Below are 71,677 nucleotides of genomic sequence, written 5' to 3'. Positions count from 1 at the left end.
TGATATATTTGTTCCATCAATAATTGGCCAGATGCCTTTATGCATGCTGTTACCTGCTACTAGATGTCCCCCGCTCCTTTCTCCAACCTATTCAAATTCTACCCAAGTTCAAAGATCAACTCTTTTCTCCGCTTTCAGATAACTTTCCCAATGACCCTCTCCAGATGTCATTTATCTTCCCTTCCACCGTGGTTCTTAGCCTTGTAGGCGAAAGTCGTAGATGCCTTTGAGCATCTGATGAAAACTAAGATCTTCTATTGATAGAAATGCACGTCAAATTTTGCAGAAATCATCAGGGGGTCCAGGTTCCTCTGAAGTTCATATGGACACTAATAACAACCTTCAGCTCCAAGCCTTCACCACACCCCACCCACTGTCCTGTGGCCATTGTCACAAAGCACAGAGTGCTACAGGAGCACAAAGAAGCAGAGGGAGAAGCTGGTGAAGCTCACTTCATTCCGTAACTGATTGGGAGAGAAGAGGCTTACTGAGGCCACATACACTGTAGAGGCCAAGGTGAAGCCAGAACCTGTCTCCTAATTGCTCTGCTCGCGTTCTGTAGGAAAGGAAGGGTGTCTGAATAACTGATTGTTGAGTCACAGAACTCTAAAACTGAGAAAAATGTTAAACATGTTTTACACCAAGTAATAATTTCTTGGAGAATTCTGTCATCATGTAATCAGACCAAAAATTATTAAAATTCATTCTCAGAATGGTAAATATAAAGCATATCAGCAATGCTACAATATTTTACTCACTAGCCTTCCTTGGGTAGTTGCTAACTTTGAAGTTTTCTTTAAAACTTCTCTATAACTATCATGTACGCTACATCATCAGTTTTAAATTTGGGTCAAGAAAGAGACACATTTCATTCTCAGATCTGATTTTATCAATATGTATTTTTATGAATATTTTTTCAATCTTCCTCCCTATAAAACATTTTTCAGTAACATAGAGCAAGATTACATTTTCCCTGCTTAGTCTCTGTCTTTACTTTCCAATTCTCCAAAAAGTTTAATGTAATCAAGAAGAAGAAAGAATCATGAATGTGGTCATTGAAGGATTTTAAGTCAACTAGATAACTCCAGGCTAGGGGTGGAGTCAGACCTGGCAACAAGGTCACAGCCTGATGCTGTCTCCTTGAGGCGTGGCCTTGCCAGAAGGAGGATCCTGCAAATCTCCTGTCTCCACCTTCACTTTCCCACTTGCTGGCCACCCTGAGAGCTCCCAGGGGCCTGCCATATTCTCTCTGACCTCAGATCCACATGACTCTGCACCTGCCGGCCTGTGATCTTCCTGCAGTCTGTGTCGTTGCATGTGGTTGTGTGAGGCAGAAGAGGGACTCGTGGACTACTATTGGTCTTAGGGACTAGTGCTGTATTTATGGACTTGAGTTGGACTGGGCTGAGACATTTCCTGGATATATAATGACTTCTTGATATGAAATTCTTTCTTCTACATATATGAGTGTCTCTGGATTTGTTTCTCTAGTCAACCTGACCTACCACAAAACACAGCAATCAACCCCCATGGAATTAAAAATGACAGACACCGGTTTGGTCAGTCTCCTTGTTGCACAGGGACCTGATTCATTCAGGGGAGCCTTCCACTGAAATGTGATCAAGGACCCCGGAAAGGCGGCGGGGGGGCTATGAAATAGAATATATTGATCAAAAACCTTAATCACCAGCCAAGTAAGAAAGCATGTTGTAAGAACCATACTGGAACACTGGAAGAGTGTCATTTTACAAACAAGCACAACAACAAGGGGGCCGTGGAGAGAGAGCACGGAGGCCACCTGGCAGAAAGCCTGGCAGAAATGTTCCAGATGAATGCGCTGAAGCCCAAAATCTAGACTGTGTTTCCTTTGAAATCCACAGGCTTTTCCTGAGTACCGAACCCAAGATCCACCATAAGGCAGCTTCCCAAGCCCAAACTCTGCACTCTCTCAGATAAGGAGGTAAAGAACATAAGTATTGGGAAATGCCAGGAATGGTATTTGTACACTCGAACGAGGAGGTCATTTGCACAGGCCTCTCACAACAGGCGCTCCAGCATCAGCCCCCAGCTCAGTGGGGGCCTGTGCTGGGCTCTCGATGCTGACAAGACGCAGTGACACCTACCTGCCAAGGGGAGATGCTACGCCTTCTGGCAAAGAAAAATATGTAAAAAGGGGGGGGGGGGTAGGTTATAGAAAATTGGCTTAGTGAAGAGGCTTCAAAACGTTCGTGAAATGAACAGACATACACACCCAGGTTCACGATTGTTCGCACTGGCAAGGAAACGGAGCACATTAACTGCCCATCAGTGGACAGAAGCAGAAAGAAATCCTGGTCCCGAAACACAATGGAGTGCCGTGCATTGCTCGGAAGCGATGGTGGAACCGTGAAGCGCCTCGTGACATGGATGGGCCTGGAGGACCTGCTGCCGAGTGAAATTAATAAAAAGGGCAGATATTGCATCATACCACTGCTAGAAGGAGAGAAACGATCCATCACCGAGATAAGGACTCTGGTACAAAGGGAACAGGCTTCGGAGACTGCCGAGGTTAGGGGGGAGGGCAAGGGAAAGCAACAGGCTAGACCGGTGATGGGTGTAAACGTGGGTCCAATGAAAGATACAAGTCCGCCAGAGGAAGAAGGAGACAAAGGACGGGGTAACAGGCACACTATTTGGGGATGGGGGCTGCGTCATCATCTAAATGTTGAATACAAAGTTGATGATACAAAATGTAAACCCTCACCTAACAGACACGGAAAGGAAAGACAGATCAGGGCAATGGGAGGCGAGGGTGGATAGAAATCGGAATGCCGACACCTTGCAAAGATTGTTATTAATGGCACAGAACAATCTGTTTAAGAATTGTTCAAACAAAAACACTAATCCCAGATCAACTCCAGCTCCCGGTAACGCTAGGTGGGTTTTCGGAGACTCTCCATCTTCCTGGGAACCGACAGTCCCCTCCTCTCACGAAGCCGAGTCGCTGGTGGTGAGTGCTAACAGGCAGCCCAAGGCTGATCCAACAGCGCTGGCATGGCTCCCACGTTTCTGTATAAATGCTCACCGAAAACACAATAAAGGACTCATTTTTAATTACTGAAAAAATGGAATTTTTCCACACCCTTTTGGAAGCGTCCTCATATGCGCCCCAGTTTTAGTTTCTCTGTCGATGATTTCATTCTGCATAGATGGAAGAATGAGTTAATAATGCTCAGAAGCAATCCTCAGTTAAGAGGGGCCAAGAGCTTACATGCGCTCGGTACAGCAGTTAACTTCCCAGTGTTGTCTCATGTTTCTTAGGCAGGACATTTGGGAGCAATCGGATTGGTAGATACATTCGACAGAAACGATTCATGTATGTTCATACGTGGCCTATGATGGCAAAACTACACTGAAGGACGCGTTAACAGGCTGCTTTCCACACAGTATTCATGGTATTCAGGACACAGTTGCCGGTTTGGAAGGAAATCTACTTTACAGTCATTTCAAAGGACTGTGCAGCTTTTAGTTATTAAGAAAACACAAACTCTGCACCGTACACAGTTAAGTGCTGGAACCTACCCCGAGACGCCGGAGAAGGCAAGCCTGGTGACCTGCTCTGAGAGGCCGCGGCATGAACAGCAGTTCTGCTCTGCACGTCTGAACTGCCATGGGTTCAAGTCATCTCCACAGCAGCACTCAACACTGACACACAGCTCAGGCTCCTGAGTTTCTGACTTTTCTTTCAACAGCTTGATTGCATACAATTCAGGTGTCATCCAACCCATTAGTTCAAGTGCATCAAGAAGAGTTGCACAATCAGCACCACAACACATTTTAAAACATTTTCTTCATTCTTGAACTCACCATTATTAGCTCCTCATTTCCCATCAGTGTCCCCTCCCTCACCCTAAGGAACCATTAATCCAGTTACTGTCTCTATATATTTACCTATCCTGGGTTTTATATTCAGAAAAACATTAAGAAATAAACAAGTAAAATGGTAACATTCAATCAAAAAGAAAGCAGAACATATTAAAAAGAAATAGAACAAATTTAAATGGATCATAAGGGAAATCAAATGCTAGGCATGCTCAATTTCAACCTACCAGCATCTGCAACAATCCACTTTGCGATGCATTCTGCTTGAGAGCAAGACTGTTCACATCCCTGGTCCATGGTCAGAGGAGATTCATCAGGAGGTTCCATGTGTCTTTTTTCTTCACTTTTTATTTTTAACTGAAACAGTTTTAAAATTGGTCAAATGGGAGATCATATCATAAGTATTACATTTTGCTCTAACTACAGCTGCCATATTCATCCTTATGCTTGAGCTTCAGAGTTCACTAAGAAAAACACAATAGGAGTTCTCACTCATGTTTCAATTTTACTTTTATCAATTAAAATATAATCCAAAAAAGATAAGTTTATGAATGGTCTAACTTTTCTATATTCACAAATTATTTTATGCAAATATCCCTGGAATTCTAGACCTTCGGTTTTCCCATTAATCTTTCATTCCTCTAATGACGTCCTTACAGAAGAACAACCCAGAGCTTTGCCCATCTCGTTCCCCTGGGGATTGGGTACGAGGTTTAAGAAGTGAGACCACAGCCTGCTTGCTCACTGATCTGACAGGTGTTTGTACAGGTGTTTGGACTGATCTTACAGGTGAGAGTCTGCCAAATGCAAAGATTGCTGTATCTCTTAGAGAAACTAAAACAACTTAAATTCACTCCAAAACAGTGACGCACTTTCACTCTCCTGAAATCCAAAGTTCTTTACAAACCAATGCACAAATAAGAGATTTGGTCATTATTCTCTCTGCACCAACCACACAAGTTCTAAAGGCCTTCATCTGCTGATCCCCATTGTAAAAAATATCAAATAATAGGATATACTATTGGTTTCTGACTAAAAATGAAACGTGGATATGTAAATTTTATAATGTCTATGATTAAGAAGATTTCAAAATTAAATTTTCTCTTCAAATGCTTCCAAATTAAAATTACAAATCAGTCCAAATGAACCATGTGGGAATAATGTAAGTGTTTTAAGGGCCCTTTGCTGCTATTTTATCAAATTACTGACACACTGAATTTCCTAGACAAAAATACTCAAAATAATAACTCTGTTCACAACAAGATGAAAGAATGGTCGACTCATCCTTCACAATTTCCCCTGCCTGAAGGAGGGAACTGAGACAAATCTCAAAAGGAAATGTAAGCTACGACAGAATCAAAGGAAAGGGGGAAGCGATGACATACCAACATGTCTTACTGACCAAAGGAGCTGTGTTTTGAGGGAGCTTTAGAAGGTCCTACTTGCATGTTCTCAACTTCCTAGATCCTGATTGAGAGGGAAAAAATAGAGCGGGGGGAAAAAATTTAAATTAATTAATTAAAAAGTGCAAAATGCTTGCTACAGAATGATCATTGCTATTTTTCCTGTCCTGCACCTTCTTTGCTCTCTTGAAGAATATTCTTAAGGCTCCGGATAAATAACTAGAAGAGGAAAGGAGGGATGAGCAAGAAATATTTGGGGGGAAAGAACCATAAAGAGGACACTCGGGACAGGATACATGAGTAAAAAGAGTTGTTTGCGGTCAAGACCAAGAATCCTCATGGCTTTGTCAGGTAGAGAGGGAAGTGTTAGAGAGGACAGTCATTTGGCCAGGAGTCAGAATCATCTGGACAGGACCTGACGCCAATAGCAACACGGAAAATCAATCTGCAAGACTACACTGCCGAGGGAGTGGAGGGGCAGGAAGTACTAGGGCTCTTCTGAGGGAGACACGGCGGTCTCAGGCAGGACCCTGCAGCAATGGGCTTGGGCTTCCAGAGTTCCGAATATGGTGGGAGAGCCCAGCAGATAGTACACATAGGAGCAGAGTAAAGATGCATCAGGGTCCATGTGTGGTTCAAATGGTTAGTGTGCTGAAGGCTGGGGGTTCGAGGCCACCCTGAGACTCCGTGAAAGAATGGCCTGGAAATCTAAATTCTGAAGAAAAAAACAATTTTATCATTGAAAATTCTATGGAATGCAGTTCCACTGGGGTCACCATGAGTCGGCATCCACTGGACGGCCACAGGCATTTCGGTTTGGTTGGTTGGTTGGTTGGTTGGTTGGTTGGTTGGTTGGTTGGTTGGTTGTTTTGAAGGGTGCATCTCTAATCTATATGAAAGCAATTGCAGAAACCATGTGAGTTAATGAAATGGCAAAGACAGCAGTTAAAGATTAAAAAAAGAAGAAGAAAGAGATGGGGTCTGAACACCAAACTTGGGGTGTATCTTCATGTATGGGACAGAGGGACAAGGAAAACCAACAAAGACAACCATTTGCCATCTAGTGTAAATATATTTGCACATGAGGGACTTCCCAAAGTTCCATTTTCTGCTTTAGGAAGCTCCCTTGCACAACTCTGCTCTTTCTTTTTTCCCTACTTCCTTTTACTCTTTCCTCCCTCCCTCCCGGCCTTTCTTCCTTCCTTCCTTCCTTCCTTCCTTCTTCCTCCCTCCCTTCCTTCCTTCCTTTTCTTTCTAACACTGAACAAGTTTGGCTAACTTAACTAAGGATGGTGTAGTGCAAGCTGGGGACCACCACGTACCCACACGTCTCAATAAGATGGTTTTGAAAGCCCTGAATTCCAATCTGCCTACTTTCATCCACAGTGACTCTAACGCAGCCACCATCTGCTCCCCATTCTTCAGAGCTGCTGAGGCTCCTCTAGCAACCCAAAGCAGAACTGCCCCGAGGGTCCTGGGCTGCCATCTCGTCTGGAGAAGACCACCCGGTCTTTTCTCCTGCTGAGCTGCTGTGGGGGCTCAAAGCCCGAGCCTTTCCATCAGCAGCACTCACCAGGCCTCCACAACTAGCATTAATACACTTTTTTTAATTGAGGAAAACCTATAATCCGTATTCTTCTTATCAGTCATGTACTTATTGTGCATCCGGCACTATGCTCAATGGGAGGGATGCACAAAATAAGCTACTGCCATTGAGTAGGTTCTGGTGCATGAAACCCTACAGGACAGAGTAGAACTGCCCCATAGGGTTTCCAAGGCTGTAGTCACTCTCCCCAAAACGCGCTCTCAAGGAACAGCTGGTAGAATCAAATCACTGACCTTGCAGTTAGCAGTCAAGTTTTTTAACCCCTTCCCACCAAAATTCTTCCCCCAGTGATCAGGAAATTAACATCTAGTTGGACTATTAAAAAAAACATTGGATATAAAATAATTCAGAATCATTCAGAACTGACTTATATCATCCAGACCAAATGACAGTCCCAATTCAACACTCAACACCTGTCACCTCTCCTCGTTTTTCCTGGATTCAGAAGATTGACAGAGACACAATGTCCCACATCGTTGTACATGCTATTAAAGGATCTTTCACACAACACGTTACCCTTCTCTTCCCCCAGGACCTTTGTGCTGTGTGTCTGGCGCATTCATCTAAATACATGTTGAGTGAATGAATGATTCAGGAGTCAAGTGAAGCCCAGAATAGTCACCTCAATAAGCTCATTGCTCGCCCAAGGCAAACTGCAAACGCACCAAGGTTCAACTAGTTGTTACCAAATGTGGCCTTTGACCTGTCCCCAGCCCAGAGCTAGACTTCGTGCTTTAAAACACAAAAAGCCAGCAAATGCTAAACGTCTTTAATTTGGATAAGTGGGAAGAAAGGATAGTCTATTGCAATGTCTGATGCATAAATCATGCTCAGTAAATGTCTGGTGGTGGAATGAACAAATTACTCAAGGAGAGACAGCGAGCTCGAGGGTACACACAGGGTGGGTGGGCTGCATCGAGGGTGCACTCTAGCAGACTCTCAACTGAACCTCTTTCCTCGCCAGTTTTAGGTGTGTTTCTCCTGCTTGATTCTCGGGCACAAGTTTCCCTCCAGTTCTCTAAGCCCAGTGAAGGAAAAACAAAATCTGACGGGCACACCCTCCACTGGGCCTCCCAAATCTGGGCGTACTTACCACACACCCAGAGATCTTGTCCGTCTGGGGGGAGACCTGAGAGTGTACATTTATAACAAACTATCTTCTAGCAAGGGCTGCTGATCAACCAACCCTCTGGGTATCGGGAACCTGGAAGACGTTGCAGGGAATACCTATGTAGTCTTAAAGTCGAGGTTAGGATACACCCTGCTCCCATATTGCCTAGATATTTAACCTTAGAGACGTCACTTCCCCTCTTGGGGTTTCCTTTTTCACGGAGGGAATCCAGTTAAGAGCAATCATGCTGTAGTCATTAGGTCTGCCAAGTTGGCTCTGACTCACATGGGCCCCACGAAGAGCAGATGGTCCTGCACCACCCTCACCGTCCTTCTTTGGCCCATTGTTGCAGCTACTCTGTCAATTCATCTTGTCCAGGGTCGTCTTCTCCTCCGCTGACCTGCAACTTCACCAAACACGATGTCCTTTTCCAGGGACTGGTTTCTCCTCACATGTCCAAGATAGGTGAGCCAAATGCTGACAATTCTCACTTCTAAGGAGCATTCCATTAGACTGCTTCCAGAGCAGATTTATATATTCTTCTGGCCGTTCGTGGTAAATTCAATAGTCTTCACTACGAATAACTAACACTTATCGAGTGCTTAGTATATACTGTAGCCAGGGGTGAGAGCCAGCCTGTTTGCACGCATTTGGCAGGACAGATACCCACATTTGCGTAGAGTTCGGCAAACCGGCTGTTAAAACGGCAGAGCCTCCTTAGTTGCTTATATTCAGGGTTCGCTCTCAAGTGAGTGGCTGGACGTCGCCCAGTGCAGAAATCTCAAATTTCCATTCCTTACTCTTTTTTAATGTTCCTACGAACAACAGCGTTTCTAGGTTCCCATAGTCATGTTCATTCTGTCCATAAGGTAGCAAATATTAGACAAAGCTATGCTTGTAATATTTATTTATTCACCTCATAAAACTTGCTGTACTTTTGATCAAATATATTTTTCTGTTTATTACTTCAGTAAACACACATAGAATATAAAGGGGGAAAGTGCCAATCACTCAGAGAGTGGCACGTTGTCGTTTGTTTCAGCTTTGTGTTATGCCCCAATTTCCCACAAGATATTACTAGTGAATTACACAATTCCTGAAAGTGTTCAAAGAGCTACAAATATTGTCAGAATAATTGCTGTACATTTAGCAAAAGCGAAAAGGGATTTTTCAAAGATGAAACATAATGTGCTCAGAGAAGCTGTCTAACTGCCTCTAATAAACCAAAAGCAATGAGTGTTGTCTAACTGGCCTGCCTCTAAGGGAGTGCAATACTACTCCTTCAGTGATAAGATGCTTAAGGATAACTCACAGCCCCAGAGAGAACAGAGAGAAGCAAAGAACACTGCAATTGTGGATGGCAATCAAGAAACAATATGACGATATCTTAAACAGATTGTTTTTATCAGGTATTATTTAATATTTTTAGTATGTTAAAATGTATAACATAATCAAGTTATGTGTATACCTCTTTTGTTGTTCTTATTTAAATATTTACTGTATGAAATAAACTACCTTTTTGTATATCATGGTTTTAGACTTAAAAGTCATTAGGACAGCAAACTGGTTGTTAAATGTTTTGTATCTTGTATCCCATCACTGACCAGAACCCTGGTAGCATAGTGGTTAGGTGTTGGGCTGTTATCTGCAAGATCAGCAGTTCTAAACCACCCAGCCTCTCGGTGGGAGAAAGAGAGCTTTCTACTCCTGTAAAGAATTATAGCCTCAGAAGTTCTGTGGGGAGAGAAGGGTCCCCAACAAATCATCACAGGCCCGGTAGGCGCAATTGTGGAGTGATAATAAGTGGAGATTATAGTAAAGTCATAAAGAGCATGAAGTAGAGGAGAGATTGGAATAATGGAATCAGACAAAATTCATGGTAGCATGCTCACCTCAGCCCCACTTGGTGGTCCTCGTGGGGGGAGCCCAGTGGCGAGAGCAGGAGAGAGCCCGTACTTTAATGCTCACTAAGGGTTATCTCTCCTTAGGGGTGCATGATTACAGGTAACCACACATCACAGGAAGGGGCAGTACAACAGGCATATACATCTTGGAAGGGGATGTATGATAGGCATAAGAGTGACAGGAAGGGGATGAGCTAGGGGCGTGCCCATAGGAATGGGAAGGTCTGGGGGTATATAGGTGACAAGAAGGACCAACCCTAGACTCATGATAGCCTAACCTTGATCATCCAAGGGCGGGTTCGACCTCTGGGGTCTCCTACAAGGAAACAGACAACTACTACCCTTATCAGAAGGGAGTAGGCCCTACTTGTTGAGGGATAAACAGTGGTGTCTGCTTGATCTAGATGGCTGATAACCCTTAGGGAGAATAACGCTGACCTACTTCTGATGACCTCCATGTGTGCAGTCATTCGCAAGCAGCTAAGTTTGGCATATATTTGGGGGAGAGAACTTGGGAGAAATCCTTCTGTTTCCCACACAGTTCTACAGTGTCATATAGGGTCCCCATAAGTTGACATCAACTCAATGACTATGCATTTGATTTTGATTCGGTAGCATGTACCAGGAAGTAAAGTTTCATATTTTTAAAAGGGTCGTTGTTAGAGCCTTTTAACAGCTTGAAGTAGCATCATTTTGCATATGTGTTAGGCATAAAGACATTATGCTTAATTGGTCATCAAATAAAAGGAGACGCTTGTAGAGAGGAATTGGCCTAGTGATTGCAACAATGAGCCTTACTATTGCAAGGCTGGCACAGGGCCGGCAACACTACATTCTGTTATACAGTGAGGAATCTAGCTGTGATCCTAGGTGGTTGGAGTCAAGAACACAGCACTGCCCGTTAGGCTGTGATCCACAAGGTCAGCAGTTTGAAACCACCAGCCACTCTGTGGGAGAAAGATGAGGCTTTCTACTGCCATAAAAAGTCTCAGAAACTCACAGGGGCAATTCTGCCCTGTCCTATACACTTTCTATGAGTCAGAATTGACTCAATCGCAGTGAGTTGGATGAGTTCTTCAACTTACCTCAAGCACCATTGTGAAGATTAAATAATAACTCGTATTAGGCTAACATTTATTGAGCACACCTGTGCTGCAGAGCTTAGGCTAAGCTTCCTTTGAGATCTATTAGTTCTTTTAGCCTTTTGTCCTAAAGGTAGAACTATTATTACTCCCTTCTTACAAATTTTAAAATAGGTTCAAACAAGTTAAACAGCGCAGGATCAAACTACTCCCAAGTGACCAAATCCAGGCAGTGTAACTGCAGAGCCTCTTTAGCTCAAGCCAGGAGAGGCTGTCTCCCAGGACTGCTTTAAGGACCAACCATTTCCTCACTGGGCTTGGCTACCTCCCCATGCCCATCCTCTGCCCAACCACCACCACCACCCCAAAATAAACAACACAAACCCGCTGCCATCCATTCAGTTCTGCCTCTTGGTGACCCTATAAGGCAGGGTAGAAGTGCCCCTGAAGGGTTTAACTATAGGAGTAAAGACTAACTCATTACAAGCGCAGAAAGCCTCATCTTTCTCCCGTGGAACAGCTGGTGGTTTGGAACTGCTGACCTGGTGTTACCAGCTCAACACTAACCACTACCAAGCCAAACCTAATGCTATCTAGAGGATTCCAACTCATAAAACAAACCTAACTCGTTGCCATCTAGGGGATTCCTCCTCATAGCCATCCTGTAGAACAGGGTAGAACTGCCCTGTGTGTTTCCTAGACTCTTAACTCTCTATGTGAGTAGAAAGTCCCATCTTCCTCCCATTCCCTCTGACAGCAACCCTATATATTGTTTCTGAGGCTGGAAACCTTTATAGGAGCAGGCAGCCTCATCTTTCACAGAGAGGCAGGTGGGTTGGAACCAACAACCTTGTGATTAAAAAGGGCAGGTTCCACGATCTGCTTCCCAGAGCGGCTCCCTAGAACCAAGTCTTCTGCGCTCAGCTTAATGTTTGTGTGTGTGATGTGCCCACACTAGGGCACGATGAGTGGGTTGGGGCTCAACAACTAGCTGGGTGGCTAGAAATCCTTAACGCACTGCCATGGAGTCGATTGGGACTCACACAACCCTACGTGACAAGGAAGAACTATTCCGGTGCGTTTCCCAGGCTGGAAATCTTTAATAGAGTGGAAAGCTTTATGTTTCTCCCGTAGGGGCAATGGTGGTTTCAGAACTGCTAAGGTTGTGGGTTGAGCCAAATCTGTAACCGCCACGCCCCTTTATAGAGGATTTAACTTGGAAAACAGAAGAGTCTGGTGGGCTGTTGATCACAAATTCAGCGGTTGGAAACCAGCCCCTCCCCCGGAGAAAGACGGGCTTTCTAATCTACCCCCATCAAGAGCTACAGTCTTGGTACCTCGGTTCTTCCCTGCTCTGTGGGATCTCTGAGTCAGCATGACTCCAAGGCTAAATAAGACAGTCGACCCAAGAGACCTCAGCTTAACCTGTGGCCCAGGTATCTGGCCCAGCTCTGCATTCTGGGAGCCGTAGCTGCTAGCGCGCCCCGCGACGTGCAGTCCAAACTCAGAGCGCCAACTCCACCTACATCCGGGTCCACGCGGAAAGGTCCTGCCCCTAAAGCCAAACACTCTCCAACACCGCCCTCTGCCGGCCTTCGGGGGAAAGGTCACCACAGACCAAGACGCCGATTCCGGATGCTCCGGAAGTGAACCCTTCGCTTCCGGGCTGAGCGTCTAGGAGGCTACACGTGGGTCGGCGCTGATGAACTAAGTTGAGCTGGGTCCGCATCCCGGTCCTTACCGAGCCGCCCCGGAGCCATGGAGAATCCGAGCGTGGAGGAGCTTCTGGCGAAGGCGGAGCGGAACGAGGCCGAGAAGCTGCGGCGTATCACGGTGCACAAGGAACTGGACCTGGAGTTCGACCTCGGCAACTTGCTGGCCTCGGACCGGAACCCCCCGACGGGCCTGCGGTGCGCGGGACCCACCCTGGAGGCCGAGCTGCGGAGCCTGGCGCGGGACAACACGCAGCTGCTCATCAACCAGCTGTGGCAGCTGCCCACCGAGCGGGTGGAGGAGGCGCTGGTGGCGCGGCTGCCCGAGCCCACCACCCGCCTGCCGCGCGAGAAGCCGGTGCCCCGGCCGCGGCCGCTCACGCGCTGGCAGCAGTTCGCGCGCCTCAAAGGCATCCGCCCCAAGAAGAAAACCAATCTCGTGTGGGACGAGGTGAGCGGGCAGTGGCGGCGCCGCTGGGGATACCAGCGCGCGCGCGACGATACCAAGGAGTGGCTGATCGAGGTGCCGGGCAGCGCCGACCCCTTGGAGGACCAGTTCGCCAAGCGGGTTCAGGCCAAGAAGGAGAGAGTGGCCAAGAACGAACTGAATCGGCTGCGGAACCTGGCCCGGGCGCACAAGTTGCAACTGCCCAGTGCGGCCGGCTTGCACCCTACGGGACACCAGAGCAAGGAGGAGCTGGGCCGCGCCATGCAGGTGGCCAAGGTCTCCACCGCATCCGTGGGACGCTTCCAGGAGCGCCTGCCCAAGGAGAAGGCGCCTCGGGGCTCCGGCAAGAAGAGGAAGTTTCAGCCGGTCTTTGGGGACTTTGCGGCTGAGAAGAAGAGCCAGTTGGATCTGCTGCGCATCATGAACAGCAAAAAGCCTCAGCTGGACGTGACGAGGGCCACCAATAAGCAGATGAGGGAGGAGGACCAAGAGGAGGCCGCCAAGAGGAGAAAAATGAGCCAGAAGGGCAAGAGAAAGGGCGGGCGGCAGGGTCCTGGGGGTAAGAGGAAAGGGGGCCCGCCCAGCCAGGAAGGGAAGAGAAGAGGGGGCTTGGGGGGCAGGATGAATTCCGGGCCGCCAGGCTTGGGGGGCAAGAAGAAAGGAGGGCGGCCGCCCCAAGGAGGAAAGAGAAGGAAGTAATCGTTTCGCTGGGGTTTGGCTGATACTCAAGAACTATACGCTAACCCTGAAGTTCCAGTTAAAATAACAATGCAGAAGCAGGTGACGACTGTTGTCACTGAGTTTAAATTAGAGACAGGGTTGCCGTCCCCTCAAGACGGGACTCTATAGATAATGTGCTCCCTTCAACCGAGGCTTTGGCCCTTTTTATCATTTGCGGAAAGAAAGTAAGGATTTGAGGGGAAGGGGGGGGTGTCGACTTGAATAGCCTGCCTTTTTTCTTCCTAACTCGGTGTGAGAGAGGGAGAAGTTGGCCGTACATCAGAGATTTATCAGTGATTATACATGTGTGCATTATTTCTACAGCAAGCTTGTGTTCATCAAAGGAAAGGTTACAACCCTTTCCAAAACTGGACTTTAACGTTACTAGGGTCAAGGTTATTCAATAAAGCTAGCTCTGCCGAACTTTGTCTTTAACCTTTTTACTTTTGGTAGAAACCAAGTGAACTCTGCGACCTGGATACCAGGTATTAATTCTTTGTATTTACTTTAGGGAGGGCAGAAAGCAGCTGTATTAGGGCTTCAGAGAGACTGCTTTAGGTAGAAAAACGTCATTTGTCTTTAGATAAATTGAAGGTGTGGTACAGCTAATGTCTTTGAAGTAATTATGTTATGCTTTTTAACACTTTGAAAACTTTGATTTGTTGGTAATGATAAATGTGGGCCTCACGAAATAATGGTAATGATATGCAATCCAGAAACTAAACTTTTCTGGATATTTTCTTAGCATGATTTTAAGCGGGGGACCAGAAAAGGAGAGACACAAAATCCGTAATTGGATCACTCTGGGATAGGAGCCCTGGAGGGTGGAGGGTTCCTTACTAGACTGCTCACCACAGAGTCAGCAGTTCCAACCCACCAGCCTCTCCGGGGAAGAGTTAGTCTCAGAAACTCAACTGTGTCAATTCTACCAGTTCTATAGGATCACTGAGTCCGAATCCACTCAGTGGCAGTGAGGGACAGGGAAAAAGAGAGATCTCTTACGTTGTCAAACTGACCTGAGCTGGTTTGGCTAGAAAAGGACCTAGGTGGCACTATACACAGCTGCTAACCAGAGCATGCAGTTTGGTGTTTGTTCACCTAGGTACCTAGAAAAACAGGCCTGGGCATGTACTTCTAAAAAAACAAAATCAGCCATTGAAAACCCATGAGTCGGAGTTGGCTTCTAGGCAACTGTTGGGTGTGGGGCAGTTTGATTAGGAGGTAAAGTGTTTACAGATATCCTGGGACACTTTTCTGGTCCGTCAGCCTCCCTAATAATAAAGACCAAAAGGAACTGTGTTGCAACTGCACGTGCTGGGCCATCCTTGCAATTGATTGGAAACCCTTTATGTTGTTTGCTGCTATAGAACAGAGCCACTGTATCAAATGCCTTCAGACATTCTGACTAAAGCAGGATTTTTTAAATTTTTTGCATCAGTAACTTTTCTCCAGAGAATTGATAGGTAGGTGCTGTATGACTGAGCAAACAGAATTTTAGCTAAGACCAAGTGCATCAAATTTTTAAGGGTACAATGAACCATTCCATCAAAAAGCAGTTCAGAGTCCCTCCCAGTATTTTCTGAACAAGTTCTTACCAACTGTCAAGGGTGTTTTTGTTGCGGGGACTGGTTTTTAGCCCTTGAGCACAGTGGTTCTCAACTTTCCTAATGCCGTGACCCTTTAATACAGTTCCTCATGTTGCGGTAACCCCAACCATAAAATTTTCATTGCTACTTCATAACAAATTTTGCTACTGCTATAAATCGGGCGACCCCTGTGAAAGGATCGTTGGCCCCCCCAAAGGGGTTGAGAACCGCTGGTCTAGCGGGATTCTACTTGCTCTGTAAACTAGGGTTTCTTACAAATTGTTGAAACAGCTTAAATTCTGTGTGAAACGATTCACAGTGGGAAAACAATACACCTACCCCGGTCTGCATCCTGGGGGAAAAAACAAGCTTTAAAATGGGCTTTCGGGAACACCGGAGACTTCCCAGCACGTTTCTACGGTGGGATAAAGGCAAGGTTTTCTGAACGGCAGAATGAGCTCGGTGGCGGAACGTTAGGCTTGGTTTTGAGTTTACGGGCATTTTAAAGCTGGGTGGTGAAACTAGGGCAGCTGTAGACTGCACTCTAAGTGGGGGAAAGGTTGAAAGTTTTGAACCGCGGAGGGAGTGCCGTTCCCCAGTGGGTGGGGAGGCTGGGTCCCGCTGGCCCGCGGGGGGTGGGGGGAGACGGGGCCCGGGATTGGTCCTTGGGTGGGTGGGTCGGGCGGGTTCGGGGAGGAGCACCGGCGCAGCGATGGCCGCCGCCGGCAGGGCTCGGGTCGCGCACTTGTTGAAGCTGCTGCAGAGCGCATCGTGAGTGTGGGGCCGCTGGGCGGGCAGCGGACCGGAGGGTCCTGCCGCGCCCGCCGCAGCCCCCCGGGTGTCAGTGGGCATTCTCCCTCCAGTTCCGCTGAGGCCTTGGGGCAGTAGGGTCTGCGGAGCGCGGCGCCCCGTCCCGGAGCTGCGAGCTGGACTGGACCGCGTTGTCCGGGACCGTGCCGCGCGTGCCTTTGGTCGGCGCAGGGAGGCAGGCGTCCTCGGTTTGTTCGGCCGTTAAGGAAACTCGGGTCCAGACAGGACAGTGCCTTGTCCCACGTCACCTTGATGTAACCTTGTAAGCGAATTGCCAGACCCTTTCCCCATAGTGCCAGTAGTTTGCGGGGTCCAAACCAGCAGCCTCCTTGAGGTTCTCAGAAGTCGAGGCCCAAGCCATTTGGTGCCCCCCAGGGACCTGTGTCATCCTAGAGCTCCTCATCAAACAAAGCCACCCGTGGCCCTGGAGCCAGTATCATGCAGCGCCTGCTTGCGGAACTGTTGGGTGAGAAAGGAGGGTAGCCTGGTTAGCATGACGATGGAAAGAGCATTCTACCGCAGTGGCAGTGTGCAGTCCAGTGACGAGGCCATTGTACTCCGGTAAAAGGTGCCGGCTACACGCACCCAGACACTGACAGTTGGCACAAGGCGTGTATCTTCATTTGCGAGTGCTGCCTTAAAGAAATGCCACGGGCTGGATGGATTTAAAGATCAGAAGTTCATTTTCTCATCATTTTGGAGGCTAGAACTTAAAATTCCAAGTTTTGGCAGAGTTAGGAGCCATTCAGGGAAGATATTTGGCGCTCAGCTTCCCTAGCCCCCAGGGGCCCCTCAGCATGTAGAGAGGCCCTCACATTGCTGTCGGCCCCTGTGTGTGACTGCTTTGACCATCTTCTATATAAAACGCTGTTCAGAAGGGTTTGGGGCCCACCCTGCCCCAGTGTGACCTACTTTATTTTACTGACCCCCATCTGGGAAGAAAAGCCCTCTTCCCAAATAAGGCTGTGGGTACTTGGACAGGAGTTAGGACTGCAGCCTGTCTTTTGAGAAACTCAATTCAATCCAGGACAGGGTTCCCAAAAAAGCAAACTCACTCACTGCCATTGATCCCTACTTATAGCAAGCCAATGGGACAGAGTAGCACTCCCATGGGTTTCCCAGGCTGTGCGGCTTTCAGAAGGCAGAAAGCCTCATCTTTCTCCTGTAGGCAGGACAGATAGAAATACAGGGGAGATGATTAGAAGCAAGAGGGCTGCAATAACTGATGGAGATTAGATGTGAGTATGAGGCAGAGAGAGCAGTTGAGGTTTTTGGCTGGGAAGTCAGAGTAAATAGTGGGGCCATGTACAAAGCAGGGATTATAAGAGGGTTAGCTTCCAGGCCAACTGCAGCCGTGGGACCTTCTGAGTCGGATGTCCTCTGCCGCATGCATACCGGTGGAGACCTCCAGGAGACAGTTGGACATATTGTTCTAGAGCTCAAAAGTGGGCTTGCTACTCATCCATGTACTTAGAGGGCAGCTGAAACCATGGGTGTAGAAGCAAAGCACAGGCCTTGGGAACATGGAGAAGAAGAAAGGGGCTCACGACAAAGTCCTGGGAAGCAGCAAATGGGGGGACTTTTGGTACATGGTTTTTTAACGGTCAACATCTAAAAGAAGATAGCACATAAAAGTCTTGGTAAATGGCATCTTTGGCCCCCATTTTGGTTGTGAAGAGCCCACTGGGGTGGAATTCATGGCCACAGCTTGTAGACAAGGTATGCGCCGCACCCCAACCCCCAAACCCTTTCCTGATAGACCCAGCCAGCCCTTCATCACTCCACATTGCAGCGGCCTCCCAGGCTCCAGGCTGGGTACATTATCATTCACGCCTCCTTAGACATTTGCAGCTGTCAAATGGAGGAAAAGGACCCTGCTCTGAAGAATACAGAGGCAACGTCAGAGAGGCGGGGAAAGTCCAGAAACACGACACGTTGCTCCCTTTGCAGATAGGCAGTGTTCACGTTCTCTGGGGTGGGGTCCTCCTCCTGGCTTGGGCACAGCAGGAGATAGAACCTATATCCCTACCACCGTGGAGCTGAGGTGGGTGCTGGTGGTGGTGGTAAGACAACACCCAAGCAAAACGGAAAGTGCACTCGATGCTGATGTGTATTACGGAGGAAGGCACCCTGGTAGTGCACAAGCCAAGCATTTGGCTCACCTGAGGTCCGTGGGTCACACCCAGCCAGAGACTCCATTCGAGAAAGATGGAGCAATCCACTTCCAGAAAGAGGGCAGCCTAGAAACCTCATCAAGGCTGGTCTGCTCCATCACGGGTGGGCTCCTCAACACCACCAACCTTGAGGAGAAAGGAAAGCGAGGTCAAAACAGCCCGCGCTGTGTTGTTTCAAGTGGCCGGTATAACAAATTACCCCCAACATGGCGACTTAAACCAACACACCTTTATTCTCTTGTTGTTATGGAGGTCAAAAGTCCCAACTCAGTGTTTCTTGGCCAAAATCACCTGGGGGCAGGGCCGCTCTCCCCCTGGAGACTCTAGGGGAGAGTCCGGTCCTTGCTGGTCCCAGCTTTGAGTGCTGCAGTCCTTATGTCCCTTGGCTGGTGTCCCTTTCTTTCTTTGTCGAAGCCAACACTGTATAGCTCCTTGTGTCCATGATCACACAAAGTGGGCCTCCGTCTGATAAGGATGCCTGTGATTGCCTTGAAGCCCCCCCTGGGTAGTCCAGGCTAATCTTCCCATGTTGTGATCCTTAACTGCATCATCCCTGCATATGACAGAGGAGAACCACACCCATAAAGGTTTAAGGAAGGAGCCCTGGTGGTAGTTGGGTAAATATTGGACTGCTAACAGTAAGGTCACCAGTTCAAACCCACCATCTGCTTCACAGGAGAGATGAGCTCTGCTCCCATAAAGATTTCCAGCCTCCAAGACCCTATAGGAGCATCGCTGTGAGTCGGACTCTGGCAAGCAGGGTGATGTTGTTTTGATGGCTCTGTGGAAGCAGACAGCCACATAAGGTTCCTGGGACTAGGTTGTGGATCTCTCAGGACCATTATTCGGCCTCCCACACTCTGAGAAGGTGACTTTTGTGTAAAGACCTGTTGGAAGCAAACCCTGTGGCTGTCTGAAGATGATGTTGAAGAAGCCTCACCTGCCCTATTTTCAGATAAAAATGACTGAAGCCACCGAGGGATGGAGGGAGAGATCAAGTCAGAGAAGGGCAAGCAATAGCCCCAAAACTTGGGGCCTGAACAACTGGGGAAGATGAAAGTTACCATGAACTGGGAGAGGGAGAGTTACGGAACCGGTGCTGAAGATCAAACAGGGAAAACCTTAGATGCCTAATGGATGTCCGAGTAAAGATGTAGAGGAGGCAGGAGACCCACGATGGAAGTAGAAACGCGCAAGTCATTGGCAGAGAAGATGTTTGAGGCCATGGACCAGGTGAGGTCACTAAAGGAGTAAGGGTGGCTAGAAAAGACGCAGGTTCTGAATCACAAGGATGAGGAGGCCCAGGGAGAGTGGCCGTGCAGACTGAAGAAAAGCTGAGCCGTGGTCCCGGGGAGCCATGTGAAGACACTGCCTCCAGGGAAGGGAGACCAAGAGGATGCTGCAGGCGGGTCAGAGCCAATGAGAGCTGAACACGAATTGAGCAGTGTGTTAGCCGGGTAGAGGCCATCAGTGACTTGATTAAAATCATGTGGGAATGATGGACCAAGGGTGCTTGCCAGCAGGTTTCCAAGGGAAGAGAAGAGGAAGCGGAGAGAGCAAGCACAGTCAACTGGCAAGGGCTGGGGTTGCAGCAAGAGGAGGATCTTTATTAAAATGTATTTTCAAAGCTTCACTGCCATTGAGTCCATGCCGACTCATAGCAAAACTATAGAATAGGGTAGGACTACCCTGTGAGTTTCCAAGACTAACTGTTTACGAGGGTCGGCAGAGCCTCAGCTTTCTCCCTCGGAGCAACTGGTGGTTTTGAACTGCCAACTTCGCCACCCAATGCATAACTGCTATCCCACCGGGGGCCGATGGGGGGAGGGGGTCTACCACGTCTCTGTCATTGTGTTGTCCTGCGATGGCGTGCATGTTGCTAGAAGGCGTTCCAGTAGTATTTCCGATTCCATCAGGGTCACCCATCGTAGGCAGGTGACCCTGGACCCGTGGCGTTTCCAGACTCACGCCGATCGGGAAGAAGGACTCCACGAGCAACTTGCAGAAAAGCTTGCCAGTGACGGCAGCAGAGCCTGATGTGCTACGGTGGCAGGAGATGAGCCCTTCCGTCCGGGAGGCATTCAGATTACGACGGGAAGGGCTGCTTCCTCTAGAGCTGACCTGAGTCACTGATGAGTAAAGCTCTGGGGCCTGCATTTGCTGCTGGGCATGCTCAGAATGAGAAGGTGCAGCTGCAGACACCTAGCAGTAAGCAGAATGTGGAATTACAAATCTAGGAAAACGAAGTCATCACAACGAAATGGAAATGCATAAAGACAGATACCCCAGGCATCCGTGAACTGAAATGGATTGGTGTTGATTCCGACATTTGGAATCAGACAATAGTGTCTATGCTGAGAATGAAACACTGAAGGGAAGCAGTGTTAAATTCAATGTCTAAAATTTCAAAATCTATCCTGAAGCACAATGCTGTCAGTATTAGACTAATTAATACCCATATGGCTACAATGAAGACCAGGTAAGAAAGCTGTTTTTCAAATGTATGCCACAACCACTGACGAGGAAATTTAAGACTTTCACCAACATTTGTCTTATGATATATCAAATATTGAGTCCAGATGCATACTGATAACTACTGATGATTTGGATCCAAAAGTCAGAAACAAGGAAGCATTAGTAGTTGGAGGATAGGGCCTTGGGGTAATAAGGTAGATGTCAGAGATTGAGTGATAAGATTGTGCGAGACCCCCGACTTGTACCTGTTGTAGATCTCTTGTATCAGCAACATAAATGGAGACTGACTACCTGGCTCTCACTGGATAGAAGGCATAGGAATCAGATCAGCCCTGTCTGTGGACGAGATGGGGGAGAGGCTTCATAGCGTCAGTCAAGAACAAGGCCAGTGCTCAAATGCAGACCAGACCCTCAATTGCTCATATGCAAGGACCTTTCTGCGTGCCCCCATGATTCCGCCAGCTCCCCACCCCTGTGCACTAAATCCCAGTCTTCCTGTCTGCTGCCAGCAGTGCTTCCTTCTCTCTCCTCCTTTCTCAGTTTCCCTCGCTGTTAGATCTCATCCTCCAGTATAAAGCTGTTCATTTTCCAATCACATCACTATTGTGAGGTGCCAAGAAGTCAGTCCTACTGGTCCGGTTCATAGCACCCTTATGTAAAACAGACCTCAGCACTGCCTGGTCCTGCCCCGCCCTTGCAAATGCCTTGCTTTTACCTTCACCTATCCTCGTCTCCGTTGGGAGAATGGCGGGGCTTTCTGCTTCCGTAAAGAGGGGCAGTTCTGCCCTGTCCTGCAGGCTCGCTATGAGCCGCCACTGGCACGATGGCAGTGTGCAGGGTAGTAGTAGCCTCTGCTCCGTGGACTTGATTACTTTGTCTTCTGCAGTCACCCTCTGAAACAGTTCTTTTACTTCGTTTCTTCCACTCGCTTTAGCTACACTCTATGTTTCAGGTCTCATCTGACATCCATTTTGGTCTCTTTTTTTTTCCCCACCTGTCTTTAATAACTGTTGTTTTCTTCATGTCTGATGCCCTTGATGTCGTCCCACAATTCATGCTGTTCTTAAGATGGTCTCTAAACATCAGTGGACGAAAGGCCGGGTCATGTTTTGGCTCTGTGGTCCTGTTTCTAATATTCTTCAGCTTCCACCTGAACTTGCTTCGAAGCCATTGAAGGTTGGTTCTGCAGTCTGGCCTTGTCCTGACTGAGGCGGCCATGTGTTTCCATCATCTCTTTGCAAGCTTAGGACCCTTTTGGTTGTTTGTTCTGAGGCAGAATCAGCTGAGACAAGGAAAATAAAGAGGCTCATTATCCCAGAGCATCACAGGTGAACCATCTGGAGAAGTGAGCAGGGGCCATGCGGACAGGCCAGGAGGGCCGGACTGGACTGATTGAACAAGACGGGCATGGAGCTGCTTTGAACCAGGGAGGGACGCCATTAGACAAATGACTCCAACTGGTGGGAATCGAGGTGGCCAAGGTGGGACTCAGAGAAACTCATTAGAGACCAGGTGAGAAGTGCCCAGGGCCAAGTGGTGGCACAGACAGAGACAGGGATGGACTGGGGGAGGGGCTGAGGGGAGAAAAGACATACTTGGGAAGGGGGTATCACGGAGCCTGAAGGGTCAGAAGGCTGGCTTGCAGCACCGGGCGGAATGCAGGAGGCTGAAAAAGCCAGGAAAAGAAGGGGAGAGAACCATTAGAGGAAACTGGAGAGTCAAGAGACCTGAAAACCAAAAAGGACAGTCCTGGAACCCCCGGGAAGAAGCAGACCTAGTGGGAAGGGGTGTAGAGACCAAGGAAGGCAACAGAGCCCGCAGACTAGTCAGGGAAGAGACCCTGGAGGGTGAGCTGACTGGGAGGCATGGATGAAGAGTTTAAACAGTGGTTCTCAACCTTCCTAATGCTGTGACCCTTTAATACAGTTCCTCACGTTGTGATGACCCCCCACCCCAAGCATAACATTATTTTCGTTGCTACTTCATAATTGTAATTTTGCTACTGTGAAAGGGTCGTTTGACTCCCAAAGGAGTCGTGACCCACAGGTTGATAGCGGCTGTTTTAAGGCAAGCTTCCCCTTTGCATTTGAGAACGGTGCAGTGGAGGGACGCACTGGAAGCTACAGAGCAGAAGGTCAGGAAAAGGACCTAGCATGGAGTTCAAAGTGCTGATCAGACGGAGCGCACGCGGTGAGCCGCGCGCGGCAGCTGCTGTGCTAGAAGAACGAACGAGACAGTGCGGCGCTCAGGTCGGAAAGGCTGCGTGTGAGTTTTTCACTTCGCCCCTCTCTTCTTGGCCTTGTAAAGCGTGAAGCAGGGGAAGTTTTCCAAAGTACAGAGCACACAACTTGGCATCAGCTGCTTTGGTTTCCCCGGAAACCGCAGGATTTAGGGGCCGGGAGGCCTTTGGTGTTCTCAGTTGAAGCCACTAGATGGCAGCCGCGACTCATGGCAGCGCCCTGGGTGTTTCATCCTTCTCAGAACTTGAGGTCCTAAAGGCCATCCAGCCCCACCCTGAGGCGTCATTAGGGAGGTGTAGGGTGAGGGGAGGGCATACAGACCGTACCGGTGACGTAAGCAGAGAAAGTAACAACAAAATGTCTGTCTATAAAATTTTATGCAATGTTAGTGTTTCAGTAGGATTTTTAAAATACAAATACTCCTGTAAGTAATGACAAGACTTTCCATAAGTTCAGTTGCTGCATATGGATATACTTACAAAAGGAAATCACTGTACTAACTTACATTTTAAACCTTCAAATGCAGCCTTCAGTATGGATTTGAACTCAATGTAAAGAAAACCAAAATCCTAATTGATAACATGATAAACATGTTTATCTTTAAAAAAAAAAAAAAGATTAAGGTTCAGGATTTCATCTTGCTTGGATCCTCAATCAGTGTTCATGGAAGCAGCAGACAATAAATAAAATAAACTATTGCATTAGGTAAATCTGCACAATATCTTCTGAAAATGTAAGGTGCATCTGACCTAAGCCTGCTCATTTCCAGTCACCTTATGTGCATGTGAAAGGTGGCCTTTGAATAAGGAAGACTGAAGATATGAATCAATGCCTTTGGATTATGCTGCTGGTGAAGAACAGTGAAAATACATAGACTGCCCAAAACCATAAATCTTGTTGGTTGGAAGAAGTATGGCCAGCATGTTCCTGAGGAGCACAAGTGAGGATGGTGAGATGATCTTACATTCTTCTGACATGTTCTCAGGAGGGACCAGTCCCTAGGAAAGGGCATTCTACTTGGTCAAGGGGAGGGTCGGTGACAAAGAGGAAGACCTTCAGTGACATAAATGGGCACAGTGGCTGCAGCAATGGGCTCAAGGAAAACCATAACGAGGTGGTGCAGGACCGGGCAGTGTTTCACCCAGTTGGGCATAAACTCACCTATATGTCAGAACCGAATCAGTGGCACCTGACCACAAAAACAGTTTGCTCCAGGAGAAGCCCTGGTGGTGTGATGGGTGATGCAAGGTCAGCGGTTCGAACCCACCAGACACTGGGAGAAGGATGAAAAGTGAGTTAGCCACTCCTATAATGGTTGGCAGCTTCAGCAACCCAAAGGGCAAAATTCTACCTTGACCTAGAGGGTCTCTGTGAGTCAGAATCAACTCAATGGCAATGGCGAGCTGGAATGAGTTCCAATCAGAAATAACAGGCCAGGCACTGGCCCTGCGCCTTCAAATCTGTCAGTGGAAATTGTGAGTCAGAGCAGGTGCATAGAGTTCTTATTTTGACTTACTTTAATGCGAGAATAAAGTCGGGGAGCCTTTTTAATGATTTAAAAGCTGCAGGTGCCCCAAGTGAAAGTGATTGTGCTAAATACTTCCTGGTGAGTCGGGGTTGACTCACACCTGCTTCGAAGGGTGGAGAAATGTACAAGTCAGACTGTCCTGAAGTCCTAAGCAGGGACTGCCTGTGTGTAATGACGCTCTGCTCGCGCGGCAAGCCCTGGTGGTTTCTGGTGGCGTTTTTTTGTAGTTGCTGATTCTGTCAAATTATCTGGTGCTTTAGATACAATAATGTAGAGGTTTATGTTTGTGAACCTAACTCATTAGCTCTTTTTTTTTTTACTCAGTGACTCATAACACAACTACTAATGTAGTTTGTACCACTAGTGGTCATGTAAGAAATAGCACAGTTAAGCAACTCCCAACCATATCATAATATTCTATGATGAAATTTGAAAGTAAATTTTACTAAGGACTCTGTGTGATCTGGTACAGGAGGAAGTCCATGCCAGGGGGCCACCCTCACTGGAAACACCACTAGTCCCACTCTTGTCAGTCTTCCTCCTTGGGTGTTTTCGTTCCAAATCTGACTGGGGTGGGGTGGAGCAGCAGTGTTATGCATGTAAGTCTCTGTGACAACGTCCCCGAAAGAATAAACAGAAACACAATGCCCTATTCCTACCCCTTGTCAGACCTGGACCAGGAGGCAAAAGAGAAGCCGTGAAGGGACCACCTGAAGAACAGGAGACAGCCAGGAGAGGGAGGGGGCAGAAGCCAATGGTGGGGGCTTTCAAGAAGGAGGCCTGGAGCCTCTGTAGAAAAGCCCACTGGGAATGACTACTGGGATGGAATGTTGTGAGAAGAATCTAATGGGTGCAGTGCCGTACAAACAGCATGGTGCACAGTGGAGACCCAGCATTACTGGCTTGGGAGAGCAGGAGGGTAGGGTGTCAATCAGTGATAGCAGAGGTGGTCACGTGCAGGCTCTCCTGAAACGGTGCACGGCAGCCTTTGTGAAGAATGGCGGCACCGTAAGGACACTGAAAGCTCCCAGCAGTTGGGAATGCATCTGTGGCAGGGAGGGACTCCGGTGAATTTGGACTAAGCACCTAAGCTAGCGGTTCTCAACCTGTGGGTCTCAACCACTATGGGGGTCGAATGACCTTTTCACAGGGGTCGCCCAATTCATAACAGTAGCAAAATTACAGTTATGAAGTAGCAACGAAAATAATGTTATAGTTGGGGAGGGGGGGTCACCACAACATGAGGGACTCTATTAAAGGGTCATGGTGTTAGGAAGGTTGAGAACCATGGACCTGAGCTATGAAGAGGTAGAACCCATGGGCATTGGGGACCCTCCTGCTAACCTGTACTGTCCTCCCGGAGTGCTTATCTCGGTTCCTCCCGGGCACTTGATCAATGAGTTTGTGAAAAACCGATGCTCCGGAGATGGGAGCCTGCCACGGCTGCCGTGGAGTGGATTCTGCCTCGTGAAGTGGATTCTGCCTCTTGACAGCCCCATGTGCTACGGACAAGAACTAAGCTCCATAAACTCCTTAGCAGCCATGACTCCTGAAGCAGACTGGCAGGTCTTTCGCAGTGCAGCTGCCCTCCTCCAAACACAAACTCCCTGCCACCCAGTCAACCCCAGCTCAGAGGCCTGACAGGACAGAGTCGAACTGCCTCTGGGTTTCCGAGAATGTACTTTGCACAGGAGCAGAAAGCCTCAGCTTTCTCCCCAGAAACTGCTGACCTTGCACTTAGCAGCCCAACACTTAACCCGTCAGCCCACGCAGGTAGCGGGGTGGGTTCAACTACCAACATCTCCTCGTGCTGCCCAGCAGTCCAGAGCACAGGCAGTCACGTGCCCCGCCATGAACCCAGAAAGGCTGCATATACTCTGTGTTGCCTTCACTTTCTCTTTTTCTAATTGTGCCATGTGTGCCGATAACTGTCCTGGGCATGGCATTTCAGGACTGGTCATCGTAAAGGCTTCCTGGATTTTTATTTCCTTAGTCTCACTTTATATTTTTCTTTCTTTTTGCGTTTTTCCCCCTTAGATGCCAATGCCCAACTCATTCTCATACTTACTCCCAAGGTAAGGCATTTTGTACTTGTACACCAGCCACAGTGGGGTTCTGTAGTGGGCATTCACAATGCATTTGGGTGAAGTGTGAAACAAGGAAATCAGTGCTTGTAAGGGGGAAGTTGATGAACGTGGTCCCTTCTCACTGTGAAGTTGGTAATACGTCATTTTAAGTAAACAGTACCACTAAACAATGTCAACTGGCTACATGCTGCTGGTCGTGTTTGGCTGAACTGTAAGGGCTGTTTCCTAACCTTTTGTAGCTCAAATAGCGTTATCTGTCAAAATTGAAAACGGTGGCACAGAAAAGAGTCTTAAGATTGTGTGAGGGCATCAAACATAATTAACCGAGATAAAGACTTTGGAAGAAAAAAAAAAAGACTTTGGAAGATCCTGTTAAGTGTCGAGTAAGAAGAGGGTAGAGAGCAAGGTGATTCCTATAAGGACAAAACTTGGTGGTATCAATTTTCAATATAACATGATATTTCTCAATGTTAAATAATGACCAAACCCTAGCAATAACAAGAAATGCTAGAGAGGCTTCAGAGAGAGTGTGGAGAGATTGAACTGCCTTCCATTGCTGCGAAGACTAAAATGGAGCACAAGTGCTATGGAAAATGGTGTTGCACTTCCTTTAAAAGTTGGATGTGTAAATACCATATGACAGAAACACTACTACTAGGTACATATCTGTCTTAGGCTAGGTTCTCTATAGAAGCAAAGCCAGTGAAGGAGTGTGTGTGTGTGTGTGTGTGTGTGTGTGTGTGTGTGTGTGTGTAGAAAGAGAGAGAGAAATTGAAATTTCTCTGAAGGAAACGGCCCATGCAGTTGTAGAGTCTGGAAAGTTCCACGTCCATCAGTCAGCTGTCCAGCTGGAGGCTCTGCTTACGCATGTGGCCGCAGAGACAGGTGAACCAAAGATTGCCAGCTCACATGGCAGGCTACTAGTTGAAGAGAGGAATGAAATTCAAGGTTAGCGGACAATATGGCAGGCTGCTGACTCAACTCCAAAGAACCATAGGTTAGGTGACAAGACTGATGTAGGGCCCAAATCCAATCAGAAGCAAGGCCATTGGGACAGAATGGCTGCATCTACTGGGAGTAGGCCACTCCTCCAAGAAAGTTCCCTTCGATTGATTGGCTGCTCATCGCAGAGCGCATCATAGAGGTGATTACGTCATAGCCAATCTCATCATGACGGATGGACTACATCATAACTGCCAAGCCACTAAGAATCCTTGCCTAGCCAAATTGACACACAACCTTAAACCATCTCAATATCCTGGGGAAATAAAAGCCGTGACATGAATAAACATATGTACACCCATGTTAATCATATTACTCACTACAACAAACAGATGGAAACAACGTAAGTTCCCTTCATGGGATCAAAAGGTAGACTATGGCGCGCACACAGTGGGATATTACGCCATGCTCAAGAATAATGAAGGACCCATTAAACATCATGGCGTGGAGGAACCTGGAGGATGGCATGCTGAATGAGGTAAGGGTGACCTTGCAAACGTCAAAATGCTGTGTGGAACTACTGTCCTAAAAAGCCAAGAATAGGTTTACACACGGAAAGAAGCATTCTTTACCCGGGGCAGGGAGGGTAAATTACGAACTAGATTACTGACTTGGGTGGAGGGAGAGGCTGTGAGGGGAAGCTGGAGCAGCATGACCAATGTCAAAGGACGACTCTGGGAGGCGCACAAAGTAAAAGACAACACGGGTAAATACTGGTCCATGCACAGCTCTGCAGTAGTAATAACAACATTTACAAAGGATACGCAGGAAGACGTACAAGCAGAACAGACATAGGACAGTCTATTGGAGTCCACCCTGAGTACTGAAGAGAGGTCTTCAAAAAGTTCATGGGAAATGTGTACTGTGAAAAAAATTATGTGTGAGCTTCACATTTTTTTGCACCAAAATAAAAATCAACCTAGCTTGTTATAACATAAAGGAATCGGATCTGGTTTGAGATCTAACAAGAGAGACATCAGTGTGAAAAGAGCAAGATGAATCCTGCCAAAATTGAAGCAAGACAAAACTTCAAATTTATGGTAAAGTTTGGGTGGGAAAATGGTAAGGTCACTGATGCTTTTTAGAAAAAAAGTATTATGAGGAGAGTACCCCAAATAAATCAACAGTTTGCAAATGGATAACTCATTTTAAGAAGGCATGAGATGATGCTGAAGATGAACCATACAGTGATTCACTATTCACAATTCCAAGGTGACAATCTTGTTCATACCTTAATTGAGAAGAAGCAGCAATTAACAGCAGAAGCAACAGTCAATACCATAGATATCTCAATTGATTCAACTTACACAATTCTGACTGACAAATTAAAAATTTTCTGCTAGATGGGTGCCAAAACCTTTGTATCCAGGTCACCTGCAGAGAAAAGCAGAGTTTCCCATAGAAAGTTTAAACAATGGAGACAAGGTCCTGAAGCATGTCTTGGGAAAACTATATTCAGAACAGAATCATGGCTTTACTGATATGACCCTGAAGAAAAAGTACAATCACGGCACTGCCTACCAAGAAGTAGACGTGATCCAGTCAGAGCAAAAGCAGGGTGATCGAGAGTGAAAATCATGGCAAGTTATTTGGGATGCTCGGGGCATTTTGCTGGTACATTATCCAGAGGGCCAAAGAACATTATCATCTGCCTATAGAAGAGTGTTTTTGAGAAAGTTAGCCAAAGCCGTAAAAGGAAAGCACCAGGGAAAGCTTCACCTGAGTCCCTCTCCACCGCAACAATCCTGCTCATTCCTCTCATCCAACAAGAACAAGGCTATGAGTGTTTCCATTGGAAGTAATTAGGCATCCACGTGACTCGTTTGTTCTTTTTCTGTCCTGATCTTAAAAAATCTTGGAGGTTACCCATTTTCCTTCCACTGATAATGTAAGAAGATTGCATTGACATGGTTAAATTCCCAGGACCCTCCGTGTTTTAGGGATGGACGTGATGGCTGGTATGTATTATCACGAACCAACTGTCTTGGACTTGAGGGAGGTTATGTTGAGAAGTAAAGTTTGTGTTATTTATTTCTACTATTGGATCCCATTTTCCTGTGACTTTTATATAATATACCCCCTCATATATAATATACCCCTTTGTCTATAAGATATCCTCTAGTTTATGTTGTTTGGCAACAAATATTTCTACACACATGTTTTCATGTGGTACAAATATATCCATGTATAGAGTAGAGCATCTTGAAGACGAAATTCTGGGGAAATTTTTTTCTCGTGGTTTGGAGTTTATTAGGGAAGTTAATAGGTTACAATCCAGGGGAGATGTGTTCAGAATCCAGTTGTCAGTCAGGACAGTCTTCTCTGCAGTGTCCTTGGCCTGGCCTCTGCTTTGCCCAGGCAATGTTACAAAGCTTATCTGGGCTGCCAGTAAATGCCCAAAGGGCATGCAGTTCACCATAGGGCTCAGCCCAGAGACACTGGTCTCCCGCTCTGTGGGTCACCAAGTTCAGCTCATCCATTAAGTGTGAACAAGCACTATTAAGTCCTCAGATGTATTGGTTCTGTGGGCTTGGAAGACAACTGCTCTGACTCACGCCCTGGCCCCTGGTTCTGCCGTTGCTGCCCCCCGGCCATGTATCTGATGCCAAAGCTGCCACCTAGATCAGAGATTCAATGCACAAGGATCTGGACATCCACAAACCGCCCTCTGCTTTGAGCTCTTCTCTCGTACCTGGTTGTGAGATCTCCCCTTCCTGCGACTGCTCTGGCTGTCACAATCACTGTTAGTGATCACTCGCAGCTGATTCATATAATCCAATTGTTATCTTTCCCCTGAACATTTCTGCACCGTAACCAAACCTCGAGGGCATCACTCATGGAACTTGGAGACCTTAGGCCATAGTCTCAGGGGACGCCTAGATTAAGTGGCATTAAGTAGCCCACAGCGACAAGTTCTACAGTCCAGTTAGCCACTGGAGCCTTAAAAGCTTGTAAGTGACCATCAAAGATGTAATTCTTGCTCTCCCACTCCTCCAGAACAAGGAAGAGTGGAGAAAAATCAAGATCCATGGAAACACTGGGTTAGAGCAGTCCCGAAAGGTAGCCAGGGGCCATCTGGCTCTTCGGGTCTCATTGTAGTGGAGGCTGTGGTTCATGAGCACTGATGAAGACTGCAATAAAAAGCCCTGGATGGACAGGGGTGGGGGGGTGGCGAGGGGGGTGGGCGACAAAAGCAGATCAAAATTCACAACCCTAAACAAGAGCAGGCTTACTGGTCTGATATAGATTGGCAGGCCCCCCAGAGTACATGGGCTTTAAACACCCTTTAAGCCTGGAACTGAATTCACTTTCATGGATCAACTTAGTCAGATAATGAATCCTATAAAATTCACAAGCACCAGAAGCATATGAGCAAGACCAAAAGGGCAGCATGTACGCAGAGACAAAGCTCACAGGCAGGAACGAGGAACCAGGAAGCAGGAAGAGGACTGTGAGAGAGAGGGGATTTCAACCAATGTCAGGAAACAAAATGTGTCTAAACTGTTGAGTTGACAGCAAATTTGCTCTGTAAACTTCCACCCAAACTAAAAGAACAAGATGAGAATGTTCATTCTCCACCAACTTCTTCATCCTCTCCAAACGTCGCTCTCCACAGAGTGGAGGGAAGCCCACTGTTGTCCCCAGAATATCCTATGAATTGCTGACACAAAAAGGGATTTTTTTTGCCCTGGAAAGCAAAGACTAACTCTGAACAGAGGGGTGAGGAATGCGCAAGGATGCCTGCCTGTAGAGAAACTGATGCCCACAGAGAGGGCTGCTGGTGTCGAAGAGTAGAAGAGAAAGAGTGATTATTAGAGGGCGTTTTCCTGCCCATGAAATAGCTCATCCACACCACGACCCCTAGGCATCAATCACTACCTACTAGGCAGATACCCTATGGTCACACTCAGACTCATTATGATCAGCTAATTTTCTCCAATTCCTTGCAGATTTTAACAAAGAATAATTTCACATTAGGAGGAATAAAAATAATTTAGAGAAAAAGAATCTCACTGTTATCTAAAGCAAAAAAAAAGAAAATTGTCATCAAACCGATTCCAACTCAAGTGACCCTGTATAGTATTTCTGAGCCTCCTATGAAAGTCTTCACCTGAGCAGACAGCCTCACCTTCCTCCCGAGGAGAGGCTAATGGATTTGAACCTCCCACTCTCAGGCTAGAGATCTTACCGGACAGCAGTAACATGACAGATTCATTTCCTGCAAACCTATAGGGACCAAATAGGAAGCCAAAGTTAGACTGTCTTCTTGTTATGGTCTCTTTGTATTTCAAAAATGGTAGAGAAAATTGTTTTGAACATTTTACCTAGTTTATGACTAAATAGGACGATGGTGAACAAGTAGCTAAAAACAAGGAACAAATTCATCAATTTGGGTCCCTCTTTTTTCCCAGTATGACAAGAAATTGTTTTTATTATAATTAAAATTTGATAATTTGCACACACACAAAATTGTCAATATGTTTTTTATTAAATCACAATAAAAATCACATCTTTGTGATTAGTCATCACAAAGATGACTAATAATTTTATGTATTTTCTTTAAAAATATAAAGATTTTACTTAGATATGGTATCTCGGTGAAGAAAAATTCAAACAAATGACCACAGTTGCTCCATGAAGCATAAGCAGGACTCCAGTTAATAAAATTACTAAATTGACCTCTGAAGCTCTGGTTTTTCTCTTCAGATCATATAAATACTTCATCTCGGACTAAAATGACCTCTAACAATAGCTTAATCTGGATCTTTAGCTGTGGCATCCATTTTCATATTGCTTTCTATTGAATCTAAGTAATGAAAGCCAACCTTGAACCAATTCTGTAGATTCTACAGGACTGTTTTTCACATTGTTTCAAAACTGTACCTTAATTTTCATAAAGAAAATAGTTTTCATAAACTTTATTTTAACAAACTCAGCATCATCACGTTAGCATCACAGTTTTGCCCCTAGCATGCAGGCTTCCGTTTAATTTAATGTGCAACAATGAGACCTGAAATACAAATGTGTTTTAGGTGAGACTTTAGGGGAGATGCTTTTTTTTTTTTTTTTGGCTGGAATACTAATTTACTACCAAATAGCAATTGTTTGTTTTAATTTAGAGGCCTATACTAATGCTAATCTTTTTATTTCTAGCTCCTGGACTTTCCGCTTCTGGGAAAACAACAGATTATGCCTTTGAGGTATATTCTTCTTTTTTTAACTGTTGTCGAGTTGTTTCTTTATTGAGAGGGTTGGGGCGCACCAGGGAATGTCCATTTTAATCTTCCTGGGCTGGTTTTTAAATTTTTTTTCTTTTTCTTAGTGCTGTTGCTCTTGCTGCTAGCAACCGCCTCCTCGGGTCCACTGCTGGGGGTATATTCAATCAACCTTTTCTTTCTTTGATGAATGGCCTGGGAGGATGTAACTTGAGTTTTTCATTGAGGCACTATTATTTCAGTTGAAGTTTGTTATTGACACTCCGTAATCTAATTGTGTAACCAACCCATCAGCCTTTGTTTGGCAAAATGCATTGTCAAAATACTCGAATATAAATCTTCTGATCACATGAATAATGTCTAGAATACTATCTTCTGCTGAGATCTAATAAATCCACACCACTATAAACAATACTGACAGTCAGTCAAAAAGCACTGCTATGGGGTTTCCAGTCCGTACATACATGGGTATATTCCAAACAGATTGTGTTTTAGCGTGTCTTTGTGATCGACAAATGACTGTAAACAAGGTCTTTCAGTAAAACGCCTATTCTTGTTAGGGTGCATTTAAAAAGTCCAATCAAAAGTAGTGGCTTCCAGTGGAAAATGCTAAGTCCGTTCACTCCAAGGCCGAGAGTTCAGCTCTGGATGCTATGATGACTTCGGGGGTCCCGAAGGGATGACCTTGACAGATTTCTCAGAGAAGACAGGAAGATCGCAAGGGCGTATTATGAAGACGTTTTAAGAAAAGTGGCCTTGTTGAGGAAAGTGCTAGAAAGGTTGTGCTGAGAAAATGTTCTTCGGCATGACGGTTCATCTGCCCATTCTCCAGGGGAGGAAGGGCTGCCCAAGCAGGACACCCCAGCCTCCCGACGGCCCTGATCTTGCCCTTCAGGCTTGGTTTTACTCAACACTGAAAAAAACCACATGATTTGAGTGAGTCCTTCAAGGTGCCAAAGCTGTCCTTTTGGCAGGCTGTGAATCCAAGAGCACAAGATTCTTCAGGGAACTATGAGGAAGAAACAAGCAGTGTTTGCAAAATTGGACAGACCGAGGTGGATGATAGGTCAAGAAACAATACCTTCACATTTTGATAGATTTGTTTAGGAAATATTTTGCAGCAGGACTTTTTGACCTGCCCTCCCTCATATGCTTATCGTTAGCTTTCTTAGTGTAAGAAAATTTAGTAATTATGACGGGTCCAGCAGAGGTCAAAGCAATCTCTTGAAGCAAGAGTAAAGGAATAATCTATGGTGTGATTTCATCACACTGGAATTAAGGAAGTGTTTGTAATTATTTGCTCAAGTCTGCATCTTCCTCTTCATAAAAGAACTGTACATTGAAGAGTCCCGGCGCCCGCGGTGGCTGACGGACGGGGCAGGCTGGTGAAGACTGGGTTGGCTTCCCCAAGGGCACACTTGGCAGCCAAAGGACGCAGCTCCACGATGCCTCATACGATTGCTGGGTGTCTGTTGCTGACCCCACAGGAATGCAAGCCCACTGGGGCCATGTTATTCAAGAGAAATAGAAAGTCAGCCTGTCACGTTGGGTTTTTTTTTTTTAATTCTAAGTCTTATAAATCTAAACCAGTTCAGAAAAAGAAATTGAAACAAAATGTGGATCAAACAATATCTGTAGTTGATCAAAAGTGACACACCCTTTATCAGCTTAAAAACCCTTCTCTCAGCTGTAAACGTTAGTAGGTCGTGGCTCTCCTGCTTGTAGTAATATCACCAGAGCCACGCTCTGCAGCCCAACCCCTGGAACACAGGAGGTATTCGATAACATCGAGTGAGCCCGAGGCTAGATTGGGGGATTTGAAGGTGAATGGATGTAAATGTGCATGGATATGGGTGTTTGTGTTAGGCCACGTGGACTAGAGAAACAAATGCAGAGGCAGTCATAGATGTGTAAGAGAGAGCTTTATATCAAGAAGTAATTCCATATCAAGCAAACATCCCAGCCGAGTCCAGATCAAGTCCATAAGTCTGATACTAGTCCGTAAGTCCCTCTTCAGACTCTCGCAGCCACATGCAATGATGCAGGATGCAGGAAGATCACAGGCCACTGGGTGCCAAGTCTTGAGGATCCAGTGGCGGTGGCTGCATCACAGGGCTCACTGGGCTCAGCATGGCTAGTCAGCAGAAAGAGGGAGTTTCCAGGCTCCTCCTTATGAGAAGGCCACACCCACTGAGAGGTACCATCAGGCTGGGGCCTGATTGACAGGCTAGACTCCACCCTACACTTTTATATCTTGTTATACACGATATTACATATCTACCACAATGTTTGAATGGCTAGATAGTTGGATGAGTGGATAAAGTGCAATATATAAGAGATAACACTTAAAATGGAAAATAGAAAACGGGAAAGAATTTGATAGGGAACTTATGTATGGAGGTGGGAGGAAGCAGGCAGGTGAAGCTGAAGGAATAATGAAGAGTATATGATTATGTGTTTGAGAAAGATGAATCGTTCCAATGTGACTAGAGCCAAGGTCTTTTGTTAAAGAGGTGTGACAAGAGCAAGGCCAGATGGAGGGTGACGTAGAAGACCACGTTAAGGAGTAGTATACACTCCATTCTCTAGACAATGGGGGATCACTTTATGTTTTTAAAAAGGAATGGCCAACTCTCTCTGATGCACCCCCCAAACCCACATCTTATTTTTCAGATGGCCGTTTCCAATATCAGATATGGAGCAGGAGTCACAAAGGAAATCGGCATGGCAAGTATTTGAACTTTGCACAGCCTCCGCTATAAAGGTTGCAGATGAAAAAAATAAGAAGGGCTAATGGACCACAAGTGAATCTTTGGGTTTTTAAATGTACAATGGTGAGTTTATTACTACTGCAGTAACCATCAGGCCTCACCGATGAATTTTTTTGTTGTTGTTACCACAGGACCTACAAAACATGGGGGCTAAAAACGTTTGCTTAGTGACAGATAAGACCCTCTGCCAGCTCCGCCCGGTACGCGTGGCTGCGGATTCCCTAGTCAAGAATGGGATACACTTTAAGGTCTATGATGATGTGAGGGTGGAGCCGACTGATGCCAGGTAGTCTTGTGTAAACACATCGGCTTACTGCTGTTTATCGTGTGCCCCAGTATTTGATGGTGTATGACAATCTACCTCTGAACATAGACTTTTTTATTGTTGTTCACCTTCTCCAAGCTTCATGGAAGCTATTGAATTCGCCAGAAAGGGCGCGTTCGATGCCTTCGTGGCTGTGGGCGGCGGCTCCACCATCGACACATGTAAAGCTGCCAATCTCTATTCATCGACCCCCCACTCGGAGTTCCTCGATTACGTCAACGCCCCCATCGGGAAGGGGAAGCCCGTGTCTGTGCCTCTTAAGCCTCTGATTGCAGGTAAAGAGTTATGGGTTTTTTGGTTTTATTCAGTTTTACTTTGCAACTGCAAACAAGCCTGAGGAGCGGTGTAAGCTAATAATTTCAGGGACATCTTTCCACAAAGGAGCACTGTGAGGCATCGGCCTGCCAACCTCAACATCAGTGGTTTCCACTGATGTTCCTAAAGCTTTCTGATTATTTTTTTTTCCGCAAAAGGCTAGTTCAGAGACCCAAACTGATAGTAAGTCAATCTTTTGAATGTTCTTAAAGCCCAATCTTCTGTATTACACAGCTAGGGACTATTTGGGTCAATGGCAGGGAATTTTGTAGATTGAGGGAATGAAGGCACACTGGGGGGGGGGGGGACGCTCATCATCTGCATCCTGTTACACCCCCCTGCTTCGTCCCGTTTTGCCTGCCACCGGGGCGTTCAGGAGCAAGATTTGCTATTCCTTTTCTGGAGTGGACCAGCCCTTTCTTCCGGATGATTGCTCCTCTGTCAACCTCGGGCTTTGTCTCTGCCCTGAGACATGTGGCCAGCAGGGACACCACGTGCCCGGCGACATCTGCTCTCTGACTCTTGGTGCCACAAGCATGCAAATCCAGATCAGCACAGCGTGTCCTTGCCACTGGGGGCCAGGGGCTCTTCCTGTCTTGTCTGCCCTCTGTTTGCTGGCTGCTCGCTCCTTCTCACTTGAGAGTTGTACAACTCAGATAAGCTATTTTGATCATGAAACTACCTGTCCATTCCCCCTCCCATTGTGAAAGGGCCTCGTGGTGGGCTACAGATTAGTCAGTGGCAGATGAACGGCTTGGATGGGAATTAGACATCAGCGGGGGAACAGCCTAATTGGTGTCAGGCAGAATAGAGCCCTCTGGTGAATCTGTGTCAGCCTCACACAGAGGGGCGATTAGCGAAGGTCAGAAACTGGGCCTTCACTCGCTGCCAAGAGGGCATAAAGATGTCTTTTGGAGATGGCAAGGGGGGGGAGGATTCTCCCGAGGGGGACGCCAGCTTCTGCATCCCTGGCTCCAGCTGCCTCCGCGATGCTGGAGTCCCTCTCCTCTGCCACAGACACATGCAATGTCACGGCCGAGTCAACTTTGGCCTGGTCTTCCTAAGCCTGACCTCTCCCTACTTACCCGCATTTGTGATCAGTAGTTGCCAGCAAGTCAGGTCTGACTACTGGGCCATCCCAGAGGGGCCTGACTCCCCAGGTGCGTCTGGACGGGTGACGCCCACCAGTGGCTTGGCCGGCGGTCAAGGGCTTCATCTTGGCGCCACTAGGAACTCCAATACCTTTCCTTCTATGTCTTCTTGCAATTAACGTGTTCTCTTCAAGTCCCCACGACTTCAGGTACCGGGAGTGAAACGACGGGCGTGGCCATTTTTGACTACGAACACTTGAAAGTCAAAACTGGTAAGAACATCGCCCTGGTGGTGGTTCCACTTGGTTTAGGTTTGCCTTCCTCTCGCCGACCTCTCGCTCCCAGTGCCTCCTGATGGCTCCGTGTTAAGCCATTATGGAAGTAAGGGTGCATGTGTTTTCTGTTATTCTCCCCAAACCCATATATACATTGAAGGCAGTCCAACCAGCATCCTCTGGGAATTAGCTATGAGAATCGTATATGTCATAAACCTTGATGGGCCTTTGCTGCTGCTCCCGTCCGTTACTATGTATCCATGAAAGTCATCGTTACTATGTATCCATGAAAGTCATCATTACTATGTATCCATGAAAGTCATCGTTACTATGTATCCATGAAAGTCATCGTTACTATGTATCCATGAAAGTCATCATTACTATGTATCCATGAAAGTTGTCGTTACTATGTATCCATGAATGTCATCTTTTTCAGACCCTAAATGTGCTAGGATATAACACCTATACAATGAAATAGACCCATTGGAAGAATCCAGGTTGATGGCCATGGACAGATAGAGACAGGCATGTTATCATGACCTGAGGGTCCTAGGAGCAGCGTGGGCTGCACATTAGAGTACTAATCGCCGGGTCAGCAGTTTAAACCCACCGGCCACTCAGTGAGAAAAAGATGAGGCTCTCTGCTTCTCCGAAGAGCTACAGCCTCGGAACCGGAGGTGGTTCCGCGGTGTCCGGTGAGGTCGCTATGAGTCAGAATAGACTCAGTGGCAGGGAGTTTGTTTGTTTTGCGGGTTTGTCTTTAGCTACCCCCACCATAACAGAGCAATAAAACATTTTTACCACCCCAGAAAGTTCCCTCATGCTCTTTCCTACCTCCCCCCCCCTCCAGAGTCCCTCTGCTGTCTGCCTGCTCCGGGCTCTGCACCCTGCTTCCAGGCCCGCCCTCATTTACTCCCCGCCAAGGCGCTCAGAGGCCCTCGCTGTGACGCTGCCCCAATAGGCTTCTTCCAGACTTTGTGGAAGAATTGTAATTGACATTCAACTGCCTAGTTAGAGTAATTTCTCTCTTTAAAATTCAACGACCCTTTGACTTTGTTAAAGATCATATTTATAACAGTGGCCAGTATTTAAATTCTACCTTACAGTTTTTTAAAGGCATGATTTTATTATCTCATTTGAACCATACCCCGGCTCTGTATTATTTTAACCCAGTCTTAATAAAAGAGGTCATTCAGAGAGGCTAAGTCACTTCCCCAAAGGCACACAGTAAGTTACAGAGCAAGGACCAAACTTTGGGGTGCTGATAAACCAGTTTCTCTGAAATCTAAAAAAATGAAATCAAAGCTGTGCTGTGCTGTGCTGTGCTGACCAACTCCTCCAGTATTCATGCTCTCGCATGGCCAGTGAAGTTGTTCAACTCAGATGGGGGAGGGATGCATACGGCCAGTATGCTTAAAACTATAAGACCAGCTTCAATATTTGCTGAAAAGCCCGGGTTTCTGGCTCCAAATCTCTCTCTACTATTCATTTCTGTCCCCCCTGCATGACAGTGAACCTGACCTTGTCCTTTCATTTGTTAGGATAATTGCAGAAGTCACTCAATTTTTTGAAATGGTATTTGTGCCTCGAGCCGCTCTTGTCAATCCCCATGTTTTAGGCATTGCTTCGAGAGCCATCAAACCCACCCTGGGACTGATAGACCCTCTGCACACCCTCCACATGCCTGACCGCGTGGTGGCTTACAGTGGCTTCGATGTGCTTTGGTAAGTCCTGGTCCCAGCCTGGGGAGGTTTTTTTTTTAGTAGTTGGTCAACAGGCAGTATTTTGTTGCTCCTAGCACTTACTAAGCATTCTTAGATTAGCAGCAAAAAGATCCCATGTCAGGATTTACCTCTGGGCGGTTGATACCAGCTCTGGTTCTCACCTGCTGCCCTGTGTTCTTAATAAAACACGGATTAGCCGGATTCTAGGTAACAGTGACTCCCCTTAGTAACATGCTATTTCTTTAAGGCATAAGAGCTTCTCTAAGAAAGTCTTTTTTTTTTAAGATTGTTGTTTTTTTTTTGCTCCCCCCCCCCCAGATTTAAGATTAGTTTTTTGCTTCTTTATTTCTTCTTCCAAATGACTGATACTGCAGCACCATTTGGGAGCATGTACCCTGGAAAAGGGCCATACGTGGGGAAAAGAGCTGCAGCGCTGTTCCTGTAAGTGTCACGTGTTCACGTCTGTGGCAGCCATGGCTGTCAGCCGCAAGGCTCTTCCTCAGGAGATGTGCTGGGAGTAGCGCAGGGAATGGCCAGGACAGGAGGCAGACAACACTTTCAATCCTTGTCTTTTGAATGTCTCTTGTCAGCCACGCCCTGGAGTCCTACACAGCCCTGCCCTACCACCAGAGGAGCCCCTGCCCCTCCAATCCCATCGCCCGGCCCGCGTACCAGGGCAGCAACCCCATCAGTGACATTTGGGCAGTGCGCGCGCTGCACATTGTCGCTAAGTATCTGAAGAGGTATGTCACTCAGCAGGGGGAGAAGCAAAGGGAAAAGTACTGTCCTAACGCAACCCTATAAAATGAGGGGGTGCCTGATCCTGACACGTTCCCGAGCCAGCCCATTCTATCCACCGAAGCTCAGCCAGTGAACACAGAGAAGCGCTGCTTGCATGGGACATAGGGCTAGTGCAGGTGTCCCACGAGAAGGATGAAACTTGGGGACTCCTGTCTGAAAGGACAAAGGCAGGCATGAGGTGATGAAATCAGAGCCCTTTAAGAAGGCTGCAGGGCGGATCAATGGAAGCCTCTCCATCTGGTCCTGCAGACCAAAGCTCGGATGAGGTAGGCTGTCTTGGAGGTGTGGCCACCCCCGGCAGCCATGAAAAGCACCGAGGCAGCTGTTAGCTGCACACTTCGGAGCCCTAGCCAGGGCACAGGCGCTCAGCCCTTGCAGCAAACTCGCGTGAACTCAATTTAAGGAATAAATGCACACAGTTCACAGTGCCTTCCATTTTAAAAGTACCACAGAATTTCAACAACAACAAAAAAAGTTTAGAAACAATTACTAGTAGCCTAACCGTGAGCAGCTCCTGGAAGAACAAAGCTAGACTTGGGCCAAGTCAGGCTCATTCGTTGTATTTGCCCATCAAAGAGAGACAGGACCCTGGCAGGTTAGGCCCGGGCTGGCTCCCTTGAAGAGGTCCACTGGGAACTGCAGTCCTTGAGGGCCTAGAAAGGGTAAGCAGGAAGACCACCACAGAGACATCACCGCATTTGAGCGAGCCGAGATTGTGGTCATCCGGTGTGTTTGGCGGGGACACAGGCTGGCAGGGCTGTTGTGAGAAACAAAGAAATGAAGCAGACACATGGAAATCGGAAATGTTAACTTATTACCTACCAGTGGAATAAGGAACCAACCTTGTGCTCTGGGAAGGAAGATGCAAAATGAAAGGTAACATTTTAGACTCCATGTCGTACTTTGACTTCACATCAGGAGCTCTTCACCCACACTCTCAGGGCACCACGTCAGAAGGGCTTTGTCCCGGGGGTCACTTGTTTCACGCCTTGGGAGCTAAGTCTGAAAGGGCCCTTTCAGAAGTGGCTTTGCTCGAAGTGGCACCAACAATAGAGTAAACAAAGGCCAATCCGGCAATCAAATCGCACTTCCCCAATAATAAAAACGAGAACCCTTGAGCATTTTGCAGAGACCCAGCGAGCCCCAGAGGACTCGCCCTGAGCAGCCAGGGCTGCACTTGGCCTGCAGGAAGGCCCAGGGACAGGGTGCGGGTCAGTGAGCCAGTCACAGCCCGTGCGCTTGAGTGCATGTTTACTCTGAGTCCATTCACAGCTTCCGTCATGGGCACTGACAAGTGAAGAAGAAGAATGAGTCTCCCGGGCACTTGTCTGGAGCAGCTCATACGGTCCAGGGTCAGTGCACGGGTCCCCTGGCACCATCCTACCACTTGAGCTGCCTGACAGCGTATTTATTATGCCTTTGCTGAAACCATTGATGGGAAAATACATTTGCCTTTGGTTTTGTTCAGAAGACAGGATGTCGTTTGAATTACTTGCCTAATTTTTCTTCCTACCAAGTAGCATTGCCTGCCTCCCTTGCTACCCCCGCCCCTCAGATATTTCCCTAAGGTGGCTCTTAATTTAGTAGGAAATGCCGATGTTAGTGTGTTATTGCTCCTTACTTATATCATTCACAGGGCCATCAGAAATCCCGATGACCTTGAAGCCAGGTCTAACATGCACTTGGCAAGTGCTTTTGCTGGCATTGGCTTTGGAAATGCTGGTGTTCATCTGTGGTGAGCTACTTCACAATTTTATTTCTTCCCACCAACAATTGCTTTAATTTTCTTTAAGAGCTTGTAACATAGGATGGGTGAGAACCTTCAAATATGCTCTCACCACCAGCAAGAAGCCCTGGTGGTGTACTGGGTTATGCATGGGGCTGCGAGCCGCAAGGTCAGCAGTTTGAAGCCACCCACTGCTCCATGGGAGAAAGATGAGGCAATCTACTCCCGTGACGCTCGGTAGTTCTTGTCTGCCCCCTAGGGTTTCTGTGAGTCAGAACTGACGCAATGGCAGTGGATTCATCACCACCCCGACATTATATCCAGTCAGTTTGGACTCACAGTGTGCTGGAGGACACAGGAGACCTGCTTCCTAGGGCTTCCAAGGCTGTAACCTCCATGGAGGCAAGCTACCACATGTTTCTCCTGCAGAGCCACTGGTGTGTTCAAACCAGTAACCTTTAGGTTACTGGCCGAGCGCTTAACCACTGCACCCCAGAGCTCCTAACTGTGTCTCCATCTATTTTGATGATCCAAATGTAGTTCACTGAGTCATGGAGTTGTTGTTTTTTTAAACGTTTTATTAGGGGCTCATATAACTCTTATCACAATCCGTACATATATATACATCAATTGTATAAAGCACATCTGTACATTAAGTCACAGAGTTTTTTATTTGTAATTGCTTTATTGAGTTATGTAACTGATATATCCTACAACCCATCCATTTAAAGGATACCTCTCAGTTGTTTGCAATCACAAAGAAATGTCTTAACAGCAAAATAAATTTTAGACTATTTTCTATCATTTCCAAAGGAAGCCCTGTGGCCTTTAACTGTCACCCGCCAGTCCCTCTGCCTTCACAGTCCTAAGCAACTAAGGATACACTTTCTGCCTCCGTACCAGTTGACATGGCATTGACTCTGACTCGGGAGCTGTGCTCCATTGGATTTCCAATGGCCGACTTTGTGCCAGTCCATTCCTGGCCCCTTCTTTCCAAGGGCCTCGGGTAGATGGGAACCTCCTGGACCATTTGTACTACCCAGGGACTCCCTGACCTTGAACTAAACCAAAAGCCAAGCTCGCTGCTATCGAGTCGATTCTGACTCATGGCAATCCTACAGGGCAGGGTATAAGCCTCTGTGGGTTTCTAAGACTAACACTGACAGAAGTAGAGAGCCTGGTCTTTCCCATGCAGCTGCTGGTGGTTTCAAACTGCTGACTTCACAGATCTTAGCCCAACATGCAACCACTATGCCACCAGGGCTCCTTGCCCTTGGACATTTCATATAAATGGAATGACCTTTTGAAGCTGCTTCCACTTAGCATGACATTATTAAGATTCATCTGTGTGGTGGCAAGTATCAAGGGTTCGTTCATTTTTACTACCGAATCATGTCCTAGTGTACCGATAGGCTACACTTTACTTATCCTTTCATAAGTTCATAGACATCTGGGTAGTTTCTACCCTTTTATTCATAATGCTATTATGAATATTTGTGGTTTGGGGTGCAGAAGTTTTCAGGCAGCCATATTTTTCTTTCTCTTGAGCGTCTATACCCAGGCGTGGATTTTAGGAACATTATGTCTAGTGTTCTGAGCCACTGCCAGGCAGTTTTCCAAGGTGGAGGCGGCATCGCTATCTTGCCCAATTCCTCCACATCCTCACCACGTGCCATTGATTTTTAAAACCCCAGGCACAGGCCTTTTTCCTTTTAAAGTTCCCAATAAAAGAGAAGGATCAGAGTCTTTGTCAGTAGTTGGGAATTAATAGTTTTTAAAAATCATTTTATTGGGGGCTCGTACAACTCTTATCACAATCCATACATCCATCCATTGTGTCAAGCACGTTTGTACATTTGTTGCCCTCATCATTCTCAAAACATTTGCTCTCCACTTAAGCCCTTGGTATCAGCTCCTCATTTTCTCCCTCACTCCCCACTATCCTCTCCCTCATGAACCCTTGATAATTTATAAATTATTATTATTTTGTCAAGTCTTACCCTGTCCTACATCTCCTTTCACCCACTTTTCTGTTGTCCGTCCTCCAGTGAGGAAGTTATATGTAGATCCTTGTAATCAGTTTCCCCCTTTCTACCCTACCTTCCCTCCACCCTCCAGTATCACCACTCTCACCACTGGTCCTGAAGCGTTCATCTGTCCTGGATTCCCTGTGTTTCCAGTTCCTATCTGTACCAGTGCACATTCCCTTACAGGAGGGGCATGGGGAGGAGACGGGCCAGTCAGTGTGCAGTGTAGCAACAATGAAGCATACAACTTTCCTCTAAGTCTTAAATGCTTCCTCCCCCTCCCACCCACCCACTATCATGACCCCAATTCTACCTTACAAATCTGGTTAGAGAATTAATATTTTTAACCAGAACTTTATTGAAATGTTGACTTGAAACTGGAACACAATGAACACTAAGAATGGGCCTTGGCTGACAAGCACACAATGAAAGCAATACCCTCAAACTCTGCTGCCAATGAGGTACAGATTGTCCCACATTTCCAAAAGCAGTTGAACAAAGTGTACCCAGGTTTTTAGAAACATGCACATTTTTGACTTATTAATTTCATTTCCAGCAATGTAACTCCACAGCCATCAAACCAATTCCAACTCAGCAACCCATTGGGTCAGAGGAGAAGTCCCTAGTTTCTGAGATTGTGCATCTTTACCAGAGAAGACAGCCTTACCTTTGTCCCACTCCAGGAGTGCCATCTAAAATAACTATATGGCCAAAGAATTTCACTACAAGGATGTTCACCTATTAGTTATAAGTGAAATATTTGGACAGAACCTACATGTTCAACAGTTTGTGGATGGTTAACTAAAAAGTTACAGTATGTAAAGAGTAAAATAAAACCATGAAGACTAATGCTTTAGAAGAATCTATAATTACATGTGAAAATATTTCTAAAGAATATTAAGTTACCAAAAGCAGTGTATAAAACTATATATACAATATGATCATGAACTAACCCTATGCATAAAAAGACTAGAATGAAAGATTCTAATAATAGTTATCTATAGGAGCACGAATAATGATTACTTTCTACAAAGGACACATCAAAAACCAAATTCACAGCCATCAAGTTGATGCCAAGTCACAGTGACGCCATAGGACGGCAGTGTATCCTCACAGGAGGCGAGAGCTGCATCTCTCCCACAGAGCAGCTGATGGGCCTCGTGGTTAGACCCCAACACACAACCCCACCATAACCCAGAGTCCTTACAGAGAACATCGCGCACTCCAAAGGGAAATGAAATCTAACTGAATTATGCATTATAATATCTGTAAGAGCTCCCAATAAAATGATTTAATTTTAAAAAGGAGAAGAAATCGTGTATCTTTGGAAGAGGATGGTGGTGACGGTAGGAACACATGATGAGTATAGTTAAGAAAGTTATACTCATAAGAAAATTAAAATGGCAAACCTTTTTATTATATCAATTTCCACACACAAACACACAAACTTAAAGAAAAATCACTCCAAAAGATTGGCCGTTAGAAAGGAACCTTTGAAAGTTACCTGAACTGAGAGCAAATGCTTTGAGAATGATTGGGGCAGGGAATGTGCAGGTGTGCTTTGTACAATTGATGTATGCATACGTATGGATTGTGATAAGAGTTGTATGAGCCCCGAATAAAATGTAAAAAAAGAAAAGAAAATAACAAAGTATGGATCAGACACAATTTAGTCCTCAAAGTAACTTCCTTGCTCTTCAATACTTTAAACAAGCCTTATGCAGCTGATTTACCAAATTCAATAAATCGTTTGATTTCTTGAAAAAAAAAAAAGAAAGTTACTGAACCCTTTCACTATCCAAAAGCACACTAGGCAGTAATTTTCCAAATACGTGGATCCTGAGGGAAGCCAAGCAAGGCACAGTACCTAGCAAGCCAGTGACTCAGGATAGATAGCATCCTGTCTGTTCACAAATGGTGACAGGCTGGAAGTAGTGTCTGTTTGTTTTGATGAACAACCATGTACGGTGGTTCACCCAAAGACTTTAACCAAAATGTAAGTCTTAGGTGCATTAAGAACAAACTCATCCAATAACCCATGTAAAATGGTTCTTGGGCCTTTTTCATAGTGAAAGCATTTCATGTTCAGGCTTTGGATTGTGTATGTATTAATTTGTCACTGTGTGCATCTTCTAGATCATCCCACTCACTGCCATCAAGTCGATTCCAACTCACAGTAACCCTCTAAGACAGAGTAGAACTGCCTCTGTGAGTTTCTGAGAGTGGAAATCTGTACAGTAACCTCTGTGTTCAACGCACAGAAAGTAGAAAGTTTCATCTTTGTCCCACCGAGTGGCAAGTGGTTTCGAACTACTGACCTAGTAGTTAGCCACCAAATGCATAATCACTACACTGCTCAAGCTCCTCTGGATCATCCAGAATCCCCTAATGTCTTCCTACTTGCTCACTAAGAATTCAAGAGGGTATAAATAATTTTGGGGGTGAAAAACAAATGGTGCCTTTTCCAGAATGAAATTTAAATAAATCTTTAAAAGAGAATTCGGGCAAACTAGGACTGATGGGCTTACCATGTCTCACATAGACTAATCATTTTTTACCCAGATCCAGGGAGAAAGATGAGGCTTTCTGCTCTCATAAAGAGTTACAGTCTGGGAAACCCATAGGGGCAGCTCCCCTCTGTCCTATGGAGTCTCCATGAGACAGAATTGAAATGGTTGTTAGGGGCCTGAGGTGTTGCACACGGTTTGCAATTGATTATTAACTGAAAGGTGAGCAGTTGAAATCCACCCAGCAGCAGCCTGGAAGAGAAGCCAGGCAATCTTTGTCTGTAAAGATCACAGCCATAGAAAACCCTCTGATGTGCTGCCATACCTTGAAATGCTCGTGGTCCCCATGAGTCATAGTCGACTTGATGGCAGCAGGTTTGGCTTCGGTTTTATAAGTGTACCACGTGGAAAATGGATCCGTGTGGGAGGGAGCCTTCGCAGGCAGGTCAGGTGTGCGTGTGGAGCACAGTACATCTTGGCTTGGAAAACTCCCCATCTGCTTTGTCAACTTGTCTGGGAGCTTGCTGCCAAAGACAAGATAGAAAATGAACACCCGAAAGCTACTCTTGATTCTAGGAGGTAGGCAATAAGATTAACTAATGTCTTTGGGGAGCTGCGTCTCGATCAACCGTTTTAATTTGATGACATCCAATTCTGTGAGCACTTCTGAATTAATCAGGAATCCAGGGCATCATAATTTATTTGCTTTCACAGAAAACAGAATGCATAACTCGGAGAGGTGAGAATAATGTCAAGAAACTGTGAAGGGCTGCCCCCTAAGAGTCTCTTTTTATTGTTAACTTTAATTCCTGATATCTGTACATCCACATAAGGAATCCCAGTGGACAGCTCAAACCCACTAGCCGCTTTGGAGGAGAAAAAGGTGGCTGTGTTGGCATTGACTTGATGGCAGGGGGTTTGGTTTTCTTGGGTATGTCTCAGCATACAGCATTTCTCTCTCTTTTAGCCACGGAATGTCCTATCCAATCTCAGGCTTAGTGAAGACGTATAAAGCAAAGGATTACAATGTGGATCACCCACTGGTGGTAAAGTATTCAACTCTTGAGTTGCATGTGATGTTTCTTGTAATCTTCAGGAGCCCTGGCCGCAGAGTGGTTACAAGTTGGGCTGCTAACGCTAACTGCAAGGTCAGCAGTTTGAAACCACCAGCCACTCTGCAGGAGAAAAATGAGGCTTTCTACTCCCGTAAAGCGTTAGTGTTTCAGCAGTTCACAAGGGCAGTTCGACCCTATCCCATAGGGTCTGTATGAGTCGGCTGAGAGTTTGTTGAGTGATAAGTCAATTCCTGATGGCTTAGAGCCCAGGAGGATATAGTCCAATAGGCAAATCGAGGAGCGGTTCTGCCCCATGGTCTGTCTCTGTGCTTTATTTCTCTTCAGCCTCATGGCCTTTCTGTGGTGCTCACCTCTCCGGCAGTGTTCACTTTCACGGCGGCCATGTTTCCTGAGCGGCACCTGGAGGCAGCAGAAATACTGGGTATGAGCCATGACTCCATAGCCTGTGACCCACAGACAGGAGCATGCCTTAGGGTTGCTTCTGAAAAATAAGCCATAAAGGATCATTCTTTAAAAAAAAAGCAACACTTTTTTAAAGTTGCTTTCAGGTAGTTCAATAATAAAATATCAGTGACTTGTCCAAAGTCCTCTCTAACTCTGAAATTGTATAATGTTATATTTTAAGTCTACTAACAATGAAATGAAACCATGTGGAGTGAAACTATTGCTTATGTGGGTTTTGTTTGTTTGTTGTTTGTTTCCTTGAGAAGTGTAGCTTTTTATATACTGCTAAGTCTGGGAGCCCTGGAAACATAGTGGCTACATATTGGGCTGCTAACCTCAAGGTCAGCAGTTTGAAACCACCAGTTGCTCTCGGGGAGAAAGACGAGGCTCTCTCCTCTCATAAGAGTCAGTCTTGGAAACCCACTGGGGCAGTTCTACCCTCGCCTATCGACCCAATGTCAGTGAGTTTGTTTGTTTGGGGTAATGTTATAAATGGCTTCTGCTATATTTACTAAATGAGTCCGTGGGTGGAACAGTTAAGTACTTGACTACTAACCAAACCACCACAGTTTGAACCCCCCCCCCCAGAGGCACCTTGGAAGAAAGAGCTGGCTGTCTTGAAAGCCCTATGATGGTCAGTCCTATCTGTACATATGGGTCACCATGAGTCAGAATTAACCCCACAGCAGCAGGTTTCACAGGCACCCTGAGTGCCTTTGTGTTTTACAAGACTTGGAAGGACATTTATGATCCCTTTAGTAGTAAGTAGGAATCCTGGTGGCACAGTGGTTACACATTGGGCTGCTAACCATAAGGTCGGCAGCTCGACACCACCAGCCGCTCCTCTGAAGAAAGACCGGGCTTTCTCCTCCCGGCAATAGTTACAGCCTGGGAAACTCACAGGGAAGTTAGTTCTCCCCTGTGCCTCAGGGTGGCTATGAGTCAGAATTGACTCAGTGCCAGAGAGTTTAGTTTGGCTTAGCACTAAGTAAGCTTTGGGTGTTTTTCTCATTCTTTAAAAATGGTAAGCTCTTTGTGTCATTGGCTAGACAGACAGCTTCGAGACTAGACTGAGTGGTTAACTTTCAAAATGCCTTCTTCCCTCCTCGTGTTGAGGGGAGGAAGGGAAAGACGAAAAGAAAACGTCATTGTGTCCTCCTGGCACCCGCCGTTCCAGAGCTTCTGTCCCAGAAGGTAGGGAGGAATGACCGCAGGCATCCTTCCGTGTTGCGAGTCCAGCTGGGCCTTCGCTTGCCCCCTCCACCCCGGCCTTCCTTCCTCCTGCCAAGCTCCAGGTGCTGGCTGGGAATGGCAATGAGACAATCCCAGGGCAGAGAGGCCCCGCGGGGCTCAAATCCCCAGCAGGAACTGAGCAAGCAGCCACTTGTCCCCCGGACCCGTGTGTCTTCATCCGCTGGCCTGGATGTTGTCCGGCCATTTGTTGGGATGCAGATGCCTTTGTAATGGCCAGTCCGTAAATGAGCAGAGCCTGAACTGCTCTGGAAGTGAGACTTACAGTTGAGGGGAGACTCTTGGAACATGTAGAGTTCACTTTCTAGGCAACGACCACATTTCGGACAAAGCAGCAATTCTGTTAGACAGAGCCCACTAGTTGGCTCTCCTTGTAGAGTAGGTTTTGTGTTATAATACGTGATAGTCAGTCACAAAACTATGTGGATTCTCTGTGTCATCGTAGATTTTCCTAGCTTCCAACCACTGTGTTCTCTCCTCCCCTCCTTCTTTATTTCTAAAATGCCTCCAGGGGAGACCCAGCAGTTTTGATGGTGTGTTTTATGGCAGTAGTCCCGGGAACAAAAAACCTCATCTCCTGTGTCACCTCCTCACCTAACCCGAGCTTTAGCTGCTGCCGTTCCAGACAGACCAGTCTTGTCAAACAGCGTGGCCTTCCATGCAGCTAGCGGCTCTGCCAACTAGCCCCGGGTCTGGTTCTATTTATACCTCTTTCCTGGATTACTAAAAACAGCCCCCCTGTTGTTGAAGAGAAAGGTTCTGATCGACTTCATGCTGTGGCTTGGGCATGTAGAGTGATGTGAATATTCTGGTCTCTTTTTGAGCAAAACAGGAGACAGGGGACTGCCACTACAGTTTAAAGCTGTTGGTAGATGCTATGTAGCACCACGTGCCGGTCATAAAATGCTTACCGTGTTGGCTGGGAAATCTGTTTCACCAGAATAGAACGTATTTCATGAGTTAATTGCTGTGTCAGAATTCTGTCCTTCCAGATCACAAATGCTTAGCAATCTGCCTCCCCATCATCAATATAATCATTGTCTACACGTGAAATACGGTTTTCCCCAAACTCTTCATGACCAGAGTCTTTCTAGCCTACTAGCTCAGTAATATTTTTTTAGAAGAACCCCCAGCCCTGTCTTTTAGCCATGGAGCCCGAGATGTCACAGCTACGGGGAAGAAATAGTTCCTTCCCTGCGCACACATTTCACTTCTGTCACGCATATTCTTCTTCTTCTTCTTCTTTTTTTGGTAGTTCGTTCAGGGATCGTTTGCTGGCCCTTAGGAGCGTTTTCCAGTCCAGTCTGTTGGGGCACCACGCCCTGGCCCCAAAGTCCACTTTCAGCATTCCCTGGGGACCTTGCCACTCCATTCCCTTGCTGTTCCACTGCACTCCCCCAGTGCTTTGCCTCGGTGTGGTGGGATCAGGTCAGGAGCAATTCCCACACTGTGTCTCCGGTGCTGTCCCCTGCATATTCTTCTAATTTGGGAGTTTTTGCATTTCTGTCCTCTTGTCTCACTGTGGGGTTTGCACAAGGTTGGTCTCCCTTTCCTCATCAAGCAGATCTGAGGGAAGAGACATGGAGCACTGACACCTCTAGATGTCAGCAGATTCCAAGCCTTGGGAATTATATCAACTGCCCCTTTCTCCTTTCGACAAACTTCCAGCTCAGTCTCCTTTCCACGCCTCTGGGCTCTTTCCACCACGTAGTGTTTGCGTGATGGCAGCCCCTTGGGAATGTGAAGACAAAGCTAAGTCCCCAGCAGGGGTTCATGGTGCACCTCCCAAAGACCTTGGCCCGATCATCTGTCCTCTGCAGATTGTGGCCGCACAGTCCGGGACATGGAGTCACGCAGCGCCCCTGGTCCTCAGTGTGAGGGACATGGCAGTAGATGCACATTATGTATTCGACCGATACTGGGACCACATTCCTCCCAGGGCCCGGCTTCCTCCCCCACCCCTCCCCCAGTCAGGACTTTATGTCTTCTTCTTCTAGGAGCAGATATCCGCACTGCCAGGACCCAAGATGCAGGGCTTGTCTTGGCAGACACACTCCGGAAATTCCTACAGGATCTGGATGTTGATGACGGCCTGGCTGCCCTGGGCTACTCCGCAGCCGACATCCCTGCGTTGGTGAGAGGCACTGTGCCCCAGGTAGGAGAGACAGTCGCTTCTCACTCACACCTTGCAGGGTCTTTTCACCCCCTCCAGAAATGCCTGGCCCATGCAGGTGAGCACCAGGTAGCGGTGTTGCCCCAGGGGGAAGCTGCCAGGGATCCTTCACCTTTACTCTTCCTTGCACAACGATGGCCTCCGTGAAGCAGTTATGACATAATTGAAAGGATTCTTCTTTTTTAAAATCATTTTATTGGGGCTCATCCAACTCTTATCACAATCCATCCATCGATCTCTCATGAGCCATAGCAAAATTCCCCTTTCTTCGGTGCTGCTCTTTTAAGAGCCCCCATAAAACTAGACAAAGCTGAGCCACTCATGTTATTTCCACTGCAGAAAGGTACAAATCCCTACTAGTTTGTGAAGAGCTGACAGAGCCACTACATTAAGACGGTGACAACACCGGTTTTTAACATAATTGAAAGTCTGTGTCCTTTACAGCTCGCTGTGTCACCGGGGCTCTGAGTTGGTTAAATGGTACTAAAGACTTCACACTGAGCTGACTCTCCATTTGGAATAGAAACGGAGTGGATTTCGATTCCTGGACAAAGGTTCTCGTGAAGGGAGTTGATCCCTGGCTGGATGCTCTCGTCCGTGTAGGATCCGTTGCCCTTGTGCTACAGCATGGGGTTAGTGCAGGAGAGCTAGCCAGCTGCCCATCAAGACCGGGAAAGGCAAGGATCTTATAAACGCTGTGAAGAGAAGGTGTTTCTGCCCCCAGTCACCGCATCCATGGCCACTTCCTGCTAGTGAAGCACAGCTCACCGACGGAAAACCCACTGAGACAGAATCCTGTTTAGCACCCATCGCACCCACACCGTTTGTTCCTTTACTCCACTGCGGCTCAGCAAAGACCTCTCACAAGCTCCCGCTGCAGCTCCACTTAGTGAGCACTAAACATGGTCAAAGACCTCACCACTCACATAAGACAATATGAGGAGACTTTCCAAAGGTTTGCAGGAAAATGGAATTAAAGGATCATGGGATTTTCCCACAAACTTTTTTGGGGCCCCCTCGTATTTGTCTAGATTGGGTTTACAAATCACATGTCCACAGGGGCTGGGCAAGGCCGTGGTAGGGGCTGTCGGACCACTGTAAGTGAGCATCAACTGCATGGCAGGCAGTTTGGATCGTTCAGGTTTTACGCGGCCTCCGGACAGTCCAGCAACCCTTCACAGTTACTTTATCCAAACCTGCGAAATTACTTTATCCAAATGGCTGCAGAGCGCTGCCTGCCTTGCTGATCGGGCCCCTGCCTCCCACCTAGCAAGGGGCCTCTCTGTGGTTGCTAGGTACCGTCAGGCCAGTTCCAGCTCATAGAGATGCTGTGGACTGCAGACCAAAACCCCACCTGGTCCTGCTCCATCCTCACGATTGTTCTTAGGTTTGAGCCCATGGCTGCAGCCACTGTGGCCAGCCATTTTATCAAGCGTCTTCCTCTTTTTTGGCTGTCCCTTTACTTTACCAAATGTGATGTCCTTCTCCAGGCACTGGTCTCCCCTGGCAATATGTCCAAAGCAGAGGCCCCTGGCCCTCAGTAAGCAAGTGTTAAATGAGCGCATGCCCATCGCCTTCTCCTCCTAAGCCTGTCTAGGTGCGCTTACTGGCTGCATGGTGGTCATTTCTTGGAGGAATTCACTGAGGCTTAATGGGGTTCAACCTAAGACAAGGGCAGTAGAAATGCAGGGGTTATCAGGGCTTTCATGTAACCTCTTTTATAGCAAAGGAGCCCTGGTCACGTAGTGGGTAGGCCTTGGGCTGCTAACTGCAAGGTCAGCGGTTTGAAACCACGAGCTGCTCCAAGGGGGAGAGATGGGGTTTTCTACTCCAAAAAAGAGTTACAGTCTTGAGAACTCACAGGGGCAGCTCTACTCTGTCCCATAGGGTCGCTACAAGTCAGCATCAACTCAAAGGCAGTGAGTTTTTCCCCATTTTTCTCTGTAACATGGTCACAGTGGTACTGCCCAATCTGCAAGGAAATATCTCCCAAAAGTTCACCCTTTGTTTCAGCCCAAGAGGGTGCTCAGGAATGTGTGTTTGCCAGCCTCCAAGAAGGGCATCTATATGTTCAAATGAAGCTTTCTGATATTCCTGGGCATCTCATTGCTGGTGGCCATGCATCTTCCTGCCAGCAGCACAACTTGGCCGGTGCTCACTGCTTTCTCACTCGACTGTGCTTTGGCTTTCACTGGCAGACGTTGCTCCAGATGGCAGTAGAGCCCGACTAACTTTTGAGGCCATCCCCGAAAATAGCCAGCGAAAGAGGTATCATTCTGAATGCCTGCATGTGCATGTCATGCGGGCAGATCACAGAGAGCAGAACCTTCTTTAGACAAATCTAATGTCTCCTTTGATGGGAGGTAAATTGAATTTTATGAACACAAGGCACATTCATAACACAGGAAGCCAGGTTTACCGCAAACTTTATTCGCAAAACAGATTGCATGAGGCTGCTTTTCTTTCTTTTTTTTAAAATACTTTTATTGGGGGCTCTTACATCTCTTATCACAATACATACATTCCTCCAGTGTGTCAAGCACATTTGCACATATGCCGCCATCATCATTTTCAAAGCATTCTCTTCCCATTTGAGCCCCTGATATCAGCTCCCCATTTCTTCACCCTCTCTCCCGGTCCCACCTTCCCTCAAAAGCCCTTGATAGGTTATAGATTATGATTTTCATATCTTACATTGTCCTCCATCGCCCCCTCATTTCTCCTGGCGGAAGGTTCTATGTCGATCCTTGTGATCAGTTCCCCCTTCCTTCCCCTGCCCTTGATGGCACTTTCCTTTGCGTCCTGCCTTCATGATCAGGGAAAAGGGAATGGGCTGCACTTAACCGGCAGCATCCTGTTCCGTTTGGGGGCGAAGATGATAGTTGTCATCGAATGGATCCCAACTCATTCCCCCCGCCCCCACGTTTCAGGAAAGAACCATGCTCCATAGGGTTTGCAACCACGGGGGCCAGTCCTTGCCTATGAGGTCCCTCTGCCAGCCTTCCAGTTAATAGACACCCAGCCATGCTTGCCACCCAGAGACCGCAAGCGAGAGCGAGGGCAAGCAAGAACCCGCTGTAGACAGATAACTGTGTGTGTGTGTGTGTGTGTGTGTGTGTGTGTGATCACACACTTGGGAATTGCATACACATCTTCATTATCCGTTGCTGTAGGAGTACCCCAACTACGTGGATTTAAATAAAGAAAAAAGATTTTCTCCCAGGTTAGGAAGCTAAGAAGTTCTAATTCAGACCATAATTTGTAAAGGAAGACTTTCCCTCTGTGCCAGCTCTGGAGGAAGGTGCCCCATCGAACTGTGTCCCTCCAGCTCAGCGTTTCTCAACCTGTGGGTCGTGACCCCTTTGGGGGTCAAACAGCCCTTTCACAGGGGTCGCCCGATTCATAATTGTAGCAAATTGCAGTGATGAAGTAGCAATGAAAATAATTTTATGGTTGGGGATGTCACCATAACATAAAAATGTCACGGCATTAGGAAGGCTGAGAACCACTGCTCCCGCTTCTGTTTCCTGCTTTCTTAGAGATCTCTGTGTGCCTTGGCATCTCTCCTGCCATCTCTGCTTCTGGGCTTGTTCATTTAGTCTGCTTTAGATTTGCCTTCTACCCTAATCCTGTCTCATTTAACAGAGACACCCCGTTTCCTGGGATTACAACCACAGGCACAGAGGCTTGGATGGACAGCACAGATTTGGGGGACCACAGGCATAGAGGCTTAGCTGGACAGTGCAGATTTGGGGGAGTAACACAATTCCAGCAATAGCAACAGCTTCTCCATTTTTCAGATAAAGAACTATGATAGGGCCTTGTTGGTTGGTTTTACTTGCTTGTTTGTTTGTTTGTTTGTTCAGCAGCCATCAGCTAGGGCAGCTTCAGATTTTTCCACATGTGGTCGAGGATTCTTCCCTGTAAGATCGATGGTAGAGAGGGAGATGGCCTGGTTCCTGCAAAGAGCATCGCCAGGAAGCTCATTGCATGGAGTAGCCACTTGATAAAGGGTCTTTTATATTCAGCAAGGAGGGATCCGTTTTCTCTGGAAGGAACAACCAGGCCAGTCTTCTTGACCCAACAGCACAGCCCAGAGCCGTGGCATCAAATAGCAGCACTATGTCCGGAGGTGCCAACTGCCTCAGCTAGGCTGCGCGGGAGCAGGCAAGAGAGAATTAATCTTCCAAGCTGGATTTCTGAAACCGCTGGAAAGAAATATTTACATTTCAAATCAAAACATTTCGTTACTGAGGAGCGCTGGCTACCAGAATGAGCACTTCCACTCCCCAGCAGACAGGCCAGCTGAAATGTTATTTTATGACTGTGCTAAAAGTAGCGATCTGGATTTATTTCAGTGCCCATGTGGATCAGCCACCCTGTGTGTCGCACGTGTCTATAAATAAAAGCACATGTGTTTTACATGTCTACAAATAATGGCACGTTGCTTGTCACATCGTAAAGCTGAGTGAGGTTAGCTGTCCTGTGAGACAGCTGATAATGTATAGTGACAAGTCACAAACTTCATGTTTGTCTTTGCCCCCGTTTTAGCCAATTGTGAGGAAGAGAAACTGGACTCCAGTTTGGCTTCTAAGAGCCCTAAACCCCAACACCAAAGACCAGTGGGATGGTTTAAAGGGCAGCTGGGGCCTGCACATGAGACCCTCTTCTCTTACAAACAGAGTAATGTGGCAATAATCTTTGTTCATAGCAACTACTGAACTTAAGCTTTTGACTTGCCCCCCCCCCCGCCCCCGGGCACATCTGTTGCTATGAACATGTGAGGCAGAAGTAAATGGTGAAATCTCAGTAGATATTTTAGAGATCCTAAAGAATTTTGAAAATTGCTAGCAAAGCAGAGTTCATGGTAACATGAACATAGTAATGTTGTTCATAGTAACATGTGGCTCATTGTCTACTTTGATTAGTTTTAAGCCTGGAAATTTGGACACAGGATAGTTATGATGTTCTAATTCACTGTCCAAAATGGACAAAGAAGCTACCAGTGGAGGTATAACTAGCAATGGGACAAAGAAACAGAGCCTGTAGAGGTGGCTGGTGGACGTGGTTTGGGCATGAGAGCAGATGTTTTTCCTACGATTGGTTTTCTTATCTGCATTGGGACATAAGACCGTGGCTTTGGGAGAAACATGCCTTACCTACTGAGCTTCTGAGCTGGGGATCAGTTAGTACAAAGAGCTTATAGGTTTATCATGAAATGAAATTTCTCTCATAAAGGGATAGTCTTTGGCCATAAAGAAAGATGAATCGTGACACATACCACTACATGGGTGAACCGTGAAAATATCCTGCAGGGTAAGATAAATCAGCCAGGTAAGAACCAGTGTTATGTGATCTCACTTCTATGAGATAAAGCAAAGTTATAGAAACCAGAGATGATTAGTGGCTAAGCAGGGCAAGTTGGAGGGGGACTGGGAGGGCTTTTACTTAGGGGGCACTGAGCCTATGTCAGCAGTGGTGGAATGACTTCGAAAAAGATAGTGGGAATGATCGGACAAGATGCTTATCACCTTACTGAACTGTACATGTGAAAATTGTTGAGATGGCATGTTTCGTTTTACTACCGCACAAGTTTGAAAGAAATATGAGTTTTATAGACGGGACTACCATCAAATCACTGTCTTGTAGCCAAGTTAACACACATAACTTAGTAGCTTTCACAACCTGTCTCTGCAAAAGCCTGAGTAACTTCTTTTGTTTGCTCTTTCAGGAAAGGGTCACGAAGCTTGCACCTCGGCCTCAGTCAGAGGAGGACTTGTATGCTCTGTTTGAAGCTTCAATGAAACTGTATTAATTTTCATTTTTACTGAAAGAATGACCACTGGCAGCTGTCGTTCTGAAAACAGTTCATCACGCTAGAACTTTGTCTTTTTATCTCTCCACATAACACACCTGCTTCCGACCCAACTGCACGTGAGTCCTTGGATCTCAATGTGATGTGTGAAATGCAGAAGGTTCCCTGTTCCTCTGAGTCAAACTACTGCCATCAAACAGGTTGGACAAATGCCCACAGTGTCCAGTCCCAGGGCAATAAACCCAGTGTCGATCAAAAATGCAAATGTGCATATCCCATGGCCAGCAATCCCCTGGTCAGAAATTTATTTTATAGTAATATCACCCTAATGTGTAAAGAAATATGGCAAGGATATTTGTGATGACAATTTCTAACAATAAAAAAATCTGAAGCAGACCAATCTTTCTCAAATCCATGTACGTATATAAGCATGTGCCTGTATATACATATGAATGAAGTTCCAGAAGGATCGGAAATTAAAAGTTATCTCTAGAGAAATATATTCTGGGTTGTCAATGGAGAGAAAGCTGCCACGTGTTATTTTGTAAGCCTGTGATGTTTGGGAGCCCTGGAGGTATAGGAGTGAGACATTGGGCTCCGAACTGTAAGTCACTGTGGTAGTTCCATACCGTATATACTCAAGTATGAGCCGACCTGAATATCAGCTGAGGCACCTAATTTTACCATAAATACTGCATTAAAATGTGCTGAAAAACTTGGCTTATACACTAGTGTATATGGTAATCTGTTGTCATTTTGAGACTTAAGAATGAGGGGCTACAGTTTAGCCTGTCAATAAGGTCAATAACTGAAGGGTAAAGCCTTCTCTCTAAAAGCAAGCAGGTTTTCCATCTCCGGACGACAGAGAGAGAAGAAAAATCAAGGGATGAGTCAGGGTAAATAAACTATTAAGGGGTTTGATTAGCAGTTTAAACTGTTGACTACAAAGGGCTGGAAAGTCCACTGCTCTAGGGATCTGGCTCCTGGTTCTGCGGCTGTTGCCCTGTCACTCCGCTCATGTCAAAGCTGTCTTCCTCTATGAAGAAGGTACTCTGTACACGAATCTCAGGGCCCAGGGGCCCACTCCTCTCCTGGCTCTTGCTGGTAGTGAGATTCCTACTTCCTGCTTCTGGTCATGGTTTCGGTTATACCCAGCAGGCAGGCGATCATTGAATCCTGTTAACAATCGGTCACAGAGGAATCTATCAGAATTATCTCTTATGGAAACTCATAAGAAAAGATTATTTGGTGGGCTTACAGAGACTGTTGCTAGAAGAGCCACATTAAGCCATTCCCTGTCATGCGGATGCCTACTGTTCTCCCACTGACACTCCCAAAACTGCCACTTGATGAGAGGAACAAGCAGGAGTGTTGTCATGGAGCAGGACGCTCGTGAAGCTTTCCCAGCCATTTTCCTGCTAAAGCTTTGGCTATCTCTCAAAACAATCTCCAAATAAGCACTTCAAAAAAACAACAAACCAAATGCCTTCAACATTTAAAATAAAACTATTGCCGTGACTTTTATTCTTGACTGGTACCCTTTGCTTTCACTAGACCATTGCCAGCTCTTGACTGCTTTGTCTTCAGGAGCATACTGGTAAAGCCATGCTTCATCTCCTTTTACAGTTCTTCTAGAAAATGCTTGGGGCCTTGATCCTGCTTGCTTGAAATTTCCACGGAAAGTTCTGCTCTTGCCTGCAACCATTTTGGCACCAGGGAGCAGAAAGTTTGCTCGACTTTAATTTATCAGTCAGAATTGCGTTAAGCTAGACCAATTGAGATGTCTCTGATGCTCGCTATTTTTTCAGCTATTAATTAGTTCTCTTCAATTAGGGCATGAACAATATTGTTTCCTTGCAGATTTATGTGGATCATTTGCCCCTGTAGGCTTCCTCTTCAACTCTAAAAATGAAATATTATTGTAAACTGCTGACTTCTTTGGGGCCATTGACCCTATAAACTCGTGCTTACAATATTAATGACTTTATCATTTGACCCTTCAAACTTCGCTAAATTTTATATTTGTTCTTCCTTTAAATTAAGCACAATTTCTGTTGCTTTGATGGGGGTTCTTTTCAGAGTGACGACTCATCTCTCATAGTGTCTCAAACTATGTCCCACAGACTTGTTATAACAGTTGGTATGATAATTTATTTTGATGCAAAAATTATTTAAATCCATGCATAGCATTTTCATAATATGCATTTTCATGAACCCTTACAATGTGTGTGTGTGTGTGTGTGTGTGATTTCTGTAAGGTGATATGACATCATGAAAAGGGCGTTAGACTAAGGATCAGGAGCCTGGGTGATGCTCTAACTCCCTGGCCTATCTGTGCCTCTTCAACCAGGATAACTTCATCAGCTTGGTCATGCTATCGCCAGATTGTATGTATGGTTTTGAGTTTTACAAATACAATGCAAAATAATTTGAGATGTAAAAATTCATTCCCTCACCAATATTTGATTCCTTAATACAGAGATGTCTCAGTGTGATTCACCAGGAAAAGTGACTGGTATTCATTTTGATGATGCCTCTGTAGATTGAAAATTTAAAGGTCAAGCATGGAGATCCACATTTAGATAGTCTTCATAGTTTTTCAACATAATACTCCAATTGTGGTCCTTGTAATGTAATGTAGAAAATAAAATGTACCTTGTTAACTTCCCAGCTATTAAAGGAGCCTGAGCTAGGGACTTGGGACCCTTCTGTGAAGCAAACATGGAGTATTCTCATATTTTGATGTTTTAGAAATCACAAGTAAATTTTTAAAAGCCAAATTCTATTTTTCTACTGAGTTATTTTCGAAGGCCAAAAACCTCTTGGGAGTCCAGCTTATTTACATGGATTAATTTACTTGTTTAACCAAAAAAAGCTCACTGCCGTGAAGTTGACGCCGACTCATAATGACTCTCTTGGACAGCGGAGAACTTCCCCTTGGGGTTTCTGAGACTCTAAATCTTTACAAGAGTGCGACTCGAAAATGAATAGTGTTCCATTTTGTGTAATGTTTTCATTAAACAATCATGTTGTTAACTATCATTGCATTGGCTCCTAACTCGGTAACCCTAAACAAAGCAGAATGAAGCTCCACCCCCATAAGAGGTTACAGATCATGAGGAGCACGGGCCAGGAATCAAATATGGAAAGTGAGAATTCCACCACAGAACGACCTCTGCCCCGGGAACCTATCGTGCATGGTGTCATTTTCTCTTAGGATACATGCACATTCCTAATTTATTTTGTAAAACAAAATACGGATCTGTTCCAAGTAGGTCATATTTCTATGATTTATTTTCAAGTGACATAATAATAAACAGACTGTGTGTGTGTGTGTTTTCTTGCCCGCCCACCCGCCTTTCCTTTTCCCATACCCAAGGAAGGGCTGTATAGAGCTGGGCATTGTTTATATAATTGGATATAGCTGTGGGGCATTTTCAAGTGGCCAATGAAGTAAATCTGCTATTGTAAAATACAGACAAGTTACAGTATCAAAATAGAGCGAACGTTGCTTTTCTGGCCTTTTAACCCTGAAAGAAGATTAATGGGTGTTTGGATTAGAAACTGTACCCTAACGAGGGACTTGCCTCTGGGGACTGGATAGGAGAAAGGAGACATTTCACCCCAGGTCAACTTTGCACATGCTGCCAGGTCTCTGGTGGCTAGCTACTCCAAGCTAAGACAGCTGCCTGGGCTCCACCACTGAGCCACAGTCCCCTGGGAGCTGATGAGGAGGCTAGACCTTCATCCCAGCCATCAGCACCCTATGGTCTGCAGGAGGCGGTCTCCACGGGCCAGCCCTCCTCCTTTGAAAGGCAGATGGCAGCTCTGGAAGTCCTCTTAGTAGGAGCTGGGGGTGTGCTTTTTCATGGGATTATTCCCTATCTTTCCACCCACTGCAATTGCTCCCAGAATAAATGCAACACCTGAAAACTTGCAAAGATGGTGTGGAATTTTGCCCCAGATGAAACCTCTTCTGAAGCTATGTGTTGGGAAGCTAACTTAAAGGTTATCTGCTTCATTCCTATTAGGTTAAATGTTGGAGTTTTAGCTTGTTGGCTCTCAGTTACTCTTCCAGTAAAAACTGTGTAACTGATTCAAATAATCAAGAGAGAAAAGAAGACTAAAAATGACTTACAATCACTTTACCCAAACACGGCCTTTATCTTTTGATGTCTCCTTTTCCAAGCTTTGGTCTTGTTTTGTTTTTTTAAATCTTTTGTCTTTTGTTTGGAATTTCTGTCTTTGGCTCATTTCTCTTCAGGCTTGACATGTTAATTAATAAGGTTGTCACTTAATCTTCATAACCTTTATTTTTACAAGGTGCATCATTGTTTACTAAATAGAAATTTAATAATGCATGCTTATTATTGAGTATCAAGCGTTCTTCCAAATGCTTACCCCTACGGATAACATTGCAATGACTAAATGAATCATGTGTACATACTTTTTTTATATCTTTAAAATTAATCTCAGGGTCAGTTTGTTCCTTCAAGTAAATTTTTACTTAAGAGTATGGACATTTTTATGGTTTGTATTCACACTATCAAGTTATATAAACAAGGATAAATCAGAAGAACTGCTATGAAATTGCTGAATTTTTATTAAAGAAAAATATTAAAATATGACATTGTTGCCCTGTGCATCTTCCATTTAACTCTGTACACTTCTGAAGGGAGTGTTTCCAGTGGCACTGCTGGGGACGCGTTAGGATGCTAAGTTCAAGGTCAGCAGTTTAAACCCATCAGCTGCCCCACGGGAGAGAGAGGAGCTTATCTGCTGCCTTAAAGAGTTACAGCTTTGGCACCCCTATGCCGGGTCGCTATCAGTCTGAATTGACTAGATGGCAGTGGTTTTCAATGCTTCCCGGAAGACTTCTGAGCTCAGTTTGGGGCGTTCCTGAGGGACTCGAATCATGTTCTGTTTCTATGTTCTGCACATGTACGGAACAAAAAGAAGTCCGAAGCCACGAGATCAGAGCCATGCAGTGGATGGGGTTACGGTTCCCAAGAGCAGGCCAGCTCTTGCTTCTTTTAAAGAATGAGCACACGAATTGTCGGCTAGAAAAAAGATGCCTCGCTGCAACTTTACTGGCCTGAGCACCAGTGCATCTTTCAATGTCCTTAAAACTTCTTCATAAGAAAACCCTATAACCGTCCTGAATCCTTCAAGAAAGCTTACCCTTCAGAATCCCCTGCCCACCCTCCAGAAATAGCCACCATAACCTTCTGAGCTGATCTTTCTGCTTTGAAGTTAATTGGCTCAGCAGATCCCCTCAGAAGCCATTGTTTTGATTGGGCCTCTTTTTAATTTTAAAGCCACTCCGAAGATTAAGAGGAGCGTTGGTGGTATAGTGAGTTACATGTTGGGCAGCTAACTGCAAAGTCAGAAGTTTGAAACTACTAGCCACTCTGTAGGAGGAAGAGGAGGCTTTCTACTCCTGTGTCGTCTTGGAAACTGGCAGTTCTGGCCTGTCCTACAGGGTCGCTGTGAGTCAGGATCCACTCCATGGCAGTGAAGGAGGGAGGGAGACTAAGGCAATTGTGGGACTGAAAGAACTTCTTTGTAGCCATCCACGATCTCAGAAATATGTTTAAACACATTTCCTGAAATAAACCGTGCATGTATGAATGGAAATGCTTTTATTTTTACTTACCTTCTTCATACATCGTTATTGTTTCAAATATTGTCTTGCCTCTTCTTCAATTTTATGGGTCTTCAAAATCAATACCGCCACGGAGCAGTAAGAAATGAGACAAACCACCTGATGGACTAGACTTTGGGCTGACCTGCCAAAGTCAGTTGTCTTCTGCTTTCTATAAGGACGATAATAATGTGAGAGAAATAGGCACTCTCAGTAATCAAACATTTGAGATAGAAGGTCAGCATTTTCCCAAAGACAAAGTTTAGGAGGCAAATGGGTTAGGAAAGAAGGAGGAATGGAAATGGGAAACAGAGGGAGGTAACGGAATAAGTCATGTTGGGTATTATAATTAATGACATGAAACAGTGTGTGTGTAAATCATTGAATGGAAAACTGATTTGCTCTGCAAATCTTCACTCAATTTACAATAAATTTTTTATTAAATGAAAATTTTAAAAATCACCTGAACAAGAAATTTTATTAAGTAGTACCTGTGATATTTGGGTTTGGTATCAACTTAGCTAGGCCAGGATATTCAGTGATTTGGCAGGTTAGGCCTAGTAATCCCCTAAGGATGTGACCTAACACAGTGTAATCAACACAGTGTAATTGGATCTGCTGTGAGCAGACAATCGGTTGTAAGAAGATTAGGATGGAATTGCACACACACACGTTGTTCGGGTTGCCACTCTGACGTTTCCTCGGGCTTGTGGTCTACTTCACATATGCTGTGGTGTGCTTGTTTGCTTCTTGCTGATCTTGGATCCTACATCTGACTCATGGACCTCTGGTTCTTTGAAACTGAACCATGACCCTGGGAGCCATCCACAGCTTGCCATTTGACCTACAGACCTTGGATCCATTCAGCTCTACAGCCACACACCTGATCTGCTGAGCTTAGATCTACCCACCTCTGCACCCAGCAGTCTGGTTGTCCGTGATTTCCTTTCCTCCTGATTTGTCAGCCTTGCAGCTCACGAGTCAGGAGAAGTTTACCATCTGACCCACTTCCTTAAAATGGACTAGGCGTATCCATTTTCTTGATATAAATTGCTCTCCTTAGAATTATATATCTTGTATGCATATAAATGGCCCTGGTTTGGCTTCTTTAGGGAACCCAGCTTAACACGGTGCCTGATAACAAGTATACAGTGGTGAGAAAGGTGATTATCAAGAATTACCATATATACTCATGTATAAGCCAAGTTGTTCAGCACAAAAAATGTGCTGAAAAACTGGGGTTTGGCTTATACACGGGTCACTGGTTCCCCAGCAAGTTATAACATCTCGCTGGGGCCCCCGAGGTGATGGGACTAGTGTGCGCACTTTATCTCACGGGTGATTCCCATTTCTCCTCTGTTCAGTCAAAGCCCCGCTGACACTGCAGGGCTTTGAATGTTTGTTTACTCACATCTAACCAATCAGAGCCGTCCTATGATGTGGACAGCTCCAAGTCGCAGAAGCACCCGTAGTGATTCACTTACGCCCGCAGCTGAACTGGTAAGGATGTGTCTGTGGCTGCGCTCCGTCTCTCCCCCCTGGTCTCTGTGTTAATTCACATCCTGCATTTCCCACCCTAGGCTTATACTGGAGTCAATCAGTTTTTCTGGTTTCCCAGGTAATAATTAGGTACCTCGTCTTATACTCAGGTCAGCTTATATTCAAGTATATACGGTACTTCATTTTAAAAAATAACTCTATCAATAAACGATTTCTTTAATCTCTCCTCATTTAAAACTGTGGTCACATTAAATAACTATAGAGTCACATGCAATTGTAAATAAATACAAAGGAGACCCTGGGTACTCTACCCCATTTCTTCCAATGGTAACATCTTGCATAACTATAGTGCAATAACATGACCAAGAAACTGACATTGATGCAGTTCATCCATTTTAGTCAATGCCATCAGTTTTCAGCCACTCAGCAGATGCTCCAAGGGAGAAAGCTGAGGGCGTCTGCTCCCAGAAGGGTCTTACAGCCTCAGAGTCCCTCTCTCTGACTCAGAATCGACTTGATGGCAGTTGAGTTTGGTGGCTTAGGGTTTGGGTTATTGTATGTGCATGTGAGTTCTTAGCTCTATGAAATTTTACCACAAGTGCCCATTCGGTCACCTCCTGTGCTCCCAGTTCCTGTTGTTATGAGGGGCTGTCGCATTAATTTTCTAGAGAGCTGCCCTCACCTCATAGGGTTTTTAAGCAGTAATCTCTGTGGCAAAAGGGCCCTGGCAGTGTTGTGACATTGGCCATGGGCTGCTAACCACCAGGCCAACTGGACAAACTCACTGCCACGCCTGCGCGAAGAAGGAGCGTCTGGTCTTGGAAAGATTCGCAGTCTCAGCCTCGAGGAATCAGCATCGACTCAGCCGCAGTGAGTGGCTTGGGTTTTGCTGTCTAGTCTAATCTGCGTAGACGCAGATCGCTGGGCTCTTGCTCTGATACTCTGCGTGGGTTCAAGCCTTTTGATGGGCCTCTGGGATCTCAAGCATTCGTCGTCGAGATTTCTTTCCGCCATCCCTGTTGCTTTGGTTAGGGGCTGTCAAGTCTGTCCCGGTTCCTAGTGATTCCGTGTACCGTGGAGAAACAGACTGGCCAGTCCTGTGCCATTCTCATCGTGGGAGCTGTGGTTGAAGCCACTATTTTAGTCACCGGGTTACCCCTTTCCCTGGACGCCTCCTCTTTTTTGGATGGCCTTCTGCTTGGCCAAGCAGGGTGTCCTCCAGGGACTGGTCCCTCCTGCCTCCGCGTTCCAATGGTAAGATGCGAGAAGAAGACTTGTCATCCTCGCTCCTAAGGAACATTTATTTAGCTGTGCTCCCTCCAACATGGACTTGCTTCTTCCTCTGGTGGCTCCTGGCCCATTCAATACCATCAGCACCCTAATGCAAGGCGTCCATTCTTTCCCGGGGCTCCCTTATTCACCATCCAGCTTTCAAATGAGCATGAGGTGATTGAAAATACCGCGACCTGAGACCGGTTTATCTTAGTCTTGGAAGTGACAGCTTCGCTTTTCGCCACTTTAAAGAGCTCTTTAAGCAGTTGTAAGGACCCAGCTTCTAGCAATTGCTAGTTTATTCTCGTTTTCTATAATGTCTCATTTCAAGAGGCAAGCATAAATGGAACCCTTTTGAGAGGGACTTTTTCTTTACTCAAAATAACTATTAGGAGATTCGGCCAGCTTGCTTCATGTATTAATATTCCGCCCCTTTTCATGCTGAGTGGTAACCCATAGAATGCATGTACCACAGTTTATCTAGTAAGCAAGTCACTAAAGCACATTTTTTGCTTTCAGCTTTTTGCTCTTTTGTAGAAAGCTTCAATGAGCAGTCATGTTCAAGCTTTGTGTGCACTAAGATTTTGTTTCGCTGTAACCAATGTCCTCAGGCAGAAGTTCTGGGTCATATAGTAAACCCTGGTGTGGTTTTGTAAGAAACTGTTTTTCTCATAGAGCCTGTACTGTTTTAGATTTCTACCAGTAACGTAATCTTGTGTCCCCATATCCCTGCTCCCATGTGGTGTCCCCAGTGGTGTTACCCTGACCAGCCTCCTTTGTTTGACCCATTCTGATAGATGTGCAGTGAGCCCTCCCTGTGGCTTTGATTCGCATTTCTCTGGAAGCTAATGATGCAGAACATGTGCTTACTTGCCATCTGTATAGCCTCTTTGGGGAAATGTCTGTTTTTGTGCCTATTTCCTGGTTGGGTGTGATTGGTCTTTACTATTGCACCTTGAGAGTATTTCCATCTTCCATGGGCAATCTTTGACTGAATATAAGGTTGGCAAGTATTTCCTCCCGATCATACTTTCATAACCTTGTAGGATCTCTTACAGAGCAAAAGCTTTTTATTTTAATGATGTCCAACGTAGCAATTTTTTCTTTTTATGGGTCATGCTTTTGGTTCAAGTCTGAGATCTCTTTGTCTAGCCTTAGAGTACATTTTACATTGAAGTCCGCCATCCATTCTGAGTTAGGGTGTGACATTTAGGATGAGGTGCCTTTGTTGACTTTGGATGCCCAATTTCACCAGTACCATTTGTCAGAAAGGTGACGTTTACCGCGTTTAACTCTTGTTGGTCATATTTGTGAGGCCCCTTCCTGGTTTCTCTATTCTGTTCCACTGCTCTCTGGACCTGTCTCCTCCCTGAGACCATACTGTCTTGATGATTGCAGCCATACTGTACAACTTAATACTGGCATGCCTTTCTTCATCCCTTTCCTCTCTGTTTTCACTTTGTGATTTGATAAGAGCATGAGGCATTGTTCCATCCCCCAAAGAGAAATATGAATTAATATTGATTTAGTGTGGATTATGCAACAAGTTCTATTTGAAGTACTTTACATATTCTTTTAATCATTGTAACAGCCTTATGAGTTATCACTATACCTTCTTCTTCACGTCAAACATGCACACACACCTGGGTCCAGGCCCCGCATATCTCACCTGGATTCCTGCAAGAGCCTTCTTAAAACGTGTGTTCTTACTTCTATCTCTTAACTCCTTCCAATGTTCTACTCTTGCCTCCTGCATTGTTCTCATAAAACATATGGAAGCTTTCTCTTAATTAAAATCTCTCAGTCATTTGGTCCTCAAGTGAAGGTGCAAATCCCATAACTTACCGATATCCCTATCCTGCCTCCTTTCTCACGGGGAACCCTTTATCACAGTCACAGTAACCTACTCAGCTCCCTAAACTCAGGCATGTATTTCAAGCCTCCACAGTTTTTTTCCCAGGTGGTTCTCTGCCTACAATACCCTTTTCCATCTCATCACTCACTCTTGCCCTTCTTCATGCTCTCACCTCTCCACCACCCTTCTCCCCATGCAAACAAGGGGTGCCAAGCTGAGGGTGCCACTGAACTCCCAGAACGTCCTGCGCCCGAGTCTCCATTTATCACTCTGTGCCGTGCACACATTACCACAAATAGCGCACCACTTATTTTCTGGTCCATCTCCCCATCTCATTGGCGGACAGAGTAAGACTGTCTTATCAGCTCTATCTGTCCTTTACCCTGTCCACAAATGAGACAGCCTACCATTCTTATCATCTAGCATCGCTTCATTAATAGCCACTGAGTCAGCTCTAGCTAGCGAGGACTGCATGTCCGAGGGAACCAAATGTTGCCCTGTCCTGGGACACCTTCATCATCATCCGTATGCTTGATTGTGGTCACTGTGTAATTGACTTGATGGCACTGAGTTTGTTTGTTTGTTCGTTAGTTCTAGCTTTTGAACCAAAGAATCCCATCTTTCAGCACTCTAGCGGATACTGCTCTTCTGTGATCCATAGGCTTTGATTAGCCACATCTTTCTTCCTTGTCTGCCTTCGTGTGGAAGTCCTAGGGAAACCTGATCGCCGTAAGTGTGCACTGATGCCCTGTCCGAGCATGCTTTCATTGGTAGCAATAACTTCCAGCAGTCATTCATGGTATAACATCCAGCATCCTGGCAGCATGTCACCCACCCACAACCCGACAGATGAGTGGCGATCATCTAACATGGTGACTGGACTATGCAGAATGCGTTCTCTACAAGTACGTGGAGCACAGGACGGAAAGAAGGTTATGAAATCACCAGTCTGCTTTTATTTACTCCAATGAACCCGATTGTCAGTGGACCAACGTTTCAAACCTTTGAAGTGAATCAATACAAAACCTGTGGGCCCCAGATCCTCGGCTATCATCCGTGGCTGGTGGAATCAACATTTCTTACCCATTATACGCCGCTCTAGAGATCTGGCCCAAGTCAAAGCGTGCTCTGATCTGAGAGGCTCTTTTAGAAATTCTGGTTCACTAAAAATGCTGGACTAAGGGGGTCGGTAGAACTCCCTGTCACATACAGATCAGCACATAGAGCACCTGCTAGCTGAGCCGATGAGGAAAACTATAAAGAACAGACGACTTTTCATCCGCACTGCAGGAAACCTTCCCGCCCGTAGAAAGGCCATTCACCTTGCAGCCGCTTTGTCATTATGAATCTGACATTTCCTTCTTCAAAGTCCAACTGGAGTACTTGTGATATTTTGAAATGAACTAATAAAGCCACCAGCGTGCCATAAAAGAGATGCAATCATTTTAATCAGGGGCTTCTAGAGTATAATTTTGTGGTAAAGAAAATATTGAATTACTAGGCCTTCCTTTTACAACTCTTTAAAACCTTCAGCTGCAGAGTGGGAGTCTCCAACTCTTCTCTTGGGTCTTAATTTTTATGTGGCTTCTTAGTCCCTGCTTATCCCTTGTAAAACTCCAAATCCCCTCAACATAGCTTGGCTCCTTTCACAGCTGAACTGGCAGCAGGCTGATCTTTTTATTGGTGGATAATGGATTTGGTTTGATTGCTGACATGAGAACAATGAGAGGATAAACAATTCCATTTGTGGCCATGAAATTCCCCATCTGTTGAGTGCATTCAGGACTCAGGAGAGTGGGGCAGGGACAGATGAATGAGCTGCCAAGCCTGATGTTAATGACATCGTCATACAAGCTGAACATGTGGCCTCATAAATCAAAAGCTAACAGCAACTCTGGTCACTCATGTCGTTAACTCACCAACCGTTTAACTAGCCAAGAATGTGCCATACGGTTGAGCCTGCAGGCCTGATTGACGATTCAGATGACACCAAAAACCATCCGAGGGGAAGCCAGTCAAGCCAAAAAACAATACTTTGTTATCTTCCAAGTTACAAGGCAAACAAGCAAACCCAGACACGTGCTCCAATATTGGCAGATGAAATAATACAGTGTCTGGAATTTGTTTCATACTGAAATGGAATGGAGAAGTGGATGAAGGTAGAGATGAAACAAGATGATCGATGAGCTGATAATCAATCGTTGAATGGACCATTGTTTCAGCTGACTGAAGGGAAACTGGGGGTTCACTATGCTTCTATGCTCACTTTTATCTATGCTGTGATCAGTTGCTAACCTGAAGGTTGCCAGTCCAATGGGAAAACATCCCAGGGAACTGCCCCCATAAAAGACGATAGCCAAAAAGGCTGTCACCAAGAGGACAGTCAAACACTGTGACGTGTCCAACTCTGTAAGACTGGGGCTGTCCTGAGTTGGAACAGACCCAATGATGTGGGTTGTGCATATAATTAAAATTATAATGAAAGGTTTAAAAAACTTCCAATGATTGAACTATTATTGAATTGTATGATATGTAGCTTAGATGCCAATAAAACTTTTCAACAATAAAATCTAATATCAGAAGCAACAAAGTCCACATGGAAGAACACACCAGCCTGTGTGATCGAGTGGTCCCAAAGGGATCAGTTACCAGGCATCAAAGAACAAAAAATCATATCATTGACTGCACACCTCTATGATAGGATCGCTGAAGACAAATGGGTGCATAAGCAAATGTGGTGAAGAAAGCTGATGGTGCCCGGCTATCAAAAGAGATAGTGTCTGGGGTCTTAAAGGCTTGAAGGTGAACAAGCGGCCATCTAGCTCAGAAGCAAATAAGCCCACATGGAAGAAGCACACCGGCCAGTGTGATCACGAGGTGCCCAAGTGACCAGGTATAAGGCATCATGCAAAAAAAAAAAGATATAAGTGTGTGTATGTATGTGTATATATGTGTATATGTATGTATATATGTATATATATATCATATTAAATGAAGGGGGAAGTGCAGAGTGGAGACCCAAGGCCCAAGTGTCGACCAATGGAGATCCCCTCATAGAGGGGTTTAGGAGAGGAGATGGGTTAATTAGGGTGTGAGGTAGTATCGATGAAGAACACAGCTTTCCCCCGGATCCTGGATGCTTCCTCCCCCCAACTACCATGATCCGAATTCTACCTTGCAGGGCTGGATAGGACAGAGGCTGTACACTGGTGCATATGAGGGTTGGAGGTACAGGGAATCCAGGGTGGATGATACCTTCAGGACCAAGGGTGTGAGGGACGATGCTGGGAGAGTGGAGGGTGAGTGGGTTGGAAAGGGGGAACTGATTACAAGGATCCACATGTGACCTCTTCCCTGGGAGAGGGACAGCAGAGAAGGGGGGAAGGGAGACTCCGGATAGGGCAAGATATGACAAAACAACGATGTATAAATTACCAAGGGCATATGAGGGAGGGGGGAATGGGGAGGGAGGGGGGGGGGAAAGAGGACCTGATGCAAGGGGCTTAAGTGGAGAGCAAATGCCTTGAGAATGATTGGGGCAGGGAATGTATGGATGTGCTTTATACAATTGATGTATGTATATGTATGGATTGTGGTAAGAGTTGTATGAGTCCCTAATAAAATGTAAAAGAAGAAAAGAGAAAAAAATGATTAGGGCAAAGACTGTACAGATGTGCTTTATACAATTGATGTATGTATATATATGAACTGTGAAAAGAATTGTATGAGCCCCAATAAATTGTTAAAATTAAAAAAAAAATTTGGAAAAAAAAAATCTAATATCATGAACGCACACACACAAACGTCTGAGGTAAATTCGAAAATGGGACTTCTGTCATTTGGCATGAGATTTTTTGGTTAAAGCTATTATTGTCTCATAGAAAAAGAAAATTGAGTTACTCCCCATTAATAACGAAAATAGGCTGTCACTGGCCAACGGGAAGGCACCCCAGTCTTCGTAGGTGAAGGTCTGGCAACATCTCAGGTTCTTTTCTGGGGGCAGGGGTAGCACGCACAGTCCAAGTCTAAAGCATATTAACACAGACCTTCCACTCCCGCCCCTTCTTACTGTCCATGGGCCCAGCGACTGACTGTGGTCAGCCCTTTCCAATGACGCTCA

At 46.0% G+C, this 71,677-nt stretch overlaps 2 protein-coding genes across 2 annotated transcripts; both read left to right on the top strand.

Moving 5' to 3' along the window:
• The first annotated feature begins 12,619 nt into the window (after positions 1-12,619).
• RRS1 (regulator of ribosome synthesis 1) lies at positions 12,620-14,270 on the top strand. Its single transcript, XM_075549618.1, has one exon. It carries the CDS (start codon positions 12,726-12,728, stop codon positions 13,824-13,826), a length of 1,101 nt encoding a protein of 366 aa, XP_075405733.1. The 5' UTR covers positions 12,620-12,725; the 3' UTR covers positions 13,827-14,270.
• A 1,859-nt stretch (positions 14,271-16,129) lies between these two features.
• On the top strand, positions 16,130-57,682 carry ADHFE1 (alcohol dehydrogenase iron containing 1). The gene is made up of 14 exons (XM_075549617.1): positions 16,130-16,204; positions 26,698-26,735; positions 32,904-32,950; positions 35,639-35,692; positions 35,868-36,022; positions 36,140-36,336; positions 37,662-37,739; positions 39,361-39,466; positions 40,057-40,209; positions 41,904-42,002; positions 47,495-47,573; positions 47,928-48,024; positions 51,296-51,453; positions 57,203-57,682. Exons 1-14 carry the CDS (start codon positions 16,146-16,148, stop codon positions 57,284-57,286), a joined length of 1,404 nt encoding a protein of 467 aa, XP_075405732.1. The 5' UTR covers positions 16,130-16,145; the 3' UTR covers positions 57,287-57,682.
• The last annotated feature ends 13,995 nt before the right edge of the window (positions 57,683-71,677 follow it).

Source organism: Tenrec ecaudatus, chromosome 5 (genome assembly GCF_050624435.1).
Source record: "Tenrec ecaudatus isolate mTenEca1 chromosome 5, mTenEca1.hap1, whole genome shotgun sequence".
Taxonomy (NCBI): Eukaryota; Metazoa; Chordata; class Mammalia; order Afrosoricida; family Tenrecidae; genus Tenrec; species Tenrec ecaudatus.
The sequence above is the reverse complement of the archived record's forward strand: the minus strand, read 5'-3'. Positions and strand labels throughout refer to the sequence as shown.

Coding starts and splice junctions, on each gene's coding strand:
- RRS1 (XM_075549618.1), top strand. CDS start 12,726: ATGGAGAATCCGAGCGTGGAGGAGCTTCTGGCGAAGGCGGAGCGGAAC.
- ADHFE1 (XM_075549617.1), top strand. CDS start 16,146: ATGGCCGCCGCCGGCAGGGCTCGGGTCGCGCACTTGTTGAAGCTGCTG. Junction 42,003..47,494: donor AATGCTGGTGTTCATCTGTG/GTGAGCTACTTC, acceptor TCTCTCTTTTAG/CCACGGAATGTCCTATCCAA. Junction 51,454..57,202: donor TGAGAGGCACTGTGCCCCAG/GTAGGAGAGACA, acceptor TTGCTCTTTCAG/GAAAGGGTCACGAAGCTTGC.